Genomic DNA, 72,089 nt, shown 5'->3' on the forward strand with positions numbered 1-72,089 from the left:
CACTAAATATTATCTTCGCTTGACGTTCTTTCGGCATACGATACCGTTCTCCCCGCCAGATACCGTTCTCCTGTTTACCGCCGAGTATTGTCCGCAGCACCAGCAAACACTCCGAAAGCTCTCCGATCAGCCTCCTTTAACGTCCATGTTTCATGGCCGTATAAAGCCACCGGAAGAATACAGCGCGAGTTTTGTTTTCGTTTGCAGACTACGGGACTTAAGCTGATTACGAAGTCCGTAATAAGCCCTATTTGCAGCTGCAATACGCCTTTTCACCTCGCGGGTAACATCATTATCGCACGTCACTAATGTTCCAAGATACACAAATTATTCTACCACTTCAAACTTTTCACCATCCAGCGCCATTTCGCTACCACTACCACTAATGAACCCACGTTGATTGCCAGCGACCATATTATACTTCGTTTTGCTGGTATTGATCGTGAGTCCAATCCTTGCTGTCTCCCTCTTAAAAGGCACAAATACCTCTACTACGGCACGGCGATCAATTCCGATAATATCGATATCGTCCGCAAATCCCAGGAGCATATGCGATCTTGTGATAATGGTACTGCTTCTTTGCACACCAGCTCTCCTAATCGCTCCCTCGAGCGCTATATTGAACAGTAGATTCGAGAGTGCATCACCCTGCTTTAATCCATCTAAGGTAACAAATGACGTCGATATTTCATCCGCAACCCTTACACTTGATTTCGATCCGTCCAACGTTATACGAACCAGCCGTATCAGTTTCGCCGGAAAACCATGTTCAAGCTTAATTTACCATAATTCATTCCGTTTCACTGAATCGTACGCCGCCTTGAAATCAATAAACAGATGATGTGTCTGCAAGTTGTACTCCCGGAATTTATCAAGGATTTGTCTCAGGGTAAACATTTGATCCGTCGTTGATCGGCCCTCACGAAAACCTGCTTGGTATTCGCCGACGAAGGACTCTTCAAGCGGTCTCAATCTTTTGAACAGAATACAGGACATAATTTTGTACGCCGAATTAAGGATGGTTATTCCTCGGTAATTGGCGTACTTCATTCTGTGCCCTTTCTTAACTTCCACTATTCAACAAAGTCTCGAAGTGTTGCTTCCACCTGGCAGTCACTTCGGTTTTATCTGTCAGCAAATTCCCTTGTTGGTCGTTGCACATGACGGGAGATGGCGCTGTCTTCAACCGCACGCCATTGACAGACTCATAGAACCTCCGCATATCGTTCTGCTCCATTTTTTCCTGCGCCTCGCTAATCACTTGTTCTTCTCCCTGCGGTTGATTCGTTTTTCGGCTGCTCTTGCTTCCTTGTACCGGTCTCTATTCGATCGGGTACCCGACACCAGCATCCAGCTTCTGGCAACGTTCTTCTCGTCTGTCACTCTCTGACACTCCACATCGAACCAACCCGTCCTGGGTCGCCTCTGTGCAGTGCCTACCACTTCTCGTGCTGTTGGGCTCACCGCTCCATGGATCGACTTCCATAGATCGTTGATGTTGTCGCTAACGTTGATTGCACTTATCCGTTCGTCGAGGTTCTTGCGGTACTCATCCGTTACTCCTTCCGCCGACAATCGCTGGATATTGTAACGCATCGTTCGCTGTGATCTTTCGTTCGATACAGTTGACAACCGTGATTGAATTTTACTGACAACGAGGTAGTGATCAGAGTCAATGTTCGGACCTCTGAATGTCCGCACATCGATAACATCCGAGAAATGGCGCCCATCCACCAGAACATGGTCTATCTGATTGCAAGTTTCATGTTCTTTCGTGCAAAGTAGGTGCTACTGATGGCCATCCCTCTGGCAGCAGCAAAATTTACTAGCCGTAGGCCGTTGTCATTGGTAGCGGAGTGAAGGCTCTCCCTACCGATTATGGGACGGAAAGTCCTCTCTACCGACCTGAGCGTTAGCGTCTCCGATAACAATTTTCACGTCATGCTTTGGGCACTCTCCATAGGCTTTATCAAGACATTCATAAAACGTGTCCTTCACGTTGTCCGATTTATCGTTTGTCGGTGCGTAAACGTTGATTAGGCTGTAATTGAAGAATTTGCCCCGTATCCTCAACACACAGATTCGTTCGCTAATGCATTAGCATGGGTTTCCACCGCATCACTCGCTTCATCTGCCTGCCCATCACTACGAAACCAACTCCATGCTCTGCTTTTTCACCGCCGCTGTGATAGATGTTATACTTGAATGCAGTATTGGCCGTGGGATCCACGGCTCGAAATTCACGTTCTCCGGATCTAGGCCATCGGACTTCTTGAATAGCAGCCACGTTCACTCCAAGCTTCTGCAGTTCACGAGCCAGAAGGCTCACTCGTCCAGGTTCATTTAGGGTCCTGACATTCCAGGTACCGAGTTTCCAATCATAGTCATGATTTCGTTGCCGGGTTGGTTGCCAAAAATAACGTTCTCTTGTTCTTCTTTCTCCATTTTACGTGGTACTTGAAAGGCTTCAGTAAGCTACTTTAACGGGGTTGCGTTACCTACATCGCGCTAGTGAGGCTGCTACCTTAGGTATAGCTGACGCGATGCAGCATTTCGTTGATCAGCCGCTGGTACCAGGCAAACGCTGTTGCACCTCCTGGTGAACAGATGCTCGAAGCGTACCTTTTCACTCTAGCTGATGGCAGAAGGACAACAGTGCCCAGGCTGCACTACCAGCTAAGTACACAACCCTTAGCTAACGGTCCTTTGTCGGACGACCCGTGGAAGCGTGAGATAGGAACTTGTGGGGACCAGAGCTCTGTTGGGCGCTCCTTCCTTGATGTCAACCCACCATTTCGCAGCCCGTATCACTAGAATATTCGTATCAAAATGATTTTGAACGAAAATTACGGATTTTTATTTCCAGCTGATCGATTTTAATTCTAACACTTTGTAAACAAGCTCTGTGAACTGTCAAATAATTGAGGTTAAGTCAATATCTTGCATTGGTCTATACATATACGCAGGGAATCAATATTCGAGCAACGCCTAACAATATACTCTTTGTCATCAACAGAGTTTGTTACTGACAAACGCACCTAGCGACAAACCTTTATCAGAACCCGAACACAATATGACAAGAATCATTTGCCTTGCATGCTCTGATATCTCCGAAAATACGCTGGTAATTTTGTAATCATTGTTCGATTCTCGAATATTTTCATAAAAGCTGAAACTTTGATAACATAAAACCGAAATTTTCACTAGAAATAATGCAAAATAACGGGATGAAAAGTTAGCAACAAGATTGTCTTCTTTTTTGTTGCTGACAAAATTTTTCGGATCTTTGTCATTATTATCTTCGACAAAAACAAAGCTTTGTCGTTGGTTCTCTTTTGTCGCTTGTTTCGCAGGCGCATTCGAAAAAAATTGATTCCCTGCATATACGATATGTAGCATACCGCGAGAGGCTTTTTTCGCAAGTTGTCATGATAGAGAATTGATTCGGGAGGCTATACCAAAAGATATTTTAGTTACTAGATAAAGATTGTCGCTTCGGTTCCCTTTGTTCTGCTGTCCGGAACATGTTGGGTACCAAGCTGTCAAACCGTGTGGATTTTCCTTCTTTGACATTTAGCTCCCCTATCCTTGCCAGCAAAAGATGTTCCGGACAGCGACGACAGCGACAATCTTTATCTGGTAACTAAAATATCTTTTGCTATACCCCATGATAAATTTCTTTTAGAAAGCAACTAATGCGGGGAGCACTGGCTCTGATGATGCAACAAGTTGAAATTTGTTTTACACAGCTGTGCAGGAACCAACACGAAAGGAGCGATAATCACCATTTTTCTGTGGGGGCTGCCTATACGATTTTGTTTTTTCGCACTTCTATAATACAAGTTTAATAAACTTGTTATCATGGCTTGTTATGATTCGGAACAGTTTTTGTCTCTCTTTTATCGTTGTTCGTTATCTATTGAGAGCCATTTCTGCAAACCCTGAGCACCAGTCTAGCGTACTGAGGGTCATGGGTTCGAGTACCATCGGAGGAAAGTGGTTACCTCAAATACATTTTCAAATCAAGAATCTTTCACATAATGTACATTTTATATCGAAGTTTTTCTGAACATTGTAAATTAAAGACCAATACCCGAAAAATAGGCAGTTAACTTTGATTGATCTGCTAATTGTTTGTTGGATAGAACAGATTCAATCTCGAAACTCACTTTGATGACATGGTCTCCCAAGAGTGGTACCTGACATCGTTGTGTTTCGCCCTCTTGCATTGATTATCTTCAAATATGGATTTCCTCCAACCATATGCCGTCAGAAACAACAAGACTTAAACCATATTCCACTTTACTTGAAGATAAGGCCATTGTTTTTTGTTTTCTGCTAGCCCAATATACCGTATTTCCGAATATTTGAAAAACGTGTACACTTACTGACTTAGCTTCCCACTTGCGGGTTTGAAAATTTGAACCCCTAGGAGTTTGTTGATATCTCCCGAGGTATCTACCTGGATACCTGGTTGGCTACAGCACCGATACACCTATCCCTGGCGTTTTGTAGTGCTCCATAATTGTCGGTCTTGGGCGACGTTCCTCCAGTGTCCCCGAACGTTTAGGGTCCCCAGGTCCGATTCCACCGCGTGCAGACAGCGTGTTCGTGGTCTCCACGAAGTCGCCGGTCTCTATCCGGTTCTCTGTTGAATATTGTTTTCGCTATTCTTGGAAGTGGCAAGCCCACTGAAGTCTGCCGTATTTTATACGATTCACAATATTTTCTTTTTTGTTTACTTGATACACATCATGATTCATGCGTCTGCGCCACACACCATTTTCTAGTTTCCCTCCTTTCCCTCCGAGTATTGTACGCAGCACTTTTCGCTCGAAAACCCCGAAAGCTCTCCTGTTGCCGAGGGTATAGAATTGGCGAACCTCTGTTCGATTTCTTGAGCAAATCACAACACCAGTGAGTTGGTAGTAATGTAGCTTTAGCTGTAAATTTTATTTATGTTTAGTTTTAGGATAGTTTTAGACAATTTAGCTTCAAGTACTTACAAAAATCGGTTTGCAAGGGCAATTACAGCACAACTCTAACCTTACTATAGAACGCTGACACGAGGAATGATTTGTGTAGCATACAGATTTTAATAGGGCACTGTCTCTTTATCTATAAGTATTGGTCTAGATTTAAGTTCAAATTAGCTGTAAGAAACTTTTGTACGTGACTTCTGGCAGTATCTTACAGTGATTACGTTTTCTTAATGTTAATAGTTCTCTTTCTCTTCCCTTCGTACTGTCAACATGACACTTTCACTGACAGTCCACTCCCGCCGTCACTGAAGCGTTGCTAGAAGTGTTGCCAATATCAACATTCTCTCCCCCGTAATTCTGGCCACCAGGTCCAGTGTTACCACCTTCATCCACTTCTAGTATAGCCAACCTAGCCACTGGCCTTCGCACAAGCCCCCTCGCAGTTTGTACGATTGCTTGTCGTATTCTCCCATCCGCCCCTTTTATTGCTTCAACAATACGACCTCTTGTCCACTCGTTCCTTTTGCCATCACCCACTACCAGTACCAATTGCCCTTCCATTATTGGCTTTTCTTCACCACACCACTTCGGGCGCTTCGTCAGAGTCGGGAGGTACTCCCTGGTCCATCTTCTCCAGAATACGTCGAGCTGGTGTTGAACTTGGCTCCACGATGAGCGCAGCGCTTCCGCCGGATCCGTTGCTTCAGTTACCGGTTGCCGAACCCCACTGGAATTGCCGAGCAAGAAGTGGTTCGGCGTGAGTGCCTCGCTCTCTTCCGACGTGAGTGGTAGATACGTTAACGGACGACTATTGACTATAGCTTCGGCCTCGACCATAAATGTTTCTAACGCCTCGTCGTCCAGCTTGCGGTTGTTGGTATACGCCGTTTCGACGGCAGTTTTGATTGAGCGGACCATCCTCTCCCAGGCCCCGCCCATATGCGGAGTGCCAGGTGGATTAAATATCCACCTGGTGGTGGTACCTGTAAATGTAACGGCTAGTTGTTCCATTTGTTCCTGTATCAATCTAGCGGCACCCTGAACATTAGTTCCGTTGTCCGTTGTCAGCAGGAGAACTTCGGCGACAAATGAATCACCGAATGCACTTCACACAGGAATCCGGGCTCAGATTTTGAACAATTTCAACGTGCACCGTCCGAATCGTCCAGCACGTGAACAGAGCTATCCAGCGTTTTGCGTTGCTCCTTCCTACCTTCACCGTCAACGGCCCAAAAAAGTCCAGACCGACGTACGTAAATGGTCTCACAAATGAGGCCAATCTTGCTAGAGGCAGCGGTGCCATGCGGGGGATCTTCGGTGAACTTTTGTAGACACGGCACCACTGACAGGCCTTGGCAACGCTGTTTACCGCCGCCCTGAGTTTCGGGATATAGCATCGCTGGCGAACCTCGTTAACTACAGTTTCTTTGTTCCCGTGTAGATACTTTCGATGATAACCGTCTAATAGTAGAGTCGTCAATCGATGCCTCTTAGAAAGGATCACTGGAAACTTAGTCTCTTTTTCTACGTACGGAGCTGCTCCGATTCTTCCATCCACTCGAGCAATGCCTTGTTCGTCCAAAAATGGACACAGCTGGTATAGGGCACTGTCCTTCGCTAACGGCGTTTGCGCATCTATCGCCTTCTCACAGTTACGTCTAAGGATCACCATTTCATCGGGAAAGCATTGCCACTGCGACTCACGTATAAGTAAACATTCTGCTCTTTGAAGCTCCTCGGATGTCAAAGGGCCTACCAATCGTACCTGTCCTCTAATCTTCTGCTTTAGGTTCTCGGCGAATCGGTACACGTAGGCTACAGCACGGATTGCTCTAGTCAGCTGAGAAAATCGTTCAAGTTCCACCAGATGCTCTGGGATCGCTATTTTGTTGATAGTATAACAGGGACGCAGTTCTTCTTCTGTGGGAGGCGTAAATTTCCTTTCTTTCGGCCAGTCGGCTTCCACCAGTTGCAGAAAAGAAGGACCATTGAACAAGACGCTGTCATTTTTTAGGTCTGGACCATTTCCCCACTTCGTCGCAATGTCAGCCGGATTCTGTTTTGATGGTACCCACCGCCAGAGACTCACATCGCTTATCGTTAGTAGCTCTCCTATTCTGCACGCAACAAACTGCTTGTATTTACGATGATCAGCTCGAATCCAAGACAGAACAGTAGCCGAGTCACTCCACATAACTTTCCTTGTAACACGCACAGTGTGGTTTTCTTCAACAAATTGCGATAAACGAGCTCCAAGGACTGCGGCCTGCAGCTCTAGTCGTGGAATAGATTGTGTCTTTAATGGAGCTACCTTTGTTTTCGCAGCCACAAGCACACATTCCGGTACTCCATCAGGGTTCAACGTCCGAAAATACGCTGCCGCGCAGTATGCGGACTCGCTCGCATCTACGAAAACGTGTAACTGTAAATCCATGTATCTCTCTTTGACAGCACCGAAGAAGTAGCAGCGAGGAATTTTAAGGTTTCGGACATCTTTAAACAGACTTGTCCAATTTCGCCACCGTCGATGATGCTCGTCACTCACTACTTTATCCCACTGCACTCCGGATCGCCACACATCTTGAAGGAGGATTTTCCCCATGAACAACGAATAAGCTCAGCAGACCCAGCGGATCAAAAAACGACATCAAACACTTCAGCATCTGTCTTTTTGTAGGTTGTCCATAGCTGTTGATCAAATCAGCTATCTCCGGCTTCATCTCCGTTGAAAAACTGAAAGCATCCTCTTTTGTCAGCCATAACAACCCAAGCACTCGTTCATAGCCATCTTGCTTATCTGCCGCAAAAATGTATCTTTTGCAGGCTCGGTGTCGGCCAGAGTGTGTGGAACTTCCCTGCTATCCGATAGCCAGTTTCTCAGTTCCAATCCACCTTGCTTGTGAATTAACCGCATGTCCTGGGACACTTAAACCGCCTCCTCTATGGACTCGTAGCTTTCCAGAGAGTCATTCACGTAGTGGTTAGACACAATGCCTTCGACAGCACGAGGATACATTTCTTGGAAATCACTAGCGTTCTTGTTTTGATGTATTGTGCGGAAGCAGGTGAGCATGTTGAGCCGAACGTTGCGACATCCATAAGGTATACGTCAGGTCTTTCGGAAGGATCATTTCGCCAGAGAAATCGTTGTGAGTTCCGATCTGCTTTACGAATGATGATTTGGTGGAACATCTCCTTAATATCGGCAGAAACACCCACGTTGAATTGACGGAAACGTATTAGCACGCCGGGAAGCGACGTAAGTTGGTCCGGACCCTTCAGCAGTACTGAATTCAGGGAGATGCCGTTCACGGCAGCTCTTGCATCCCAAATCATTCGAATTTTGCATGGTTTCCGAGGGTTGGCTACAGCTCCCAGAGGCAAATACCAGACGCGCCGCATATCCGCGTTGAGCAATTCTTCTGAAGTAGCACGGTGGGCGTAGCCTTTTTCTTCGTATTTCACTAGTTGACGCTGCAAGATTTCCCTTAGTTCTGGGTTCCGATTCATTCGCCTCTCTAAGCATTCCAGTTGTCGAAAGGCCATAGTGTAACTATCACGAAGCTCAACATGGTCAAACTTCCATAACAAACCAGTTTCAAAATGGTTACCGTTTCGAACCGTTGTATTCTCCAATATTTGTTGAGCACGCTTTTCTTCTTCCGAAAGAAGTGGCGCTGCAAGTTGCGCTCCGACAATATCCGTGGCGAAGAAATCTTTGACAAGATCATGCAAAGTTTGATCTGACGAACATTCACAAGCATGACAGTTAACAGTTGGTTTCTGACCGTTGCTAGTTCTACCGCCATAGATACACCAACCTAGTCTGGTTTTAACGGCAACGGGTTCGTGTCTGCGACCTTCAGGTGTCTTCAGTGGGACCATTAAGCTCAAATTATTAATTCCGATAAGCAGCTTGGGAACGGCATTGCAGTAGCTCTTCACATGGAGCCCTTTGAGATGCGAGTACCGTTTGGATAGACATCCATACGAAAGTGTTTGTATGGGCAATGAAAGCTCCTTCACAGTTTGCACCTCCTCCAGAGAGTACTTCTTCTTTTCGCCTGACGAAACTACCAGATTCAGCTGTTTCGAATCCTTCTCTATTCGCGTGACATTTGCTGTCCACAGCAAGCACAGTGGGCTCTTTACACCGCTGACACCGAGCTCCACGGCCAGACTGTCCTCAATTAGCGTTAGGGATGATCCATCGTCGAGGAATGCGAAGGTATCTATCGTTCCATTGGGTCCGTGCAAGGTCACCGGCACTATTCGAAACAGTAACGACCCTTTAACTGGACGATGTGTGATTTTCCGCGGTACTCATCAACGGCTGTACCGTAGTATCTGAGCGGCGACGGGAAGAGTGTAGAAGCGGGTGATGACGGTATTCACACCCATCTGTTCCGCAGACGCTGCTCTTTCTGCAGCTTCTTCGGCCATGGAAGCTCAAACAGTTTCTGCAGAGACCGCTTGATTGGACACACTTCCACCTGCCATCAGTGGAAAGTGACTTGAAGTTGCGACAATCCTGGACACGATGACCTTCGCTCTTGCAAACTGGACACGATTTCACTTCCTCCCTCTTCGTGGAAGGGCTTATTCCAACACTAAACTTCTGATCACTACAATGGGCATTCACATTTCCTTTGGGTTTGACTACGAAAGCGCTAGATCTTCCACTGCTGCTGTTGAACACTGTCACTTTACTCACTGCTCTCACTACGCTGGACATGAAGCTGCCGAATGTTTTTAGGTTAACTTCCGAAAATCCCTGGAGGTAGGATTCCCATTCCATTTGTAGATGTGGTGGTAATTTGGCGACAAGTTCGGCGAGAAGGGAGGGGTTTGACAGATGTGCAGTTTGACCTGCGACTTCTAGATGATCGCATAAGCTCTGTATGGACATCCCGAAATCAATTATACTTTGAAATTTTTCTACTTTTGGCGATGGAGATGTTCGCACTTTTTCTAGTAGGGCTGCAATTAGCAACTCCGGCCTACCATAAAGCAGATGGAGCGTTTCCATTATATGAGGCACCGATTCAGGTAGAAGTAATCGGCTTTGAACTGCCTCGTATGCTGCGCCTTTAAGGCTTCGCTGAAGGCGGCATAAGTTTTCGGCACTAGAGTACCCACAAGCTAGTGTAGTGTTCATAAAACTACTTATGAACACTGGCCAATCGGCTGGATTGCCAGGAAAGGAGGGCATGACTTGTCTAGCAACTGCAAGGGTGAGGGCGCATAGGTGGCTAGATTTGTATTTAGCAATGTTAATTGCGAAAAAGCAATACTACCAGATTAAAATAATTATTACAGATTAAAATAAAAGAAACGTGCTACAAATTTGTTTTTACACGCGCGTCTCCCGTAAGTCTCTTTTAACAATTGACAAGAAGGGATTCAACCGCAGTTCACTCCCCCTATACTCCACACCACAGAACGGTGTCGCCGAGAGGAAAATCATATCGTTGACCGAGATGGCCACATGTTTGTTGATTGATGCTGGTGGAGAAATGTTTCTGGGGCGAGGCAATGTTAACTGCCACGTACCTGCAGAACAGGCTACCGTCTTCTTCTTCTTCTTCTTCTTCTTATTGGCATTACATCCCCACACTGGGACAGAGCCGCCTTGCAGGTTAGTGTTCATTGTGAGCTTACACAGTAACTGCGAGGTTTCTAACGTACCATTTTTGCATTCGTATATCATGAGGCTAACACGATGATACATTTATGCCCAGGGAAGTCGAGACAATTTCCAATCCGAATCCAATCCGGGAATCTAACCCATCCACCCTCAGCATGGTCTTGCTTTGTAGCCCCACGGCTAAGGAGGGCCCCAGGTAAGCATATTGAGTTCTCCAAATGAGTAGAAGTGTGCGTGCTTCCGCAGTATTCCTCTCGAAGTATTTGTGATGTTTATTCTGCAACTGGATTAGGGTAAATGATGTATCTTGGACAAGCGCAGGACATTCATTAGAAAATATATCGAGATTGAATAGTATAAAAGAATTGAAAACCACTAGATTCATCCAAATACATAATCTATGATTAGTCTTGTATCTCCATTGCCCAATTTTTGAGTAAATTACGTTTACTAGGTGTGAACTGTGATATACTGCGAACTGAAATATTTTCTTTTTGGACATCAAATATATAATTTCGACATGGAAAATGCATATATTTTGGACAGAGTCATTTTCTCCTAATTTAAAAATGGCCACCTACAGATCTCAATGGTATGACTTACCTACACGTATCCACATTCATTTAAATGCATTTATTTGCTTAACTGACATAGATTAAACCATAAATTGACATTGTTTCGCAATCTTATCGATATCATTGAAAACAGCCTGAAAGTTGGCAATTAATGGTTCATCCATGTACTGTACATGGGGTGACCAATAAATGTCTGATGCATAAAAACATCACTTCATTTTGGTCACTCCTTTTTCATCCGTCTCAAGTTCATGTTAAGCGATTGGAATATGTTAGTATCTCTATTACAATTAAACTTTGGCCGCAGGACCTCAAGATTGCCGTTTGAACAAATTTAAACGTGTTTCAGGTGCATGTTACGAAGAGTCCTGTAATGCAAGTTCTCCTGCATACTGGCGTCCAGCAGGCACTTTGGTAGAAAGCTTTACATTTTAGATAATTTTAAAGATAAATAATAGTTGATTTGTGAATTCTCATCAGGAGCCGCTAGAGTTGAGGTAAACGTATGCAATGATAATACTTTCGATAAAAATTTTCCTACACATTATCTAAAATTGATCGAAAAAGCTCAGGCTTGTCCAAAATATGTACATGTCCAAAATATATCATTTACCCTACCACCCACTTTTATTTTATACACCTTACACAGTGACATTAATATTGGTGATTCTGGCTTTGGAGAACTCAATATTGTCAATATTTTATTTCGCCTGGAAGCCACTTTATGAATATGAGCCAAAATAAACCCCTCGACGTGATCGTGGCCCACCAAATGTCAGTAGTCGTTTGCGTCATTAATGACAGATGGGGTGGCAACTGTTTGTGTGTTTGTGCCGTTCGAGTGGGTGATCTTTGCAAGAAAATGCAATTTTCTCACCAGTCACTGAATTTTCTCTCCCATTTTCTCGCTCGGTTCGATTTTGGTTTCCATCCCGTCGTAATCGTCGCTGATGTAGTCGGTTCGCGTTGTCAGTCAGTCAGTTCACTTTGCTTTTTCATGCACTCTTCACTTTTTCATCGGTCGTCTCGCAGTTGGCGGTGTGTGAAGCAACAAAGCAAGTTAGGAAAGGAAAATCCTTTCCATATTCGGATTCGGCGGTCCGCGATTTCGAAACATTTTCCAGCAAATCGGTGCTTTAATTCGACTGGAGAATACAAATAGTCATTTTTGTTTCGAGTAAAATGTGAATAACAATCGAATTTGTGCAAATCGGATCAATTTTGTTGATGTTTTGAATATGGGTGGGAAGTGAACGTGCATTCTATGTTTTTCCTGAGCCAGCGGAAGGAAAAAAATCTTTTCAGCTGCTGACAATCAAAAATACTGGGGAACAAGAAGAAAGAGTGCAAAACAAGTTAAAAGAAAATGTAGAAAGGAAAATATTTCTTGGAAAAATGAAAAACTTGCGTGTGCCATCATCATTAGAGTAATCGTAATCATCAGCAGCAGTAGCATCGTCATTGTAGACACAGGCCACAAAACGCTTGTTCTCACATCCCGCAGAGTCTTGGCAAGGCAATAATAACGTCGTGGACGACGTACGGCGGCAAAACGCGAGAAATTTGGACTTATTTTTAGAACGCATCTTCGTCTGTGCGATCAGCGCTCGGAACTAGGAATCAGAAGAAACTCCAAAGGAAACCCACCGCATCTGTCAGGCCATTTTATCACCTTATTCTCGCTGTCCCGCTAGTGCCGAAGATTAGAAGCGCTGCAGACAAGAAACACAAAGGAAGCCGCCGACTCCACTACGGTACCTACGTGACGTCACGTTATTGCTGCAACAACATAAACCGAGCGGATCCTTGGACCCAATTTCAGTTCAAGGTTGCTGGCCGAAATGTGACTCTCGCATCCTAAATCATAAAAGGTAGGCTTATCTCTAGGTATGTTAGAAAAAAAAGTAGGCAGCCATGTAGCATACCTACCCAAGGTTAATGTATCCACTTTTTGTCAAAATAAAATACAAATAATGTTCTGTGATTCACTAGAGCTACAAAATAGTATGGTGAACCAAAAGAGACTAATATTAGTTCTCAATGCACATGTACCCTCATGGAAATAATTACAGTAACCGTTCGCTAACTGGGCTAAGAGCACAGCCCAGTTAGCGAATGCTGCTCGCTAACTGGGCTGACCTGTCAAACGCTGATGGACACCGAGGGTGATGTCGATGCAATGTTTTGAATTGCTTTTTAATAACAATAAAAATATGCATCACGAGTAATTTGCCAATTGGGCGAATCTAACATAATGCAAACAACTTAACCACAATTATTTACATTACATACTAAAAGACCTCACTCCTTGTTTGTTGTGTTGCTTTAAAATTATTCATTTGTACAAGATATTCTTGATTTTATTCAAACAACTAGCTAAAGCCTAGTACGCTGCTATTACGGAATGGGTTTACGGAAAATTTGATCAAATTACCAAGGTAAATTTGACATCTGATTCAGTATGGGGAAAATGTTACTTTTCCGTACGGAATAATGGTACGGAATATTTTTCGGTAAGGAAAAGTGATAGCTCCATTTAGCTTACCCAGCATTTTTAGCGTTATTAGCGCTACGAAATTTTCTCTTCTTGTCAGCTCCGTACTGCTCACGGAATTTCAGTAGCGGAATCATTCCGTGACCATTCCGTATCCTATCTATTTGCACAGTACTTTTCAGCAGCGTAGTAGCTTTAAGTCATGCATTATTGTTTGGCAGCAATTTTAAAAATGTAAGCAGCAATTGGACATTTTAGGGGTATTGAAAATGTCATTTATAACCACAGAGAAATAACCATCAAACTGCTGAACTTTAAATGGTTCACAATGGTGGAATGGTTCACATTCTGAATTTTAGTTGTGGCCATATTCACAAATTCTCGCAAATTTCAACTACAGTGAACGTTCGCTAATTGGGTTTTCTTTTTTCTAGTTGGGGCGCTTTTTAGTTGGGGGTTCGCTAATTGGGGCGAAACCCAATTAAAAAGCAGCTAAACGTCAGAATGTGATGTCAAAAACGCGTTGACGTTTTGTTTCCGTGTTTAGCGGGATCGATATTTTCTGGCGCGTAAAATTTTCCTTTGTTCAATGCAAAAAGTAAACAACATTGACGCTTGTCAAAACGCCCCAATTAGCAAACGACATTCGCTAGTTGGGGTGAGGTCGTGCCCCAATTAGCGAACGATTACTGTACCGAGATTATTGACTCAACTGATCTGGGTTTATTATGAGGGTACTTCTAACAGATTAACAGATTTTAACGGTAGATATTGAAATGGGTGCGATTGATTTCGATGCCATAGTAAGTTACTCTGCTTTCGGGCAAGAAGTTAATTTTTAAAAGGTCTTCCACATTCATGAACATTATTTTGCGACCCTAATTATTGTTTTAATTTCTGAATAAAAATAATAATTGGTTTACGCCCGATTATCATGTTACTCGAGAATCAATTATATTCACTCGTCTCCCTTTTGCATGCCCCTTGCTAGCTTTGACAGTGAAATGTCAAACTACTTTTGACGTCTATTTTTGACGGTTGTCTGCTTTTTAACTGGGCTGTAACCCTGGGTGCTGCGGATAGAGCCGCTTTTCTGCGCTCAAGCGAGTAGAGGGATATTTTGAAATCACTTCCATAAACAAAATTATTTTGAAGTTACTCGGCTGTCAAACATTTCCCGCTCTTCGAATTTCTCTTTCCACGCTGCATGAGGGCGCACAAATGCGCTAGACTCTACATGACTTAACGATTGTTTACATACATTCATGCTCCAATCAGCTGCTGAATCTCAAGAAATTTCATAACGAGTGCTTTTTAGATGCATTCCTACTAATTTTCCACTCGAAATATAATGTGAGAATATTTGTTACAAAGAATACAAACTCAAACAAAGTTTATTTTATTTTTTCCCAAATAATAACAATACTTCTCAATATTAGATCAGAAGCGAACATAACCACAATCTTCAATGTTTGGCTCCGGCACAATAGAAAATTTTGGCTTCAGTTTGACAACCAAATCGATTCTATTCGCACCACCCAGCTGTAGCCCAGTTAGCGAAAGCCCAGTTAAAAAGCAGCCCAGTTAAAGAGCGCCCAGTTAGCGAATGGTTATGTATAACAACACCGCTGGTTTTGCATACAAAATGGTCAAATTCGCGATTTAAGGACATATTTTGCATGTTCTAGTTACAAATAATTATAATGCCACTCCACTTGTATGGAGCCCCATATATGGTAAAAGTGGTAACTTTATTTTTCAGTAAATATGCATACAAATAACAATCATTGATTGAACATTCAGGTCATTTTAGGCTGGGATGCAAAATATGTCCTTAATCTAATAGCTAGAAATCGAGATATTGATTCTCAAACTTGACCATTTTGTATGTAAAACCAGCGATGGTTCTTCTTCTTCAATGGCTCCATATTCCAACTGGAACTTGGCCTGCTTTTAAACTTTTTATTCTATTAGCATTTCCTCAGTTATTAAATGATAGCTTGCATATGCCCGCTATTGCATGGTGTGGTAAGTGCAATGGATACACTATGCCAAGGGTGTCGAGAATGTTTCCAACCCGAAAACATCCTAGACCGGACCGAGAATCGAACTCGTCATCTCCGAATTGGCAATCCTACGCCTTTACTCGCAAAGGCTACTGGAGACCAGATGGTGTTACATATCGATATAGTTATTTCCGGGGATGTATTTTGAAACTCATCCGGAACTGGTCATGTCTATAAGGTCCCAAAGTCTACCGATTCTTCAGCCATATTTATTTTGATTTTTTACGGTGCCATCTAGTCCAATTCACCATAACTGCTTTTATATCTGTGCTCCCCACACAATGTAAATATAATATAATTACAAGCATAGCATTTTTTAAAATAAATAACTGTTGAAATGCTTTACAACTAATACAGGGAGTCTACTACCTGAGAAACCTGGATAACCTGGAATTATCAGGGAATTCCTGATATCATCCGTAAAATTTCGAACATATCCAAAAAACACGCTTGCTTCTAAGACATTATTAGTAACGTCTAGAGCAGACTACAAGCAATCAGTAACGAAGACTACATTTTTCATAGTTGTTTGCAGTATGTTAAAAATGTTCCGTTGCTATCGGCTTCCACTGACGGAACTGAGCTGGAGCACGTGACCAACCAAATGGAATATTTAGATCATTTGTTTGCGAAACTGAATATATCCATTTTACACAATTTTGAGAAAAAACAAAAACTTTTTGAGCAAATTAGCACCGAATCTTTCGATTTTTTTTATACAGATCAATAGTTTTAACGAAACTCAACAATCTGGGGCACTTCCCAGATCTGTTTGGGCGACTTCAATGCGAAGATCGGATCCGACAACTCGAACCATGAGCGCATTATGAGACGCCATGGTCTCGGAGAAATGAGCGAAAACGGAGAGCTGTTCGCAGAATTTTGTGGTATTAACGACATAGCGATCGGGGGATCGCTCTTCCCTCATCGACCGGCTTACAAGGTCACGTGGGTCTCCCGTGACGGCTTTACAGAAAACCAAATCGACCACATCTGCATCAGTCGAAAATGGAAACGGAGCCTTCTTGATGTACAGAACAAACGTAGTGTCGATATCGCGTCTGATCTTCACCTCCTCATCGGCGAACTACGCCTGCGCATTGCGCGGATTCGTCGGCAGGAGGAGAGAGTTGGACGACGGTTCAACACACGCCGACTGGAAGATGCCATGGTGAAACGGTCCTTCGTTGAAGAACTGGAGACGCGTGTTGCAGATATTCCGGAAGGTGGCAGCGTGGAAGACCAATGGACCGCCATCAATAATGCCTTCATCGTCACCAGCGAGAACAATCTGGGCAAACTGCGCACCCAGAGAAAACAATGGATCACCGATGAGACCTGGAGGAAGATAGAGGAGCGAAGAGAAGCCAAAGCCGCTAAAGAGCGATCAAAAACCAGAGGAGCCAAAGTCTTAGCCCGTCAACGATACTCGGCTCTTGAAAAGGAAGTAAAACGCTCATGTCGACGGGACAAGCGAGCGTGGGGAGACTCTTTGGCCGACGAAGGGAAGAGAGCCGCAGCAACCGGGGACATTCGCCTTTTTTACGATATCTCACGACGCTTAAGCGAGGCGAAGATGAATGCAACGATGCCTGTGAAAGACGCGAATGATCAGTTATTGACCGACCCTACTGACCAGCTGAAACGCTGGTTCGAGCACTTCGAACAACCACCTCGGCATGATTTGCCTAGGATCCGACGTATAACACGCGTCAATACCGAAGCCGAGATTCAAACAGCCATCCAAAGTATGAAATCGAATAAAGCTCTAGGGGTCGATCACATATCAGCCGAGATGCTGAAAGCTGACCACATGACATCCGCTCAACTACTGCATCGTTTATTTCGTAATATCTGGGCACCGCAACTTTCCCGGTCGACTGGATGCAAGGTATCTTAGTAAAGGTACCCAAAAAGGGTGACCTGACTGTATGCGATAACTGACGAGGCATTATGTTGCTGTGCACCATTTTCAAAGTTCTATTCAAAGTTATCCTTGCCCGGATTCAGGAGAAGATCGATGCGACTCTCCGGCGGCAGCAGGCCGGAAGATCCTGTGTGGACCATATTGTCACGCTCCGTATCATTCTGGAGCAGGTCAACGAATTCCAAGAGTTTCTTTGACTACGAAAAAGCTTTTGACCGTCTCAATCACGAGAATATGTGGGCCACCCTGAGGCGCAAAAGGGTTCCTGAGAAACTCATCGGCCTCATCGAGGCACAGTACGAGGCCTTTACGTGTAGAGTGCTGCACTTGTCTTGTCCGACCCTATCCGGGTGTGAGGCAAGGATGTATTCTCCCACCGTTACTGTTCCTCATCGTGATCGACGAAATCGTGAACCAAACCGCGAGTTGTTATGGCAGCCTATAACCATGGAGCACCTAAACGACTTCGAATTGGCTGATGACGTTGCACTCCTCGCTCAACAGCACTATGATATGCAGAGTAAGCTCAATGACCTTCCCGAGCGCTCCTCTTCGGAAGGCTTAGTAATCAACGTCAACAAAACCAAATCGTTGGATGTAAACACGGTGACCCCTTCCAGTTTCACAGTAGCCGGTCAACCAGTGGAGAATGTTGAAAGCTACCAATATCTTGGTAGCCAAATGGCGTCAGTACAGCGGTTTAAAAAAAATCCAAAATTATGATTTTTTTTAGTTTGACAATATTTTTGATAATGGGATTTCGAGTGATACTTTGGAATTTTATTAAAAAAAAATCAAAAATTAAAAGGATATTACTAGGTGTTCATTTCTGAGAAATTTGTTTCTTTGTACTCCAAAATATGATAGAAGTGTTAAATTTTATTGGAACTTTTAAAAATGAAGTAACTTGGGCTTTTAATTGAGATTTTTAGATAGAAACAGGGTTGTTACGACTACGCGGATTTCGCAATTTTCGCGGATTTGGCGCGGATTTACATAACGATTTTAGGGTTTCGCGCGGATTTGGCGCGGATTTAGTTTTAGGTGGAAATTTAATAAATAAAATGCTAAATCTAAGGAAGTTTATTTGAAAATTAGTTTGATGCCTATCTACAAATTCTCAGTTTTTATTTCTGCAGCTCGGAAAAATCCGTACAGCCGTGTGCCCAGCAAAATAAAGAAAACTAATATCTCGTCAAAAATGAGGTTTGTTAGCTGGGTTTCGACAAATTATTTGCTGATTTTCAGCACCTTTGACAGATATCTCGGCGAAAAACATGTTTACTGGGGCTCGGCTGTGCGAAACTCGGTAAAAGTTGAACAAATTGCTGAGATCCCGGTAAAAAATAAGTGTGTAGATGGGCTTCATTTTCATTAGCAAATGTTGTTGAGAACAAATTTATATTTCGAGGTTATTAACATTATTTTTCGGATATATCCAAGTCCTTATTAAATGGCATGCATTACACTCTCAAGAATTATTTAAACAAAAGTTATGAGGAGAGATACGCCACTTGTTGTCATTTTTAATCCATTCTAAAACACGACGCACACAAACCATGTCTATTAAACGACATGAACACTCATTTTCATCTTGTCAATTTCTTTGTAATTCCAAAATATTTGTCAGTTTCAGACTGGTTGTTTCTTTTACGATGAACCACTCAGCATGTTATATTATTCTTCAAAAGTCGTCCGGAATTCTTTCATAATATTGGAACATTTTATATTTCCTTTATAACATTCATCTAGAACGAATAAGGGTTTATACAACAATTCAAAACATAAAAATGTTCTGTGATTTAATGTTCTTAAATGTTCTCTGTGTTAAAGTTCTTCCGCAGAAAGTCGATCAAAAATTGAAAGAAAATGATTCTCAAAAGTTATTTTTGGTGGGTTTTTTTTTATGAAATGTTTGGTTATCTCCGATTTAACAGGATTATCAACAGAAAACGAAGCAACTTCCTGAAGAAGTTTCCACAAGGACCCTATGATGAACCTTGTATAAATTCCTTGCAAATAAATTTCCACAACGTAAAGAGGATTTCTGCAGTATTAAAAACCCGAAAAAACATTTTTGGAGGATTTTCCTGGAGCGGTGATCGCAGGAATGACTATAGAAAATTGAAAAGAATGCCGCCTTAAATTTGCAAAAGAGTTATAGCGATGATCACAGACATTTCTTTAATAAGTGCTCAAAAATAGAACCGGGAGTTTTTCCGCAGGAAGTCACCAATCAATTTCTGCAAGAATTTCTAAAGCGATTTCCGTAGGAATTCATGAAGGGATTTCTGCAAGTAAGCTCTGAAAATTTTCCGTTGGTTATTTGTGGAGAATTTACTTGAACGACAAAATTCCCAAATTATTTCAAAATAAATTCCCAGGGGAATTTTTGTAAGAATACTCGGAGGAATTCCTACAGATAATTTGGAGCGACTTCTGCACTTCAGCAGATTCAAGGGTAGTTGGATTTCTGCAAACATTTCCATAAAAATTTCCGGGAGAATTTCAGGAGGATGACCCGCAGAAATTTTCTGGGATGAATCTGCGCACGAAAGATGAATTTCTGCAGGAGTTCTCGGAGTTTTTAAATGAAATTCCAGTAAGAATGGTCAACAAAATTTCTGCATGAACTTTTAGAAAAGCTTGTTACAAGAATTGAAGGAGAAATAACGGACTAATTTCTGTTGGAGTTTACGCAAATTATTCTGCCGTATTTCCAAAGAAATTTCTTCTGAAATTTCTAAAAATATTCCTCTGGAATTTTTGAAGGAATTTACGCTTGATTCTGACTTAAAAATCAACGGAGCTTGAGCAACTATGTTAGATTTTGTATTATTTGTTTCTTGATATGAATTCAAATATTTGTTTTACAGAAGTTTTGTTTAAAAAACGGAGCTTCATTGTCTAATTCCTTAATATCTACGCAAGTTTGTCTTGTGATCAATAACTACAACAAAGCTGCTTCAATTTTTTAAATATTTGCCACGTTTATCTTTAATCAATTATGATAAAATCTGGCCTTAATATTCATTTGTATGTCAACGTACCTTGTGCCGAATTCAATAAAGTTCTATCAACAATAAAAAAAACCGTACATAACGGAACAAAACATGCTAAAGCCATCATCTAATACAAAAATCGGTGCTTATGCAAATAATTTTGACTGTTTAGTTCTTGTTCTCTTAGATTCAGTACTTCTAGTGGTGAATAAGACCATTTAGAAGGGTTGTAATCAGTGTTGGTAGAATCATGCTCAAATCTCACTCACCGAAGCCTCATGCGCGAGCTGACTCGCTTGCGATTCTGCAGGGAGAGCATCGCGCATGAGTTTTTCACGCAGAATCGCATCGTTTCGCTCATTTGTCGAAATATTATTTCGCTCCAAAAAGTGTCAAAACCCAATCGAAGCGTATTTTATGTTTACGTATGGATTTATTATCTATTGTTTTGAGTAGAAAAAGTTATTCCGATGAATTTAACAAAGAAGAATTTCAACAAGAAGAATTTCGAATCATGGACGATTCTCTGGGCCATGAGTCGGGTGGGGTTTGCCTCGCGCATGATTTGAATCGTGGATGAGATTTGAGAATTTGAGTTTTTACCAACACTGGTTGTAATACTTACTCCGGTTTTATTAGTCCTATTAACATTTTGATACAAACATATGTTGCAGTTTAAAATCATATTTCAAATAAGTAATATTGTAAAAAAAGAACTTGAAGAAAAGACGTTCAATAAATTGTTAGCATTAGCTTTATCATTAGCATTGAGCAGTTTGCTCAATTTCGTAGGTGGTACAAGCCAAGACTGTTGTATGAGAGTAGCATTATTTTCATCCGTTACCTCAGATATTCATTTGGGACTAATCACTATCTCTTAGATGGAAGCATTGCACTATCCAATAGTTGAGATCTGTCCTTGCGAATACTGAGGAAGGGGAAGGATGATTAGTTGAATACCTACTTAAGAAAGATGCAGAGAACTCTACGACTTCTCATAGGTGCCACAGGAGGTTTTGGGATTGTGTGGAAGGTTATAACAGTAGGAATCGTTTTGGTAGAACGTGAAACACAGAAAGAACTAAGATAGAAATACAAAGCAGGAAAGGGACGAGCCTGGAATTGAACCCACGACCTCCTGCTTATAAGGCAGAAGCGGTAGCCACTAGACCACCGAGCTCGTTATCAATAAATTGTTATACAAATATTGACATTTAACGTGTATTTGCATAGAATTTAGATCTGGATCGCGCGGATTTAGCGCGGAATGGATTTCATGTCGCGCGGAAATGGCGCGGATTTGATTTTCGCCGGCGCGGATTTGGCGCGGAAAATATTTCAGTATCTCCGTAACAACCCTGTAATAATACCATAGATATATAATACTGCATCGTGCATTTTGTACCTTCCATATCTCAATAGAAATATGAAATACTCACACTTAGAATATTTTACAGTATACGGTAATTTTTTACCGAACTTTCAACAGATGAACTAACGGTAATTTAAAAAAAATATTACGGACCATTCGGTAATTTTATTTTGTGATGATCTGTCAAAAAGTACCGTACAGTTCGGTAGTTTGAACTGAAAAATTTCAACGGATCAAAAATTAAAAAATATAAATTTCTGATGGGCTCAATGCTAATAGTTATCAAAAAATACGCTTTCTGTTTCGAAACATGCTTTTAATCAATTTTATTCGTTGATAAGAAAATTATTTTGAGCTTTTTAGTGGAATGTTTTCACCTGTCATAAGACGAGTTTAAACAATCCCATTGAATTCCACCACTTAATTTTATTCGTTGTTCTTGTCAAATTAATGAAAGTTTATAAATATCTTCGTAAAGGCTGCCTTACACCTCGGGAAAATTTTCCGCCGGATTTTAATCCCCGTGCATTTTAAATGGGGCCAGGATTTTGATTTTCCGTGGCCAAATCCCGAAAACATCGCATATGCAAAATAACATGGGGAAAAAATCCGCGGACCAAGTTCCCGAGGTGTGAGGCTACCTTAAATCACTATTTGCGTCAGTGTAACACAATTGATTTATTGTTGTCCATATTATTCGCTTATACCAGCAGAAAACATAACTTCAAATGAGAACTGAAATGAAAATTATTGCTATAAAAAACTGTCTTAATTAAGAACGTAAATTACCTGCACGGCAAATGCTGGGTAAAGCGTACCATTGGTACTTCGCGTACCTGAAGGAATAAAATAGGCCCCATCTCGCGGTCCTTAGCCTCTTACCCAGCAACTCCTATCCCTACCTCCCCGCGGTGCTGGCCGGGATACGAGCAACCTTAGGGAAGATCGGGTAACCAACCCCGGTGGGAACTATGGTCGTATGCTGACATAGAAGAGGGGGGTTTGCTTCTCTCCGGAGGTGCAAATCTTACTGAGCGTCTTTTCTCCATGTCAGGATCGACTCACAACAGTGTCTGTTCTCCATGTTAGGGGCGGCTGATCATCGTCCGAGTGCCAGCGAGGGACTCTAAGTGAAACTGTTCACCATGGTCCACCGGGAATAAGGAGGAATGGTCCTCCGGAAATTTAGGGGGTTTGGTGTCAGGCCCTGCAAGCCAGCCTTTAAAAAATCATAAGCAACGAACAATCAACAAGAGAGTACGGACCGGAACCATCGGCGATACTCGCCGATGTGCTCAAGGACCGTGGATTCGGCATCGTAGCGCTGCAGGAGGTTTGTTGAAAGGGATCAATTGTGCGAACGTTTAAAGGTAATCATGCCATCTACCAGAGCTACAGCAACACATACACGAGTTGGGAACAGCTTTCATAGTGATGGGCGATATGCAAAGGCGCGTTATCAGGTGGTGGCCGATCAATGAAAGAATATGCAGGTTGAGGATCAAAGGCCGGTTCTTCAACTTCAGCATAATCAACGTCCATAGCCCACACTCCGGAAGCACTGATGATGATAAGGACGCATTCTACGCGCAGCTGGAACGTGAGTACGACAGCTGCCCAAGCCACGACGTCAAAATCATCATAGGAGATTTGAACGCTCAGGTTGGCCAAGAGGAGGAGTTTAGACCGACTATTGGAAAGTTCACAAATCGACCACGTTCTGATTGATGGACGGCACTTCTCCGACATTATCGACGTCAGGACATATCGTGGCGCTAACATCGACTCTGACCACTATCTGGTGATGGTTAAACTGCGCCCAAAACTATCCGTCATCAACAATGTTCGGTACCGACGATCGCCGCGGTACGACCTAGAGCGACTGAAGCAACCTGATGTCGCCACTGCATACGCGCAGCATCTCGAAGCAGCGTTGCCGGAAGAGGGTGAGCTCGATGGGGCCCCTCTTGAGGACTGCTGGAATACAGTTAAAGCAGCCATTAACGACGCAGCGGAGAACAACGTCGGGTATATGGGTCGAAGTCGACGGAACGATTGGTTCGACGAAGAGTGCAGACAGATTCTGGAGGAGAAGGACGCAGCGCGGGCGGTCGCGCTGCAGCAAGGTACCCGGCAGAACGTGGAACGTTATAGACGGAAGCGGAGACAGCAGACCCGCCTTTTTCAGGAGAAGAAACGCCGCCTGGAAGAAGCGGAGTGCGAGGAGATGGAACAGCTGTGCCGTTCTCAAGATACACGCAAGTTCTATCAGAAGCTCAACGCATCCCGCAAAGGCTTCGTGCCGCGAGCCGAAATGTGCCGGGATAAGGATGGGAGCATCTTGACGGACGAACGTGTGGTGATCGAAAGGTGGAAGCAGCACTACGAGGAACATCTGAATGGCGCTGAGAGTACAGGCAGTGAAAGTCAAGGCAGCGGAGGAGATGACTACGTCAGCTCAGCGGACGATGGAAGCCAACCAGCCCCACCTTGAGGGAAGTTAAGGATGCCATTCAACAGCTAAAGACCAATAAAGCAGCTGGTAAGGATGGTATCGGAGCTGAGCTCATCAAGATGGGCCCGGAAAAACTGGCCACTTGCCTGCACAAACTGATAGTCAGAATCTGGGAAACTGAACAGCTACCGGAGGAGTGGAAGGAAGGGGTTATATGCCCCATCTACAAGAAAGGCGACAAACTGGAGTATGAGAACTTTCGAGCGATCACCATCCTTAATGCCGCCTACAAAGTGATATCCCAGATCATCTTCCGTCGTCTGTCACCATTAGTGAATGAGTTCGTGGGAAGTTATCAAGCCGGCTTCGTTGACGGCCGCTCGACAACGGACCAGATCTTTACTGTACGGCAAATTCTTCAAAAATGCCGTGAATACCAGGTCCCAACGCACCATCTGTTCGTTGATTTCAAGGCGGCATACGACAGTATAGACCGCGTAGAGCTATGGAAAATTATGGACGAGAACAGCTTCCCTGAGAAGCTTACCAGACTGATCAAAGCAACGGTGGATGGTGTGCAAAACTGTGTGAAGATTTCGGGCGAACACTCCAGTTCGTTTGAATCGCGCCGGGGACTAAGACAAGGTGATAGACTTTCGTGCTTGTTGTTCAACATTGCGCTAGAAGGTGTCATGCGGAGAGCCGGGTGTAACAGCCGGGGTACGATTTTCAACAGATCCAGTCAATTTATTTGCTTCGCGGATGACATGGACATTGTCGGCCGAACATTTGCAAAGGTGGCAGAACTGTACACCCGCCTGAAACGTGAAGCAACAAAAGTTGGACTGGTGGTGAATGCGTCAAAGACAAAGTACATGCTTGTGGGCGGAACCGAACGCGACAGGGCCCGCCTGGGAAGCAGTGTTATGATAGACGGGGATATCTTCGAGGTGGTCGAGGAATTCGTCTACCTCGGATCCTTGCTAACGGCTGACAACAACGTTAGTCGTGAAATACGAAGGCGCATCATCTGTGGAAGTCGGGCCTACTACGGGCTCCAGAAGAAACTACGGTCGAAAAAGATTCGCCACCGCACCAAATGTGTCATGTACAAGACGCTTATAAGACCGGTTGTCCTCTACGGACATGAAACATGGACAATGCTCAAGGAGGACTTGCAAGCACTCGGAGTATTCGAGAGACGGGTGCTTAGGACCATCTTTGGCGGTGTGCAAGAAGACGGTGTGTGGCGGCGAAGAATGAACCATGAGCTCGCCCAACTCTACGGCGAACCCAGTATCCAGAAGGTAGCTAAAGCCGGAAGGGTACGATGGGCAGGACATGTTGCAAGAATGCCGGACAGCAACCCTGCAAAGATGGTGTTCGCTTCCGATCCGGTAGGTACGAGACGGCGTGAAGCGCAGCGAGCGAGATGGGCAGACCAAGTGCAAAACGACTTGACGAGCGTGGGGCGTGGCGTCAAATTGTTGATTCAGTGTTATCTGTTTAGATGTTAACTAAATAAATGAAAATGAAATGACCTGCTATTATTTCTCCTCCCAATCTCTAACAATAAATTAATATTATGATTCGATTATTTAAGAAAAGTTTCGCTAATCGTATCACAAAATACTCGAATTAACACCTTGCTGCAAACAATTTCTGCTAAGGCAGAAGGGAGGACAGAAGCTTCTTTGACAGTTTGACAGTTCATCCTAGTTTACCGAAGTCCTGTAATATTGAATGCACTTTACAGTTTGTTCGGTATTTATTTTACCATGTACGGCAATACCACGATTTTACAGTACGATCTGTAAATTTGATTGCAGAATGCAGTAAAATTAAATTGGAATTACAGTCTGTTCGGTAGAATTTTACCGAAATCTGGTAAAATGAGTTACTTTAACGGAACACACTGTAATTTCCTATGTTTACCGAAATTTTTCGGCAAAATATTTACCGAACAGTGAAATCTATTTTAAGTGTGTACATACACACTTAAAATAAATCGCCGACTTCGTTAAAATTTTACCGAAATCTCAACCGCTGAACTGTTCGGTAAATTATTTTACTGATTTTCGGTGATTTTGACAGTTGAGCAATGGAAAAAAATACAAAAAATCTGTAAATTAATTTACCGAACAGTTCAGCGGTTGAGATAAAAAATATTCGGTAAAATTTACCGAATACTGTAAAATGAGCTAAGTGTGTAGCATATTGTGCTGAATGTGACTAGATTCATGAGGAGACCCGAATTGGGCTACTCATTTTTTAAGCTTAAAGGTAGCCTCACACCTCGGGAATTTGGTTCGCGGATTTTTCCCCATGTATTTTTGCATATGCGATGTTTTCGGGATTTGGGCATGGAAAATCAAAATCCCGGCCCCATTTAAAATCCACGGGGACCAAAATCCGGCAGAAAATTCTCCCGAGGTGTAAGGTAGCCTTAAAGGCTACCTAAATATTCGTCAACTTTTCCGTGTTTCCAGTTTCACCAATCAGCTTGTTGAATTTTCTTAACAGGTATATAACACTATGTGTCTCCGAGCCTTCTATCAAAAGTTTGGTTTTGGAGCGATAATATAACCTTTACGTATACTTAGTATACGAGAAAGCCAAAACCCAGATTGATCCACCTAGCGGTGATTATGCCTTTCTCGTACATCGTATAATTGTATTGAAAAAGTCACTTTAGGAGCATAGTTTGCCGTTTTCTATCATTTTCAGGGAATCAATGTTTCTTGGATGCGCATGCAAAACAAGCGACAAAAGAGAACCAACAACAAAGCTTTGTTCAATCAAAGGTAATTGCCTATTTCCGGGGATTAAACCACCCGACTTGGACGAGGTTGTGTAAGCTATTTGCCAGTCGGTCGTCAAGCTCAGACCCGACCGCATCACTTGATCAGTACCGTTGCTGATGAAGAATGTGTATAGCCGCCAGACATTCTAAATACTCACGCTCCTCTAATGTGGACGTGTACTATACACATGTGGAAGGGTTGGCTTGAGAAATGGATTGCGAGTGATTTGACTATGCGTCCAATTTGGGAATCTCGAGCTCGTTCAGTAGCCGCTAGGTTGCGAAGGCCGACGGAGGTCCTTCGTAGCTTAGTTGGTTAAATCACCAGTCTAGCGTACTGTAGGGTCATGGGTTCGAGTCCCATCGAAGGGAAAGTGGTTACCTCCAATACATTTTCCAAATCAATATCTTCCACATAACGTACATATTCACATATGAGTTTTCATAACATTGTAAAAAAAAGCTTTGTTTTTGTCGGAGATAATAATGACAAAGATCCGACCCGTAGAGCTGGGTAGACACCTTTAAGTGGTGTGTTACGAGTTAATATCTACCACGGTTACATTGCCAGCTACAGGAAAATCCTGACCCATCGAATACCTTCCTCACTATCCAATTCCGTGGTGCTTATGAGGGTGTCGCTAAGTCGGTGGCCTCTCGTTAAGTAAGTACCACATCAACACTTCCTTCCTCTCCCTAGTCACGGTGAAGATGGGCGTGCCCAAGAGTAGTAATTCTCATGCTTTTGTTATTTTTGTTTAAGACTGGAATCAAGGAGCACTTCCCTTCTTGATTTCTGATAGCATTCTAGGTGAGGATCTCAAAAGTAAAACATGAGTATCACTAGTGTCCAATCTACGAATTACACCGTAACAATGCTAATGCTAATGCTAAAATAATAATGACAAAGATCCGAATTTTTTTGTCAGTAACAAAAAAGAAGACAATGTTGTGGCTAACTTTTCATCCCGTTTTGTTGCATTATCTTTACAGCAAATCTAGGTTTCAAGCTATCATAGTTTCTGCTTTTATAAAAATATTCGAGAATCTAACAAAGATTACAATATTGGCATCGTATTTTCGGAAATATCAGAGTATGCAAGGCAAATGATTCTTGTCATATTGTGTTTGTGTTCTGACAAAGGTTTATTGCGAGGTGCGTTTTGTCAGTAACAAACTCTGTTCACGACAAAGGGTATATTATTTGGCGTTGCTCGAATACTGATTCCCTGATCATTTTACATGTTTTTGCATTAATTACCTACTATAAATTGCCACCATTAAAAAGGATTTTTTTATTTTGAAATTCGTATTCCAAAGGGGGACCCGTGGAAAAAAAAACAATGATTTTTCAATAATTCACAAATTTCAATAAGGCTAATAAATTAGGGGAAGGGGGCAATATGCACTAGCTAAGCAAACACTGCTTTATTGTCTTATTTATAACGCTATTCATGGGTATTTTTACAGTATGCATCAGTTAAACTAGATAGCTAGTTGATGACATTCAAAAATTGTCAAAATTCCCAATCATATTAATAATATTCACATTTTAAAAAAGTGGTGATATTCTGTTGCCGGAAACTAGGAAACAAAGCACCACGCGTCGGTGAATCAGCATTCTGGTATGGATAGTGGGTAGAGACGCAAGTACATTGTAGGTTAGTGCCACTAGGGAGTTTTGCCTCGCCAAAATGTTAGATTTTTCTTCAAAATGTGGAAATTTTCGGTTTTTCCGACCTTCTCATACCTTATTTTGAAACTTTTTTCGCCTAACCCACATAATTTTAGATCTAGTTTTGTTACGGACATCTTAATGACGGTAAATATGATGGAAACCACAAAAGGCGTTTTCCCCCGGGGGGCGTTTTGGGGCCGCTTCCCCTACAATTATTCCCAATCTCAATATATTAGGGGAGGAGGTTCGGTTGTGGGCACCGTTCGGTTATGGGCACCCCTATGTATCTTTTAACAGATAAGAGATGCTGTCATTCTGACAACCGTCATTTGTTTGCTATAATAGCATGATGTTTTGTGCTCAATATCAAACCGGATGGGCATCTCTATTTTGAACTAGAAACAAATAAATTTTTTGTGCAAGAAAAACAACACGAAAGTTTTTTTGGCTTTTTTTTTCAAAGTGTCATAAATTGAAGTGATTTAATTCAAAAAGTGAGTTCTAATGCGTATTTACACAGTAAATTTAATATATTTTGAGGTCCAATGTCGATTGCCATCAAAATTTAAGCGCGAACATTTTTTTCTTCACATTCCAAAAAGGCTGCAAAATTCGGTTGTGGGCATCCTTACTGGTTCGGCTATGGGCATCCTAATCTTATTGATAAATCATTCAATATCGTTTTAGTTGTCCCTTAACTTATTTTTAATAACGTTTTTATGCAGTTTTTATAATTATTTTGACAGTATTGTTTGAAATAATGAATTTATTTAATATTTTTGTTCTTCGGGTATGTCTAGTTATTATACACACACTTTTTGGAACAAAGCGTTGACCGATTTACTTGCAACAAGTTGCATTCGACGGGGAATGCCTTTCCGTTGTTTCCTATTGAAAATTCAAATCAGTCAGATCGGACTATGGGATCAAAATCTATGGCCAAAATATTATTTTTTGTAATGAACGAGAAAGGCACTATTGCCGCTAGAGTGATTAATCAGGATTTTTTTTGACTGTGATGCATACCAATAAAAAGTAAATCAATGAAAAATTAAAACGCATATACCTAAAGTGCTATTTTAGACCTTTCTTATGTGATTTTTTTCAACATCCTCCTTAATGCACCGAGGTAGGCTAGGTGAATTGATTTAAGTTTTTTGTGTCTCCTGGCTTTTAGAATGAATAAACTATTCCTTGTCTTTAAATCTGGGTGGTTTTTATTCATGCTTCTTTATTTTCAGCTAAGTTTTCAAGGGTGTCCACAACCGAACAACAAAATGAAAATTTCCAAAAATGTCAAATTTTCTAAATTGTCCATATTTTTTTCCAAATCGATGATATCATACTAATTTCTTTGCTAGTAGTAAGGTTATACGTTTAGCTTTCCATTGCTATGCAAATGTCGGTATGAGATCAACCAGGGCCAAAGTTATGGACCAAACAAAAAAGGGGCCTACAGCCGAACCTCCTCCACTACTCATTACATGTACTAGTAATATGTAGGGGAAATGACGGCTTTGGCAGGTTTTGTTCTATTATTGTCAGGGGGGTTTTTGTTGACAAAATTTTATGAACTTTGGCCAAAATATTCTTTGATATGCATAGAATGTTTAGGCAAAATTTGAGCATAATTGGTTATAGAAAACGCCCCTGACAATAATAGAACAAAACCTGCCAAAGCCGTCATTTCCCCTATGTATTTTAAAACTTTTTCGATCTTAAACACAAAATGTCGAATGCTGCATTTATGCGTGCATGAGCAGTATAAAATATTTTTCTTCCTTAGTAAAATTATTATATAATTAACAATCCAAAATTATTTTAAATATTCATGAAAAATAAACCGCCAAATTGCAGCTATAATATATCACCACGTGCTAATTTTTCCATCCTCTCTGTTTTATTTCAGGCTCAGTGTCGCCAAAGGGTTTAGCAGACACGGTTAATGATTTCTTTGTGGAATCATTCTACTGTAGGTTCCGGCGAATGCGGTTCGTTCTTCTGATCTGACACCAAAATGTGAACATGATAAATGTTCTGGTGGCAAAACAGCGACACGAAGCAAATGTAATATGCAGCGCAATGTGAACACTCGTGTAACATACGACGAATAGTCCTCAGTGGGAGAAATGTGCAATATCGTAACCAAACTCTAGTCATCAACGTTGTCGGTTTCGTGACAACTACCTACTAACTACTAACTGCTGTAAGAAGAGAAAATATGTTTTCACGAAAATGTTTGTCTAGTTCGTAAGAGCAAGCCTGAGAGAAATTGTGCAAAAATCTCACTCGCTGTAAAAGGGATATGTGTGTACATAGTGTGCTGTCGCCAGTAATGCTTCGTCTTCTGGGTTGTGTGTGAGAAGAAAAGTCATTTGCCATAGTGCCATAAATAATAGAGAGTTGCAGAAATTTTATTGCAATTCTCCTTGAAGGAGACACTTTGCAAGGAAAAGTTTCGTGTCACACAAAGAAAGTGGATTGCCCCTGGAAGTAAGAAGTGCATCAGTTTACGGAAAAGAAAAACGTAGTTGAAACTGTGAAGAATATTACAGATTTACGATCTCAATGACCCATACCATCTTCATTGGACTGTCACTAGCGAAATAATTTATGTTCAGTGCCACTCGCAGCATTATCACCACGCGTAGTTTTGTGCTGTTGATGGCCGAAGCATGCCAAACACAAACGAAAATACACATTCCGGCTCTTCCGGCGATGATCTCGGCAGTACGGATGAGGTGAAAGTATTCAAAGACGAAGGCGACCGTGAAGATGAGAAAGCCTCGTCAGAGAACCTTCTCGAGGAGAAGTTCAACCTAATCGATCTGACGGAAAGTGCGGAGAATCTGGTGAAAAATTCTTCCCGCCAGGACCTAAGTCCACCCTATGCCGGCGGTGCAAGTGGTGGTAGCAGTGCTGGAAAGCTCAACTCTCCTGACCATTCGCCAGGATTTAACATGGGATACCTGCCTCCTTATCAGTATTCCAGTGGAACGGCTAGTGCAATACAAGGCTCAATGAGCAAAATAGGGCTATCGCAGTTTTTCTGTAACGAAGATCCCCTCTCCAACCCACCTCCTGCACATTGTGGAATCATTCCCTATCAGTTAGATTCTAAAGCGATCGGTCTCTCTGCGAGACAGTCGCTCTATTCTTTCTCTACTAGTCAGTATCCCTACCCCATACTGTCCTCGAACATGTTACCGGTTCCACCTTCTTGGCACACTCCTTCAATGTACTCCACCGCACCAAGCTTTCGAAATTCCTATCCTTCTTCCCTCCAAATATACACGACTTTAGCTAGCGACCTTTACTCACGTTACCAGTCCTCTTCACTTCTAAATTCTGTACACTCCCACAATGTGCTGAACCAAGTGAAACAGGAAGTATCCCCTTCCCAAGAAATCTCCCACAACTACAGCATACGACAAACCAACCATCACGGTCATTCCCCATCCAAATCCAACGACATGCCCCAAGAACTCACCAACCGCTACTCACGGCCTTCGATCAGCAGCAGCTCATCTGGACCAGGATCCAGCGGCTCCTCCACCGGCACCTCAAAAAAGAAGTGCTCCAGCGCCTCCGACCGGCAGCAACCGCAAAACATTAAACCACATATCAAAAAGCCACTGAATGCATTCATGCTCTACATGAAGGAGATGCGCGCCAAAGTGGTGGCCGAGTGCACCCTCAAAGAGTCGGCCGCCATCAACCAGATACTCGGCCGAAAGTGGCACTCGCTGACACGGGAGGAGCAGAGCGTGTATTACGACAAGGCACGCCAGGAGCGCCAGCTGCACATGGAAATGTACCCTGGCTGGACCGCGCGGGACAACTACGGCTACGGGGCGAAAAAGAAGCGGAAAGCGAAAAAGAAGGACCAACTGGGGACGGAAGCGGCGAGCAGGTGAGTGTCACAACATGCTTTTTTTTTGTTCCTCTACCGTTTCATTTTGGCTATTGTTGTTGAACCCGGGGTGGGAGTGAAGTGTGATAACGAGCTTGCAGATGAGATGTGTGAGTTTACTGTTGCTGTGCCAAAAAGCGGGTGGTAGTCGTTTGATGAGGGACCTGTTGAATTCCGGTTGGTTGTGGCTTTTCGGATAGCCCTGTGTGTCGCGTATGCTCGTGCACACATTGCACGTGGGGTTTGCTGTTGGGGGAAAACAAACGAGATTGTTATTGGAAGGTGTCAATTAGTATAAGGATGAGCGAATTGTAGGGCTGTGAATTGATAATTGTTTGGTAATATTATCACTCATTATAGACCACATAAAATATGTTGAAGTAGAAAACCACATCCGGGTTTTGATTTAGTACTACATATTCTGTTTACCAGTACAGTAGTTTAATTTATCTTTTCCATATTTGAATAATTACAAATTTCGTGGAAATGTAAAATTTGGAATATTCGTTTTAAATGCGTAGAGTTAGGAACTACGAAGAAAAAAGTTTTTGATACCACGAAGTACTTAAGAGAAAAAGTTAAATCAAACAAAATTTTGATAAGATTTTTGAAAACCGTCTGATAAGAAATTTTTTTTAAGCTTTTAGTGGACAACTTTTTCAAAGATTTCAACAGGAAGAAAACACGTTTAAGAAAAATGCTAGAACAAAACCAAGTCGAGTAAAGTACGAGACACTGAAGACGGCCTTACTGTTGAGGTCGAAGTACGTACCTGAAAGGTACAATAAAGTAGTGGAATTAAATGGAATAGTACAAGCTCGTCTTATGACAAGTGAACTGCGTTGTTTCTACAAAAGGTTTCAGTTTTTCATCTCATAGCTGAAATCATCATTGAGCATGAGCATGATGACCGCGCATTTCGCACAGGGAACCACTGGATGGAAGCATGGGATTTGCTCTCTCGATTTCCGCCTTGCGACAAATACCGTGCTCCATGCTCTGCTAGCCACCAGATACTTTTTTAATAAAGAATTAAAAAAACAGATACTTAGTTTTAACAGTGTATATGATCAGCCCTATTCGTTCAGTTTCCTGAAGCAACTTCAATGCTTTTTCCACTGCTGTAATACGGGGTGTACTACGAAAGGCAGAATCACAGAAGGCCGAATCACGAAAGGCCAAACTACAAAAGGCCGAAAACAAAAAAGGCCGAATGCACAAAAGGCTGAATTAGTCTTATAAGCTTTGCCCTAAAGTCATGTTCTAGCACCACCTGCCACGGTTCATTCCGTTCCACTGAGTCATTTGCTGTCTAAAGTCCACAAACAGATGAAGAGTCCGCAAATTGTAGTCTCGAAATTTATCAAAGATTTGTCACAGAGTAAACATCAGGTCCGTTGTGGATCGTCCTTCTCAAAAATTGCTTTTATATTAGCCAACAATGATCTCCGCAAACGGGTTAAACATAATTCGAGAGAGTACCTTGGCGGTATTGAGAAATGTTAAACCTCGATAATTAGCACAATCGAGCCGGTGTCAGGCCATTTGGCCGAATGCCGTTTGACCGAACGGGTCGTTTGGCCGAATAGTTGAAAAAATTGACCTCAGTTTACGAGTGGTCTTTCTTCCTACCTCCTTCTTCGGTCTTCTTTCTACATTCTTCCTTCCTCCTTATTCCTTCTTCCATATTCCTTCTTCCTTCTTTCTTCTTTTTTCCTTCTTCTTTCCTTCTTCCTTCTATCTTTTTCCTTCTTCCTTCTTTCTTCTTTCTTCTTCCTTCTTTCTTCTTCCTTCTTAGTTTTTCTTCTTTCTTCTTTCTTTTTTCTTCTTTCTTTCTTCTTTCTTTTTTCTTCTTTCTTTCTTCTTTCTTCCTTCTCGCTTCTTCCTTCTTCCTTCTTCTTTCTTCTTTCTTTCTTCCTCCTTTCTTTTTTTCCCTTCTTCCTTCTTCCTTCATCCTTCATCCTTCTTCCTTCTTTCTTTTTTCCCTCATTTCTTCTTCCTTCTTTCTTTTTTCCCTCATTTCTTCTTCCTTCTTTCTTCTTCCTTCTTCCTTCTTTCTTCTTCTTTCTTCCTTCTTCCTTCTTTTTTCTTTCTTCTTCCTTCTTTCTTTTTTCCCTCATTTCTTCTTCCTTCTTCCTTTTCCCTTCTTCCTTTTTCTTTCTTTCTTCTTCCTTCTTTCTTTTTTGACCTCATTCCATCTTCCTTCTTCGTTCTTCCTTCTTCCTTCATCCTTCTTCCTTCTTCTTTCTTCCTTCTTCCTTCTTCCATCTTCCATCTTTCTTCTTCCTTCTTCTTTCTTCCTTCTTCTTTTTGCCTTCTTCCTTCTTCGTTCTTCCTTCTTCCATCTTCCTTTTTCCTTCTTCCTTCTGCCTTCTTCTTTCTTCGTTCTGCCTTCTTCTGTCTTCCTTCTTACTTCTCCCTTCTTCTTACTTTTTCTTTCTTGCTTCTTCCTTCTTCTTTCTGCCTTCTTCCTTCACCCTTCTTCCTTCTTATTTCTTCATTCTTCCTTATTATTTCAACTATTCAGCCAAACGGCATTCGGACAAATGGCGTTCGGCCAAATGACCCTTTCGGCCAAATGGCATTCGGCCAAATGACCCTAAACCATCGAGCCTGTGCCCTTTCTTGCAGATAGGACACCATTCACGCTCGAAGGCATTTTTATCTTGATTTCATACTAGACCAGTTTAATAGTCTGTTTTTACGCGTTGGCCAAAATGAATCGCCTGCTTTGAGCGTGCTAACAGCGGCGCACTAGGAGTTAACTTTCTGAAATCAGTATGGCGAAAGGCATCTAAGGTTTGATTTCTCAAAATAAAGCACCTTGATCGAAAAAATATTTGGTAGGCGTAGTAGCGGGCACCATCCTTCATAACCGGTACCAAATAGTTTTTCATGAAAAGTTCCTATTTTAAGAAAACCCGCATTAGATGTCTTTCGCCGTACAAATTTCTGGCGGTTAACTCATGCTGGTTATTTGCGCATACATATACGATAGCGCCTGGATGTGGAAGCGGTGGGTAGAAAATCAGCCATTGGCAATAATTCATTGCAATCAAATTTTAATGAGTATTTTGCTCTGATAGTTTTGTTTGAAATTTCCAAACATAACCCAAAAAAAATATCATAGTTTGTAACGGTGAAACAGTAAAACCGGTTCCGCGGCTCTATCTGTGGACATTCATCAGAATATCATCGCGATCTTCGATCTACCAATCTTCGGCATTTTTTGCAGTAGTTGTATTGAAACTAATTCTAGAGTTCTGTTGTTATTTTTTATTACTTTGGATTCATAAATAACATTCCGGAACTACCGGAACCAATTCCGGAGACTCTGTGGAAGCTTAAACATAGTTTTAAAAAAACATTTTAAAAATGTAGGATAACATTTTTTTGGTATTGAGGTATACATCTGGTTACTTCCGGATAATCCGGAACTCGAAGGAAGTGTTTTTGAAGTTTGTTTTATAAGAATTATTTCCAACATTACCAAAGCTATTAATTGCTACGCACATTTCGATTTTTCAAAATCAGATCAAATGTTTGCCTCTGAACCAATTATTAATCTTGTTTGTCAGCTTTGGGGACCCGGAACCGGTTCCGAGGCATTAGCTAGGCCAGCGGTTCTCAACCTGGGGTACATGTACCCCTGGGGTACCTTCGCTGGTCCTAGGGGGTACCTCGGACAAAAATGCCTAATGGCGGACATATTACAGTTTTACAATTCCAATCGAAACTTATTGATAAAGTTTTGATAATTGTGTATTTTTTATTTCAAAACTTTGTCTTGTACATAATGTACATGGCATTCAGTCAATCAAAGCCAATTGAATCGTGCCCTTCACAACCAGCACAGTGTATGAAGGACTGCGGAACAAAAGATCAAACGGCTATACGTCGAATGAGTCAATTTTAAAAATCTTCGATGAAATATATCTGATCTAAACAAAATGTTGAATGATATGTTAAGAACATACTTTTGACAATAAATCTAAAGGTTCTGAATTTTTTTTTAAGAAAAGCTCTATGGTTTGTTGCAAGGGGATTAAAAACATCATTCCACGCTTCTCAGAAGCCTTCTCGCAAGCAGCTCAAAGATTTCTTTCAAAAGGTTCGGAAGCTGCCTTTTAAGATGTTTGGAAACCTTTTTTCAAGATGCTTGGAAAGCTCCTTTCAAGATGCCCGAAAGCCTCGCTTTAAGAGGCCCGGAATCCTCTTTTCAACAGGCTCGGAAGCCTCCTTGAAAGAAGGTCGAAAGCCATTCTTTAAAAATACTCTTTGCAATAGGCTCGAAAAATTCTTTCAAGGGGCTCGGAAAGCTCCTTTCAATAGGTTCTTAAGGCTACTTTAAGGAAACTCGGAAGTCTGCTTTAAAGAGGCTCAGAGGCATCTTTTCAGTAGCCTCGGAAGTCTGCTTTAAAGAGGCATGGAAGCCTTTTTTCAAGAAGCCCGTAAGCCTGCTTACAAGAGAGGCCCGGAAGCTTCTTCTCAAGATACCCGGAAGTCTCGTTTCAAGATGCTCTTAAGCCTACTTTCATGAGGCTCGGAGACCTCCTTTTAAGAGGGTCGGCGGACTGCCGTAATCTGGCAAAGTGACGTATACGCCATTTTTCAAAAATGGTGTTAACGAGTAGCTCTTTAACAGAAAAATGGAAAACATGTAGGTTGTAATTCGACGTATATGTCACTTTTTCAGATCACGGCAGTGGAGGCTCGTAAACTTCCTTTTAAGAAGCTTGGAATTCTTCTTTCAAGAGGCTCGGAAGCCTCGTTTCAAGATGCAAAGGAAGCCATCTTTTAAGCTTGCTCAAGAGTCACCATTCAAGAGGCTCAGAAGCCTCTTATTAAGAGGTGAGGAGTCCTACTTCCCTCCTTAACCGTGCGGTAAGACGCGCGGCTACAAAGCAAGACCATGCTGAGGGTGGCTGGGTTCGATTCCCGGTGCCGGTCTAGGCAATTTTCGGATTGGAAATTGTCTCGACTTCCCTGGGCATAAAAGTATCATCGTGCTAGCCTCATGATATACGAATGCAAAAATGGTAACCTGGCTTAGAAACCTTGCAATTAATAACTGTGGAAGTGCTTAATGAATACTAAGCTGCGAGGCGGCTTTGTCTCAGTGTGGGGATGTAATGCCAATAAGAAGAAGAAGAGTCCTACTTTCAAGAGATTCAGAAGCTCCGTTCAAGAGGCTCGGAATCCTCCTTTCTAAGGACTCGGAATTATTTTTCCAATATGCTTGGAAGTCTACTTTCAAGAGGGGGTACCTCAATTAATGCAAAAGTTCGAAGGGGTTTTTACGAAGTAGGCTCGTTTTACCGGAAGTCATTCGTAGTCATTTGGAATTGGGTCCTAAAATGAAGAATAGATATTCGATTTTCTTTCAGGGAACGACGAAGTTAATCATTCTGAACACGTCAGTGTTTCTTCCGACTCAAAAGTCGAAAGGAACATTGTTAAATTTGAGATTTAAAAATAGATGGAAATAACTTCCTCGACATTCCCGGTCTTGTTTCACGTACGGAATAATATTATTCAAACGCACTAGCAAAACACCGCAGGGCATTTGACATTTGACAGTTAATATATGGGGCTTACGTTTAGGGCTGATGATTCATTCGTTCTGATATGTTGCCTTTTCAGCAAAAGACGTTGCTCAGCCCAAAACATGTCTTAAAAAGTCTAAAACACAAAAATATCATTTTTACTGACTTAGACTATTATCAGAATTTATATAACATCGGTTCATGTTTTCTTGATCGATGCACTATCGTTTGCCACCATAAACGATGTAGGGCTTTAGGACCCAGTTGGTCGTTGTTGGTATGATAGTTCCCACGTTATCAGTCATAACGTTCATGTGAGGCAAAATAACAGCGATTTCAATTAATACTGCTCTCTAATAGCCCTGTGCAAATTTTTACCTGCTATAAATAAAGAAAAAAAAACTTGTCGCTCGCTTGCGATACCTAAGCCAATGAAAAATACAAACAAGAACCTAACCGTGATGAAACCTTCAAAACAGCAAAAGGCATTCTGCTAAAAGCTATTTAGCCGAATGCCCCTTGGTCGCATAACACGATAGGCCGAAAGCCATTTAGCCGTTGAACATTTGACCGAAACGATTATTGTGTTAAGAAAATTATTTTGAGCTTTTTAGTGGAATGTCTTCACTTGTCATAAGACGAGTTTGTACAATCCCATTGAATTCCACCACTTAATTGTATCTTGACAGATACGTATTTCGACCTCAACACTGAAGACGGCCTTACTGTTGAGGTCGAAATACGTATCTGTCAAGATACAATTAAGTGGTGGAATTCAATGGGATTGTACAAACTCGTCTTATGACAAGCGATTATTGTGCTAAAAAAAAGCTAGCCGACGCTTGGCTGAAGAAGCCGTATCTCCGAACTAGTTATTTGGCCGAAAGAAAAGTTTGACGGAACAGATCATTCGACCGGTATTGTCGTTTGGTCGAAAATGACTTCTGGGCGAACGGGTCAACCGAATATGTTATTGACTGAACGTGTCACATGGCTTAACAAGTCATTTGTCCGAAAATTTTGCTTGACTGTTTTTTTTAGTTCGAAGTCTTGGGGTCATTTTGAAGTAATGTATTTATATTCCCGTGATGTGGTGCTAATGTGATGAAAATGATGAAATGAAAAACTCTTTTTTTACTTTTGGCGTTAATTACCGTTTTCTGTTTGCATCGATTTGTTTATGTTGTTGAGGGCCATTTGGTCGAATGCCATTTCGTCCTGTAGTCGGTATACAAGAAGTGAGAAATAAGCAGTGAGATTTGAACAGTGAGAAGTGAGCCGTCTCACGTCTTACTCATCAATTCTAAAGTCTGGCTTCTTATTGAGAGAAGTCAGAAAAGATAAATGAAAAGTGAGCAGGGATTGCAGAAATCGCTCTCAAAGATAACGAACAACGATAAAAGAGAATCATAACAAGCCATGAAAACAAAACTATCGCACTTGTATACAAGTTGAAAAAACTGATTCGGATAGGCGGCTCCCACCGAGGTTGTTTGATAAAACGCTTTGTTATCGCTCATTTTATGTTGAGGACCATATTTTTTTCGCACAGCTGTGTAAAATAAGTTGAAATGCATATATTTTCTATATTTTTTAATGCATCAACTATCGAGAGTGTATACAGACATGATAAGTGAGAGATTTTTTCATTCTCCTTTGAATTCAAACCCTGGAAGTGAGATATGAGCAGTGAGAAAAGCTAAAAATAGATGAGACGTCTAACATCCCACTTCTTACTACACATTTTTCACTTCTCATTGCAAGGTCTCTTTAATTCAGAGCCAAATGATCTCTTCGACCGAGTAACGTTTTAGATCATATTATATTTTGACCTATTCGACCAAACGACCTTTTCTTCTGTAGAAATTTATTTTATTGGACTGTTTTCATCTATCATAACCAGGGAATCATCTTTCGAGCACAATCGAGTATGTGCTCTTCTTGTAGTTAAGGCATATGAGACCATCAAGCCAGCTCGAAGGCATTTCTACATCCAACCCAAATAATTTAAATCATTTGGTGGATTTTTTCATTCAGCCTGTCGCTCTCAACTTTTAGAAGTTTGGCCGGGACTCCGTTCTTCCCAGCGGTACCGTTTTTTAGCTCTCGAACAGCCTTTTCTCACTTCTTCCACTCCTCGTTTATCATCCTCAATGCTGATTCTGTTTGTGCCCTCTCTGTCCAGTTGTCCATTCTACAATAGCTCAAAGTGCTCCTTCCAAGTCTGGCAGCTACCCTCGGCACGGTTGTTCAACAGATTTCCGGAGCTGTCATTGATGATGACTGGCGCCGGTGCGCTTTTCTTGCGTATGTTGTTGATCGTTTTGTAGAACTTCCGCGCGTCGTTTCTGGCAAAGCTTCTCTCTGCCTCCGAGAGTTTTTTTTCTTCTCAGCTGCCCTTAACCTCTATAACGTTCTATATTTTTGCGTATAGCCGCTACAAGCATGCGGCTCCTGGCCTATTTTTTATCATCTGTCGTTATTTGGCACGCCACATCAAACCAGCCTTTCTCGTCTCTTTCTTACTTTGTATCTCAATACAAATTATTACAATATTCGACAAACATTATTTGAGTTCACAATTACTCTTGAACAGATCTACAAAAATGTTGAAAACCTCCTGTAGAAATATCACAAATCGCTCATCCTTGTCAAGCTCGTTATCACACATTCGGTTTGTCGGTCTCAATACAAATCCATATTCTTCCCATATCCCACAGGCGGAAAAAAATTTGTATACGAAACGAAGAATCCGACACATACGACGGAACTCGTATGTCAGATGATTACATGAGCAATTACGGCACCGTAGTGTAATATACGAATGCGACATCAGCAGCAACCAACCCAGTAACAAATCCCACGCCCATAAGACTTGAATGCTATCGCGGAAATCGTAATATCTATGACCATTCTTTCATACCCAGATTTCGCTACTGTGGCCAAACAAACGAAGAGGTTACAAACCAAATCTAGTTGTTGTCGGATGACGACGATGCAATTGTATACAAAGTGAACACACAAATCTCAAATCGTTATTCTAATTTTAGCTAATTTATCAAACTTTCAAAAGTGAACCAAAAAATAGACTATCGAATTTCTGTTGTAAGAAATTATACTTACCCTGTTTGGAGGCGACTTTTCCGTACTTAACTTAAAATCTAATATTATATACCGTATTGTTTAGGACCGTACTATACCAAAAAAAATGAATGCTTTGTTCGTTGACGCGAATAAGCCACATCACTTATGTTAGTGGTGAGTTTCTCAAAGAAGGTGGGCAACTGCATAAAAGTGACAAAATACTTAGTAGATAAAGCAAAAGATAACAATCTGTGGTGTTTTTAAAAAATGTAATTTATTATGCGATTAAAATTGGGTCGATATGAGAATAAAAAAGAATGAGTATGACAAGTCTTTAGTCGCATAAGTTAGAAATGAAACCAAATAAAAAAGGTACATAAATATAAGTATATTAGGTATTTAGAAAGTAACTGCATTAAAATTACACGAGTAAGTATGTGTTAGCATTAATTCTGGTGGATAACACTGATAACAAAAAGTACACAGCAATAATGTTGTCATTCGAGGAGAAATGATAATTATTGTTATAAAATGTACGAAGTATGAATAATAGGAAGTACGACAATGAAAAACAGGGAAAAAGATACAGCACACTGTATGTATTGTTCGCCGGTCGGATTTTTTTTGAATGGCAATTCATTTCCGCTGAAACAATTAGGATCTCTTTTGAGGCGAGAGGAATAGGTATATCATGGAAAACATGACGACAATGATGATGCTGTAAGATGGAAACAAAAATGCACGAGTCGTAAACACACAATACCGGGAAAGGGAAATAATTTATTTGACTTATTTTCAGGGAAGTTTATAATCTTCCTTCACCAACGAGCTTATAGGAAAATTATGGTACTACTTGAGCGGAAATGAATTGTTATTTTATCACTCTTGAACGCATTAGGCTAGGGAGGATAGAAAGGGAGCGAAACGCATGGAACTCGCATGTACTTTTTCGCCCGGGAAGGCGTATCGGTGCTTTCATTATTCTTCGTCCATCCACCTAACTCACCCACCCCACTCATTATTTTACCTATCGTATTGTCATCATTAGGGAGTGAAGTGTTCATTTTGTTGCTGTACTACCAGGGAATGGAGTGTTATGATGGAAGTCTGTCCATCAGTTTGGTGTGTGGCATACAGAAAATCTACAAAGGTTCATTTCTATTTAGCATTTTTTCATTATACTTTTCAAATTTAATGAGGTTCAACTAGAAACAACCTGCAGCAGAGCATTTGTTTCTTGTCACCGTAAAATCATGTGTTTGTACGCTGTTCAGTGTGAGAATTCTTAATCTATCAAAAAACCTTTTCCACTAAAATACATTACAGAGTCTTCATGCTGAGTAGAACATTTTCAATTTAATGTTCTTGTAATACTCTGGAACTGAGTAAGACTTTTGCCGTATCATGTTCACGCGGTTGCGGGTTTCGCGAATTGAGTTACACGTTTTTCCTACTTCGCAGCAACCCCTCGCATATACTGCAAATGATCAACGCAAAAATACTTCAACTTCTTATGTTGACGTTGCTCGTCAGCATAAACCTTCCGCCCGGTCGACCCCTTGTCAATGGCAACCACTGCCGCCCGTCGTCCTCGTCACTGCCGTCAGCACAGTCGACCGGGAAAATGATTATTAAAATACGCATGCTGCACGGAAGTCGTTCCCTATAACAATCCTGAGACTGAGAGACCAGGGGGGAGGGAAAATCAGCAACAGCAGCATCAGCACTAGAGCCACGCTTGAAGGATATAATTTACTTTAAATCGGATCGAAATTTCCCTATTTGCCTGTCGCTCAGTTCCGTTTCCGTGTTCTAAAGGGGGTTGAGTTTCTGCTCTCGTTATCCTTTTCCACTCGTTTCGTTTCGATCGATCTGACCGGGCACTGCCTGTGGGTTCACCCTAGCTAGCAATCTATAATTTGAACTCGATAATCCTGATAACCTTCAGAAACAGAAACAAAACAACCATATCGACGACGACGACGACGATGATGATGACGTCGACAGTCGTTGGCGGTTCCCACCCGCAACCCGCATACCGTAGCCGAGTGCTGCTGGTGGGAGCAAAATTCTCTAATTACCAAGGAAAGAAAATCTCGGAGGGCTTTCCTTCCTTGTCGAGCAGGTATGGCAGCGTTCATCTCGGCGTGGAGGATTTTTTTTTGTTTTCTTATTATTAAGATGATGTCTGTTTTTGCTGTTTTTGATGATTAGGACGTTGATTGCTGTTGGTAGCGATGTTATTTTATGCGGCGTTTGATACCAGTAGTGTCTCTTATAGACAGAAAAAATGTGATCACCGATTTTTGATTTTTTTTTTCTTTTTATTACTCGTATCAAGCAGTAAAGCACTGAACATATGCATTCTTAACAGTAATGTTTTTCACAATTTTATTTTTATTTATCTACCAGCACTCACTATGAATAATTTATTTCCATCAAAAATTCTTATTTTCCACATGAAATTGTTCTAAATTTCCACTGCAACATCTTCACCATTTTCGCTGCATTTCTTAGCGTCAGTTACTTTACGATTAAAATGCTGGTTCGAGCACAACTTCTTTGAGAGTCGACGCTCGATCAATCATTAATATTTCGGCTGGATGCAAGGCGTCTTTGTGAAGCTCACAAAAAACAGGGGATCTGGGCGAGGAATCATGTTACTGCCCATTGTTCTCAAAGTTCTGTCCAAAATTATCCTAAATCGGATACAGCAGAACAGTACGAATTTCAGTACGAAGAAGCTTTGATTTGCAGAGTAAGCTGAACGACCGGGCCGAACGTTCCTTTACGACGGAAATTACCAGTATTAATCAACCGTAGTCTACGACGTTGTATGATTCGGGCCTGGTGGCCCCACAACTGGATCTTAAATGCTGAGCTCTATCGCCATGCCATCAGAAACTAATATCAACAGAAATTCGAGAGCGTAAATGGACAACTTAGGGACCATTTCTTCACCTTCGCTTAACTCTTAAGCGATGCTTACGTATACACATGAATTAGGTTTCGTCTAAGCGAAGGAGACTTTTGGCGATAGCTATTAGATAATGAAGAGAATTTTCGCTTAACTTTTCAAAAGGACATAAGTAACATTTTTTTCATGAATTAATTTGAATATTGCAATAAACAGACCAATATGAAACCTTTTGATTGCAGTACGCAGATTAACTCATACATTTTTTTTATTTAGTTCCTTTTGAAAAGTTAAGCAAGTATTAACTAACAGCTAAACAGAATATAATCTAAACAAACAGTATAGACTTAAACTGAATAACTTAGGAAATATGAAATATTCAAGACAGACAAAGTAATTGGTGAATTAAAAACGTGGTAAGACGCAATGATACTGTAAGAAATTATGTCTGAGAAAATGAAAAGATTGACATAGGTTCTACCATAGACATGAAGCTCGATCATGAAATTTCCTAAGTCCATCATCAATTTAAAGCTCATGTAGTGTTTGGAAACTCATTACCTGTTGAATCTTGTTTGTAGGCGATTCCAATGCTGTTGAGAGCATCATAGATCCATAAAAATAGTATTCGGCGTTTTCTTGAAATGAGCTTCAGAATATGTAGTGGTTAAAGCTGTAAGTTGAGAATTTTTGATAATTGCTTTAAGGTGATACGGGAACCGGCGCGTGCTTACTCGCAATACATTTACAGTTACATCAAACAACTAAAAACCGAAAAACGCTGCTCCAAAATTACGAGGTGATAAAGCTAGAAAGAGATAAAAGATAGGAAAAATAACACGGTAGTGCCTCCCCGAGTCACCTTAATTCAGTGGTTCAACTTTTCAACCTTTTTCTTGAGAGGTACCCTTTCGAATTTTTACATTCATTGAGGTACCCCCTATTTCTTCGCTGTGAATTAAAATAAGAATAACTCATAAGATATATTAGAAAGAATCTGCAAACTATCGTAATATATGGCTCTTCAAAATGTTGTCTGAAATCATCGTTATTCTGCGAATTCTTGCAATATTCAAATTAAGTTTATAATCAAGCTTTCTATAAAACTTTGTTGACTTCTGGAGGCTTCCCAGCTTCTTGAATTTAGGCTTCCGTGCATCGTGACAGGAACCTTGAAAGCCTCTTGAAGGGATGCTTCGGAGCCTTTTATAAGGAAGTTTCAAGGCATCTTTAAATAAGAGTTGTGAATAAGAATACCGATCATCTTGAAAGAATGCTTTCGAGCCTCTTGATAGAAGGCTTCCAAGCCACTTGAATGAAGCCTTCCCTGCCTCTTGAAAGCAGGCTTCTCAGGATCTTGATAGCAGGCTTCCCCCTCTTGAAAGGAAGCTTCCGAGCCTCTTGAAAGGAGACTTCCGACCCTCTTTAAAAGAGACTTCCGAGCCTCTTGAAAGGAGGCTTCCGAGCCTCTTGAAAGGAGGCTTCCGGGCCTCTTGAAAGGAGGCTTCCGGGCCTCTTGAAAGGAGGCTTCCGGGCCTCTTGAAAGGAGGCTTCCGGGCCTCTTGAAAGGAGGCTTCCGGGCCTCTTGAAAGGAGGCTTCCGGGCCTCTTTAAATCTTGAAAGGAGGCTTCCGGGCCTCTTGAAAGGAGGCTTCCGGGCCTCTTGAAAGGAAGCTTCGGGCCTCTTGAAAGAGGCTTCCTGAGCCTCTTGAAAGGAGGCTTGAGGCCTCTTGAAAGGAGGCTTCCAGGCCTCTTGAAAGGAGGCTTTGAGCCTCTTGAAAGGAGGCTTGAGGCCTCTTGAAAGGAGGCTTCCAGGCCTCTTGAAAGGAGGCTTCCAGGCCTCTTGAAAGGAGGCTTGAGGCCTCTTGAAAGGAGGCTTCTGAGCCTCTTGAAAGGAGGCTTCTGAGCCTCTTGAAAGGAGGCTTCCAGGCCTCTTGAAAGGAGGCTCTGAGCCTCTTGAAAGGAGGCTTCCAGGCCTCTTGAAAGGAGGCCTTGAGCCTCTTGAAGGAGGCTTCCAGGCCTCTTGAAAGGAGGCTTCCAGGCCTCTTGAAAGGAGGCTGAGCCTCTTGAAAGGGGGCTGAGCCTTTTGAAAGGAGGCTTCTGAGCCTTTTGAAAGAAGGCTTCCGGGCCTTTGAAACAAGGCTTGAGCCTCTTGAAAGGAGGCTCTGAGCCTCTTGAAAGGAGGCTTCTGAGCCTCTTGAAAGGAGGCCTCTGAGGCCTCTTGAAAGGAGGCCTGAGCCTCTTGAAAGGAGGCTGAGCCTCTTGAAGGAGGCTTCTGAGCCTCTTGAAGGAGGCTTCTGAGCCTCTTGAAAGGAGGCTTCCAGGCCTCTTGAAAGGAGGCTTCCTGAGCCTCTTGAAAGGAGGCCTGAGCCTCTTGAAAGGAGGCTTCTGAGGCCTCTTGAAAGGAGGCTTCTGAGCCTCTTGAAAGGAGGCTCTGAGCCTCTTGAAAGGAGGCTTCCAGGCCTCTTGAAAGGAGGCTTGAGCCTCTTGAAAGGAGGCTTGAGCCTCTTGAAAGGAGGCTTCCAGCCTCTTGAAAGGAGGCTTCCAGGCCTCTTGAAAGGAGGCTTCCAGGCCTCTTGAAAGGAGGCTCTGAGCCTCTTGAAAGGAGGCTTCTGAGCCTCTTGAAAGGAGGCTTCTGAGCCTCTTGAAAGGAGGCTTCTGAGCCTCTTGAAAGGAGGCTTCTGAGCCCTCTTGAAAGGAGGCTTCCGGGCCTCTTGAAAGGAGGCTTGAGCCTCTTGAAAGGGAGGCTTCTGAGCCTCTTGAAAGGAGGCTTCTGAGCCTCTTTGAAAGGAGGCTTCCAGGCCTCTTGAAAGGAGGCTTCCAGGCCTCTCGAAAGGAGGCTTCTGAGCCTCTTGAAAGGAGGCTTCCAGGCCTCTTGAAAGGAGGCTTCCGGGCCTCTTGAAAGGAGGCTTCCTGAACCTCTTGAAAGGAGGCTTCTGAACCTCTTGAAAGGAGGCTTCCTGAGCCTCTTGAAAGGAGGCTTCAGGAGCCTTTGAAAGGAGGCTTCTGAGCCTTTTGAAAGGAGGCTCGAGCTTCTTAAAAGGAGGCTCGAGCCTCTTGAAAGGAGGCTTGAGGCCTCTTGAAAGGAGGCTTCTGAGCCTCTTGAAAGGAGGCTTCTGAGCCTCTTGAAAGGAGGCTTCTGAGCCTCTTGAAAGGAGGCTTGAGCCTCTTGAAAGGAGGCTTCGAGGCCTCTTGAAAGGAGACTTCGAGGCCTCTTGATAGTAGGCTTCTGAGCCTTTTGAAAGTAGGCTTCTGAGCCTTTTGAAAGGAGGCTTCTGAGCCTTTTGAAAGGAGGCTTCTGACATTTTAAAAGGAGGCTTCCGAGCCTCTTGAAAGGAGGCTTTTGACCTTTAAAAGGAGGCTTCTAACTTTTTAAAAGAAAACTTCTCAGTCTAATAAAAGGAGGCTTTCAGCCTCTTGAAAGGAGGCTTCCGAGCCTCTTGAAAGGAGGCTTCCGATTCTTTCGAAAGAAGGCTTCCAAACCTTTGGAGAGAAGGCTTCCGAGCCTCTTGAAAAATGACTTCCGAGCCTTTAATGGGAAAACTGCATATTTAAAAACTACTCCGGCACGAGAACCAACTACTGCACGCAATATTCAAGTGGCCATTACAGGCTAGTCCATTGTCGGTCTGTGTCCTAGTAGGGGGAACGTAGGAACGGGCTAACATTCGGCACTATTGAAATTTTAGTATTCCAAACCCACAACATTTTTTTTAACTTTATTATTCATACGGGAGCTTGGCAGAAGGAAGGTCGTGTGATATGTGCCATCACAAATATTGCCCTCCGCTCGCTTTCAAATCGACTTCTATAAAAACATTCTTCATGCCTGCCGTATCCAAACGGAACTATTAATTCTATACTTTCGCCTCTAATGCTATCATGAACATGTACGTCCGAGTTTGGAAGATGATATTAGCATTTCCATATCATTTTATTATTGTGTTTTTTGCCTTTCTCGTATTTAACATAGTATTATCTTCAACACATAGGCCCAAAACAATTGAATGCCAACAGTTTTTTTTTCAAGCAATAAGCATTACAATTTTAAATGACAATATCTTCTTCCATGAAGTGAAGAGCTTTATTAAGAATTTTACTTTTGGATCATTTCCGAGATTAAAGTTAAACCCGTAAGAGACATTTCATAATATGGAAAAATCAACATAAATAATCCTGTTCACATGAAATAAGCATGGAACAGAGTTAAGGGCGATGACTCTCACTCCTCATGTAATTGGTTCGATTCTGTTTCTGTCACTTCTTCCTCTTCTGTTGAAATTGTATTGTCGATGCCTTTCATTTCTAAAACATCTTCATAAAACCCAAAACTTTCCACGAAATTCAATTCCAGAAACAATAACATCTTTTAATGGGAAATACTTAAAAAAAAGCCTCAAAAGCCTCTTGTTTCTGTTCATGAGAACACAAAAAATCTACATCAATACGATTCTTAGCTTAGGCTAGCTTGATTGACTGTACACATCATAGTTGTTAGTCGTGATTGGCCGAGAAACAACAAATATGCATAGCTCACCAATCGAATAGTTTTCTTGGGATTAGAAAGCTCTGGAGTTTCTTTAATTCAAGACCAACAACGATCCTCACGGTCAATTAGGATCAGGGGAGGGAAACTAGTTCGACACTCATTGCTACAAGAGACCGAGCAAATCTTCTGCACCTCCATGAGTGCACTGTATAGGAATAGTATGTTAGTTGGAAAGGCAACGACGCCATGTTCATGCAGATACAAAGACGAAAACCAAACGTGCGCATAACGTATTTCACCGAATACTAAAATGATATCTTTTCCTTTTCGCGGTGACAAAAACACACACTCTACTTTTTTACCATTCTGTTTATCTGGCTCATTGTTTAATTAAAAACTCTATGGAGCCGAAAGCATTAGACGTAATACAACAAAATATTCCGTAAAAGTTTCAGAAGCATCTACACTCTACTTACTTGCCCGACGGCTACTGCAAGTCAAGCATACTCGGTTTCAATTGCAAACTGTGGAGGATCGCGCCTTGGACCACCGAAACGACGCGCAACACTAACACACAATCCTTCAAACACTAACACTAATAAATCTTCTTCAATTGTGATCCATTATAAAATTGAGAAATCTTTTTTGTATTTGATATTTTCCTAAATATCAAAAATCCCTCCATAGATCAGATATGAATTGGAATTGTCAAAATCCATCGGAATATAAGAAAGTTGGTTATGTTCAGAATATCGAAATTTTTTCTCTTCATTGATTACAGACGATTTTCTATAAAACCACCTGAAATTACGTTCTTAAGAATTTCATATTGCAATCCGTCTAAAAAAAAATTAAGAAATATGAGGAAAAATATATTTCAAGCAGCCTAATGTTTGAATGACATGGTTTTTATGGTATTTCTTATCATTAGTAAAAATCTTTTCAAATTGTTGAACAAAAGTTTAGCAATTAAGTAATTTGCCCTACATTTTTGTATGCAATGCTTTTGAGAGCAGCCACATTTCAGATTTGCAAAAACAAATCTGACAATTCTCGCGTGATTTTTGAAAACGTCGTAAGTCCAAAAGAGAGGCTCTCTTTGTTTACTTTCTTTTTCGATTATTACAAAGCCATACTATCATTTACATCGGATTTTTTAACAGGGATCTGAAGAAAATTGCTTTGTCTAGCGTGTTGAGGTGGAAATATAGCAATAAATGCACAACTAGCTTAGATATTAGTGAAAGAGAGCGTAATGAAAGAGAGTCTCTCATTTGGACTTAATACGTTTTCAAAAATCACGCGAGAATTATTGTATAAAATCTTGGCATATACTATTCGGTAAGCTTTTTATACAGATATTGTATTAAAATAATACAAATCTGTAAGATTTCAATACAACAATTGTATTGAAATCTTCCGAAATTGTATATGCCAAATTATTATACAGTTTCTGTAAGGTTCTTATGCAGAACTGTATTAAAATCTGCCATCCACTGCACTGGTTGCACTGGTTGGGTGTAAATACAATTTCGGGCCTATTAATACGAATCCAAATGCTCGGTAAACTTTTTCATAAAATCTAACAATATTTTTTTTGAAAATTAACATTTAGGGTGTATCCCTCTATGTGCTGTGCCTTTTAACGTTATGGATAGTTTTTTTTGGTGAAACATGCATGTCCCTGGACACTAGATCTAAGCCACTACATTTGGAACATAAAACTCAAACCTTTGTATTATTTTCTACTTATTTTTATCAACAGGACAGTGTACGCCTATGGTTCGCGAACTGTTATTCGAACGTAACTATGCTTCTTTCTTATGCATACCCCCTGTACAATTTATAGGGAATCGCATCGCAGCACAGCAAACGAGAGGAAAAAAAAACAACGGGAACAAGAAACCGCTTCATGTGTTTCGAATGAATAATTTTAATCTTCTAAATTAGAATTGAGGGGAGGAAAATCCTCTTTTGCAGCCAGGTCTGTTCGTTTACCTCACTCCTTCTTCGGTGTGCATGAGTGATGATACTTGTGAATGCTATATTGATGCTGCTACTGCTATTGCTACTGGGGTTTTCCACCACCCCTTCCCATCACGGTGACCTGCACGCCCACTCGCTCTTCTGTTCGTGTGCTGTGCGGTGTGTACGGAATTGTGTGCAAGATGAATGAATGAAAGAAAAACGAGAATACTATTTGCATTCAGCCAGTTAGAAGGTTACACAGTGGGTCAGTCAGATCATTATCAGGTATGCTTCCAAAAGTGGATTTCCAAATGGATTACTTACATAATTTTAACAATTAACAATTGACGATTGCACAAATGTAGCTTTTCAACGGGTTTATTGTGCTAGTTCTTGTTAGTTGTTCCATCTTTATCGATTCCCTCAAACTGCCGGGACGAATCTTGACAAATTAAAACAGCTCGTTCTCGGTCAATTTTTAACTAAATTGCAAGCGGTTTCAACTGTGATCAAGGGGAATAGCAGTTCCAGCATGTAGATGGGTAAATTGGCCAGGATGACCCTCCCTCTTTAAGAGGGGGGAGTTTTGAAGTGTGGCATAAGTCATTTTTTGAGCAAATGTTTAGCATTTTGAAACTTTTAACGTCATAACAGGTATTTTAGTATAAATAAATAATGGTCAATGTGAATGGTTGACAACAATGGCCAAATACACAAAAATTGACCTCCGGATGACCTCCTAATAGGTTCCGGAAACCCGGAATATCCGGTATAAAAGGCCAGCATAGAATCACCGAACATATCGGTCTTCCGACACCTCAAACTTCTCAGAATCTTATAGGTAACTTAGAAAACGCCATAGTTTCTTGGTAGGGTAAAACTGGCCATTTGATGGCCACGGAACAGGTTCCGGAAACGCGGAATTTCCGGTAAAAAAAGGGCCAACATAAAACTATAAAACAAATTAGGCTTCTGACACCTCAAACTTCTCAGAATCTCATAAGTAATATAGAAAACGTCATAGTTTTTCAGTAGGGTAGAACTGGCCATGCAATGGCCACGGAACAGGTTCCGGAAACCCGGAATTTTCGGTACAAAAGGCCAAGATAAAACTACATAACAAATTAGGCTTCCAATACCTCAAACTTCTCAGAATCTCATGAGTAATTTAGAAAATGCCTTAGTTTCTTGGAAGGGTTAAACTGGCCATGCAATGGCCACGGAACAGGTTCCGGAAACCCGAAATTTCCGGTAAAAAATGGCCAACATGAAACTACAAAACAAATTAGGATTCCGACACCTCAAACTTCTCAGAATCGCATAAGCAACTTAGAAAACGTCATAGTTTTTCAGTAGGGTAGAACTGGCCAGCAATGGCCACGGAACAGATTCCGAAAACCCGAAATTTCCGGTAAAAATGGTCAACAAAAAAACTACAAAACAAATTAGGCTTCCGACACCTCAAACTTTTCAGAATCTCATAAGTAACTTAGAAAACGTCATAGTGTTACAGTAGGGTAGAACTGGCCATGCAATGGCCACGGAACAGGTTCCGGAAACCCGAAATTTCCGGTAAAAAATGGCCAACATGAAACTACAAAACAAATTAGGATTCCGACACCTCAAACTTCTCAGAATCGCATAAGCAACTTAGAAAACGTCATAGTTTTTCAGTAGGGTAGAACTGGCCAGCAATGGCCACGGAACAAATTCCGAAAACCCGAAATTTCCGGTAAAAATGGTCAACAAAAAACTACAAAACAAACTAGGCTTCCGACACCTCAAACTTTTCAGAATCTCATAAGTAACTTAGAAAACGTCATAGTGTTAAACGTCATCGGTAGAACTGGACATGCCATGGCCACGGAACAGGTTCCGGAGTTTTCAGAACAAAAGGCCGACATAAAACTACCCTCTCAAAATCTCACGAGTAATCTAGAAAACGCCTTAGTTTTTGGTAGGGTAAAATGGCCGTGCGATGGCCATGGAACAGGTTTCGAAATCCAGAATTTCCGGAAAAAATGGCAAACATAAAACTACAAAATAGATTAGGCTGACACCTGAATTAAAATTTCGTTATATTTGAAACTGGCTGACTTTTTTTTCAATTGACTTATCGCTTGACTGATTATTCCCTCAAATTGAAGTTCTTACTACTGACGCCAAATTATAAATGAACCTTCTTTCTTCTTCTTCTTCGTTTATCATGAGGCTAACACGATGATAATTTTATGCTCAGGGAAGTCGAGACAATTTCCAATCCGAAAATTGTCTAGACCGGCACCGGGAATCGAGCCCAGCCACCCTCAGCATGGTCTTGCTTTGTAGCCGTGCATCTTGCCGCACCGCTAAAGAGGGCCCCAATGAACCAAAAACGCTAAAAATGCTGGTGCTCGGATTAGATGAATGAATTGACAATTAGGTAACATATTTTTTCTCAAGGTTTCTTTTACCCTCAATCTGCCGGGACGAATCTTGACAATTTGAAATGGCTCGTTCTCGGTCAATTTTCTACTAAAATGCAAGCGGTTGCAATTGTGGTCAAGGGGAATAGTAGTTCCAGAAAGTAGATGGGTAAAATGCCTCTTTTAGAGGGGGAGTTTTGAATTGTCAGTTTTAGAGCAAATGTTTAGTATTCTGAAATCATCATCATAACGGATGTTTTAGTATAAGTTATTAATGGTCAATGTGAATGTTTAACAGCAATAGCCAAATAGTAATAAATTGACCTCCGGATGATCACCCAACAGGTTCCGGAAACCCGAAATATACGGTATAAAAGGCCAACATAGAATCACGGAATATATCGGTCTTCCAACACCCCAAATTTCTCTGAATCGCACAAGTAAGTTAGAAAACGCCATATTTTCTTAGTAGGGTAAAACTGGCCATTTGATGGCCGTGGAACAGGTTCCAGAAACCCGAAATTTTCGGTACAAAAAAAAAACAATACAAAACAAATCAGGCTTCCGACACCTCAAATTTCTCAGATTCTTATGAGTAATCTAGAAAACGTCTTAGTTTCTTAATAGGGCCACGGTATAGGTTTCGGAAACCCGAAATTCCCGGTACAAAAGGCTAACGTTGAACTACAAAACAAATCAGTCTTCCGATACCTTAATCTTCTCAAAATCTCATGAGTAACTAAGAAAATGCCATAGTTTTTAGCATAGTTTTTTGTTAGGGTAGAACTGGCCATGGGATGACCATGGAAAATGTTTCGGAAACCCGGAATCATCGGTAAAAAAGGTCAACATAAAACTACAATACAAATAAGTCTTCTGACACCTCAAACTTCTCAGAACATCTTAAGTAATCCAGAAAATGTCTTAGTTCCTTGGTAGAGTAAAACTGGCCAAGTGATGACAACGGAATAGATTCCAGAAGCCCGTAACAAGCAGTACAAAAAGCCATCATAGAACCAGAAAATTAAGCGGTCTTCCGGCACTTTAAACTTCTCAGAATCTCATAAGTAATTTTTAAAACGCCATAGTTTCATGATAGGTTTCGGGAGCCCGAAATATCCGGTACAAAAGACCACGGGCTATCGAAATGGGCTTTCCAATGACTCCGAATCTTGTTCTGGCTATAAAATTGCTAGTAAAAGAGCAATTTGGCGTTTTCTGGATAACTCGTTAAATTCTTAGAAGTTCAAGGTGTCAGAAGACTGATTTATACAGATGTTCTATGTAGGTCTTTTTCACTGGAAATCCTGGATTTCTGGAACCGGTTCCGTGGCCATTTGAAGGGTTCGATAGACTTATTTTGTAGTTCTATGTAGGCTTCTTCCTGTAATGTTGAAAAGATCACTGTTACTTAGTGCCTTACGAAGTAAGATCTACCAAACCGAGCCCTAGCTAAATCCATTTTTCGAGCTAGGGCTATAAGTTGTTTTAGTTAAGGATTACGCTACCAATAACAGTATTTGAAGTATAACTAGCTTAACTTTGCGCTGCAGATGAGGGAAATTCTCATTTCAGGACAAATGTTTTAGATGGAAATGGTTTTGTACATATAGCTAAATCCCAGGTGTGGTGTTCTACTGGTGATATTGTAGAAGCAAGACGAAGAGGTGGCTAGGGCTCCGATACTTGGTAGAATAACAGTATTACTGTTCTGTATTTTCAAGATAGGATTGAATTCTTATTGATAAGGGTGCACATTCAGTTCTCATTCAATGAGATTGCTCTCTGTAAAGGGTCCAAATAGGCTATCATGATCCTCTTGAGAGAAAGAAAACAAGAACTATATCGAAACCGATACTGCATTGCTTATTAATAGTATTGGAGTAATTGGAGATACACCTATACATTAAGAATACGGGGAATGCTGCGATAGATCTAATAGCTGGTCAAAGTGGTACATACATCCGAGCATAAAAATGTTTGAAGAGTGATTTATTTTGTAGTTCTACGTTGGTCTTTAGTACCGGAGAAGTAAGGTGTATGGTAAGATAAGGGTTTGGACCTGTTTTATTGTTCTATGTTGGCCTTTTGTACCGTGAATTCCGGGCTCCCAGAACCTGTTTCGTGATCATCACATGCCCAGCTTTACCCTACCAAAAAACTATGGCGTTATCTGGATTACTAATGAGATTCTGAGAAGTTTGAGGCGTCGGAAACCTAATAGGTTTTGTACTTTTAGGTTGGCCTTTTGTACCAGAAATTCCGGGTTTCCAGTAAATGTTCCGTGGCCATCGCATGGCCAGTTCTACTCTGCAAAAAAACTATGGCGTTTTGTTATTTACATATGACAGGCTAAGAAGTTTGAGGTATTGGAAGCCTAATTTGTTAGGTAGTTTTATCTTGGCCTTTTGTACCTGAAATTCCGGTTTTCCGGAACCTGTTCCATGGTCATTGCACCGCCAGTTTTACCCTACCAAGAAACTAAGGTGTTTTCTGGATAACTCATGAGATTCTAAGAGGATTGACGTGTCGTAAGCCAAGTTTGTTATGTAGTTTTATGTGGGCCTTTTGTACCAGAAATTTCGGGTTTCCGGAACCTGTTCCGTGGCCATCGCATGGCCAGTTTTACCCTACCAAGAAACTAAGGCATTTTCTAAATTACTCATGAGATTCTGAGAAATTTGAGGTATTGGAAGCCTAGTTTGTTATGTAGTTTTATCTTGGCCTTTTGTACCGGAAATTCCGGGTTTCCGGAACCTGTTCCGTGGCCATTGCATGGCCAGTTCTACCCTACTGAAAAACTATGACGTTTTCTATATTACTTATGAGATTCTGAGAAGTTTGAGGTGCCAGTTTTGTAGTTTTATGCTGGCCCTTTTTTTACCGGAAATTCCGGGTTTCCGGAACCTGTTCCGTGGCCATCAAATGGCCAGTTTTACCCTACCAAGAAACTATGGCGTTTTCTAAGTTACCTATAAGATTCTGAGAAGTTTGAGGTGTCGGAAGGCCGATATATTCGGTGATTCTACGCTGGCCTTTTATACCGGATATTTCGGGTTTCCGGAACTTATTCAGAGGTCATTCGGAGGTCAATTTATTTCTATTTGGCCATTGTTGTCAACCATTCACATTGAACATCAATTACTTATACTAAAACACCTGTTACGACGCTAAAAATTTCAAAATGCTAAACATTTGTTAAAAAAATGACTTATGCCACACTTCAAAACTCCCCCCTCTTAAAGAGGGAGGGTCATCCTGGCCATTTTACCCATCTACATGCTGGAACTGCTATTCCCCTTGATCACAGTTGAAACCGCTTGCAATTTAGTTAAAAATTGACCGAGAACGAGCTGTTTTAATTTGTCAAGATTCGTCCCGGCAGTTTGAGGGTTAAATACAATCCACCCACAGTCCATAAATGATGGAATGTCAGTGAGTCAGATGCGCATATATGCATAGGGAACTTACTTTTTCACTGGAGAAATGAATATTACGAGTCTACTCAAGTGTATACACAATATGATGAATGTACGATTCCTGCCCAAACCCAAACCCGCCACACTTCGCCGGAAAAAAGGAATACATCTTCGGTATCCGAATGAAAAGGATACTATTTTCCTCTATTCGTAGTACCTGCATATACATTTCCCTTGCCCCATGAGTTTTCCACAGATGTTCTTCTGCGTTCTACATAGACCAGATTTGGATTCTCCATCAGCGAAGTAGTGCGCCATTGTGTGAAGCAATGCATGAACTGCTATTATTCCTGAATCTTATTTTTATCCACTGAACCAAGGCTTCTACTCCTGCTCGTATATATCGTTTTCCGTTCAACCGAAAACGAGATGCTGGGAACCCTCTGGACCGTTGTTTGTTGGCAGCGTGTACCGAGCGCCCCATTAGGATTCGCTTCCAGAAGAGGAGGATATTATCATTATTATTTTGATGAATTTTACTACACATACAAAGCAGCCGCCCCCCTACTTCAGGTTCTACAAAGAAAACGAGGCAAGCGCGGTGGCTGTGTTTGTGGGTGGGATGTCGCGTATTTGCACAATTCAAATGCAAACAACCAACCCGCCGACAGCAGTAACCCTGTAAAAGCTTTAACTCAACACATACAGACTCGGGCAAGGCGAGGATCGAGCGGCACTAACAACAACTGTTGGTTTGGAGATGTAAATAGAAATGTAAACAATATCTTCTCGTCCGCAACCACCCTGCGCAGAATTTCGTCATACAGAATGTGTCAGCGGAATAAGTAGGGAAAGCACAACATGTTCCGATTTTCATAAATTTAGAAAAACTATTTCAAACACAAATATTATTTTTTCAAGTTAAAACTATCATTCCTTCCATAAATACATAAAAATGAGATATTTCGGATGGGAAATTTTCTCGATTTTCCTGGCTATGATATCGTGTGTAATCACATGCAACACGAAACGTAGAAATTCAAATGTGTTTTTTTAATATTAACAAATTCCGTAACAGTCTCGTAAAAATCAGTTCTCAAAAGTGTCCAGTGTTCTCTTGTGATAGGTGCTGACTACTATTATGAAATAATATTAATTTCAAAAATAGTCATGAAGTCCTTTAAAAGTTCTGCATTTCCTAAGGTACTCTTTTATTGACGCGGCCTGCTTTAAAGAGCCATTCGAAATAGATGAATTAGATATGCCAGTGAGTTACACGGTTCAGCTGGAGAACGAAGCGGAAAAGGCCGCATAAACCGCTCATGATGAGCCGACTGACTGACACTACTGCCATATGGTGTTGGAATGAGAAGATACAGAGTATATCTACAATAGAAATCCATAGAAGGCAGGTCCGAGACAGAAATCCTAATTGGGTAACAGAGAATAGTTTTCCGATTGTTTCCGGGTAAAGTGATACACAGGAAAAGGAATGTAATTGGAATGCTGCTTCTTTAGTTTCGTTTGTTGCTACTTGCTACTGTTGCCACCCGTCAACAATTGCTGTCAAATTTGACCCAGTTTGAATCACCACAGTTAGTATTATGTAAAAATGGTAATAATAATAAATAAAATTTCCGAAGATTCAAACTGAATACCAACTACCGTTGGACTACGTAAATTTATATGGACTAGGACTAGTACTTACTGGTCGTATTGCAAGTGAGCAATAAATTAGTATCAAATTTATACACGCTTTGTGGATTATGACATTGTATTTCGAAGCAAAACTCAATTAATTCGTACAGCAACAATAGAACTTGCCGTACTTCTTATTTTATAATTTGTTTTTGTATATCATTTAAAGTTCAATGATTATAATGCTGAAAATTGGTTTCAGCTTTCGATAACGTATCCAAAATTGTATTTTAATAACAGTAAAAGTTAATTTTCTGCTATCTATATACAATTTATTTCATCCCTAAAGTTCAAAACAAATCCCTTCCTTCTCGCTCATTACCGAGGCGACTTTGGATGGAAATCGTTATAACGCTTCCGGTCAAGTGCTGAAAGGGATTTTTCACATCAGACTTTCGTAGTTCTCCATCATCCACATGTAAACAAACCCCCGCTAGCACAAACATATGCCTACATACACATGCACCGAGCGTGCTGCTGGGATAGACGTGGATAGACAGATGATGCTGCGGTGCCACGGCAGTAGCGGTCCATCAACGGCGTGCCGACAGCAGCATCAATTTCATCTCTATCCGGAAGCGAATCACTCAAACACACTCATCCTGCAGATTGAACCGTCTGTCTGGAAGGTCGGGTTTCGGCTCTACTACAAAATAAATCTTGCCGAGGTCTAATCTGATTAGGTTGTATGTGGGATAATTATTGACACTTTTTGTATTCTACATGAATTGTGATATTTTAAGTAACATCAATAAATTTAAAACCAGTATTCAAGATTTGTATTTTTTTAAAGCATCTACGTATTCTGGTTCATTAAAGATAAACATTTAGAAGAGAAAGGTGCATCATATCAAAGTCGTAAATATCACTTTGAGATTATATCATACACGTTAGTGTCCTTCAATTTACCGCAGTCTGATTTCAAGGGAAAGCCAACAGGGACCGACGGGACATGACACGCCACATCAACACATTTACTATGATTGTTAACCCTCCTTGTAAAATAGCATAGCACTCTCAACTACAAGGGATATATAGAGATGCTCATTTTCCATAAAATTTGAGACAATTTATATTTCCTATATCGTGTCCATATTTTAACACTGAGTTGTTGAGATCATTGACCTAGAGATGCACCCTAGACATCTCTTGTAGCGTATATTGCTATCGAACCGAAAGCTGCCTTCGTCAGGATACGTATACTATGCAGAGTACTATGCCATCAACCGTTCGCATCACATCAACAGCATGAAAATCAATCGGGATATAGCAATGATAACCTTCCGCGGTACGTTAGCCGATCGGATAACGATGATGACGATGCTGAAAGTACGGAAAGTATGCTTTCCAACCTGCAACATTATAGAAAGCATAAGAATTGGTACATGGTGTACGTTTTGTTTGACTCGATGAAGTATGAAATGTATCGTAAGAAATCTATACAATACGAGTTCTCACATATTTCACTTCCACCTTACCGATTCGATGAATTAAGCATTTCTGTTATGGATACCTTTCGGTTGTGGGTACTCTCAAGTAGCTTTTAACAGAAAGAAATTGGTTTTATGCTGACAAATACCGTTCATTTGATGTGTGTTTGTGGCTAACACCAAACGCATCTTTTGCATAGTATCATAAAGTGTCGATTCAATTGTGAAGGTGTGTGCAATGCATATTTATACAGTGAAATCAATCTGTTTCAAGATTAAGTGACAGTTGCCACTACATTTTTTGCAACAATCAAATACTTTTTGCCCCATTGACTCTTTCATTTCTTGAGCTCTACTTATCCAAAGAACTCATATATTTTACGCTCCTAACTATTTTTTAAAATTTAAAACAAAAATTAAAAAAGGCTCAGTAATTTAATTTTGGCCAAGCATTCACTCTATTTTTGACCAAAATCAGGGCGATCCACAACGCAATTTATTTTTAGTTTTTTGTTTACGATATTTAAAATTCAATTTTAACTTTACCCCCTTGAAATGAAACTATCCCAGTGTCGAAACTTTGGGCAAGAAAACCTAGTTTCTATTAATAAAAAATGTGTAGCTTAGCTTAGCTTGACTGACACGTCGTAGTTGGTAGTCGCGATTGGCCGAAAAACAAAAATATGAATAGTCTTCTTGGGACTAGAAAGCTATTCTCACTGTACATGCTTTGGAGTCTCTTTAATTTAAGACCAATAACGATGCCGGCAACGCCCTCACAGTCAATTTGGATAGGAAGAGAGAAATTAATTCGACAATCATTGCTACAAGAGACCGAGGAATCCTCTGCATCTCCATGAGTGCACTGGAAAGGAATAGTATGTTAGTTGGGAAGGAAATCTAGTGGAATTCGCGTTGGTAAGCGACTAATTATTTCTTCTGAACGACGCCATATTGATAATGTTGCGAAGATGGAAGCGCAACATATGCTTAACGTATTTCACCAAAGACTAAATCGATATCTTGAACATTTGGCGACGACTTAAACACGCACTGTACTTACTTGCCCGATGGTTACTGTGAACTATGGAAGATCGCGCTTGTCCCGAACGGAGCCAAACACAATACAAGCGCACGATCCTCCGAACAGAACATCAAACAAATGTTCTTTTCCTTTTCGCGACGACCAAAACACTGTACTTACTTACTTGCCCGAAGGCTGCTGTAAACTCGTTCCTATTAATAAAGTCTGTGTAGCTAAGAAATTAAATAAAAATGTTACAGTTGATCTGGCATCAATGATATTTTAAATAGTTAGAGGCATACAAAATATACACGCAAAAAAAAGCGTTCCCGAATTCGTGAACGAACAAAAATATACCGTGATTAAATTCATGGATTCGGGAACACCAGTCACGTTTTCCAGAACGTTCCAGAAAACGTGATTGTGTTCCCGAATTCGTGGCTGATGTTCACGAAAAAATACACCGTGAACTTGTTAGTTCACGAATTCATGAACACTTTTTTTTGCGTGTAGGTGCTTTGGGAGAGCTGGCCTTTTAGTTGAAGAAAAGTTGAAGTCACGTTGGAGAAAAGCATTCCGGTAACAATCACCACACATGAACCGATGATGTTCACTGTTTTAGACTTAACCGCAATCCAACTGCCGTTCCCAGCAGGGATGCGGTACGGATCGAACAGCAAATCAGCATCAATCTAATTCTCGTTGAGGTTTAACTGAGCTACTTGCATGCGTAAACCCGTCTGGAGGCCTGCCCACACCAGGGGCGCAGATAAAACACCTCGGTGCGGCCTGGCAGGTATGAGCTTTGTGACCTTCTGCTCTACAACTACGGCATAGCTTCCTCCGATCGGGACCTCTACCTACAGTCATATGACTTGTATCCGTATTGGTAGCACTTAAAACAGGCCGATCTACAGTTTGGCGTTATTCAGCACCTTCTTGGCATCCGTCAGAGACACCTAGAATGAAGCTATATTTCTTCCCGCGTATCCTTTTCTTAACCGAATCTCGATATCCTGGATTTCAACGCCACACTGAACTCTTAGTTAGATCACCAGATCTCCAGTTATTTCTGGGCATTGAGCTCTTACCTGAACCCCATTATTACCTGTTCAACCAACTTTTTATGTGCGGAACTATTCCACGCTGCATCTCTGCTGCGTTCTAAGAATGCCGTTGACATCCTCTCACAGGAAAGAGAGTTTTCCATCGCCTCTCATGACCTTCAGGACAAGCACAAGCTTTATTCAGGTCGGCCACTAACCCGACGATACTTGTCTCAGCTTGGGGGTTGTTCTAGTGCTCCATTCTGTCAACTGTTTCTCTTCAGTAAGGCCTCCTTGCTGACCTTTTCCGATTTGCTCTCCGCCAACTACTTCTACTCAGTAAGAATGCCTACGGTCTGTCTCCCTTCTGTCTCCAGCAGAAATTTCCACTCCTACTTCGCCGCCACGACTAGATCGTAGAGGGTCATCACGCCGTATCGAAAGTCCCTGCTGATGTTACAACTATTTCGGAAATACATGATTACATCCGTAACACTTGCGATCATGTCCTCCTCGTGACTGGTCATCAACTCCTTGATGACCCTGGTCAAGGTAGCCCGACGACGGGTGCATCCTCTGACTTGCCATGATTTTCCTTGTCGTCTACCCCTGGCGTTACGTCTGGTCATTCTTCATCCCATGGGTTGCACGAGAAGTCAGGTCCACCATGCTAAAACTCTGCGATAACGCTGTAAGGGTCACTTACTGCGAAGAGTATCCCACAAGCTCCGTTAGCGGCCTGGCAGTTCTTTTACACCGCAGACCATGCATCCCCTCGGCACGAGTCCTTTGACAACCCCTCTCTTTAGGCAAAAAAAAAAATCCTAAGAAAGTTTTATTACAATATAATTCAATGAAAATAATGAGACTTGCATAAATAGCAATTTTTTACTTTCCTTATTGGTTTTTTTTTTATTACCTGTTATATTGCACGAGAAACCCACCATCACATTACTATTGCGCGATTCAGCCATATGAAAAATAATTGTTAATGCTATTTTTATGCAGGTTTTGGCCCAATATATTTTGCTAAGTAGCATTTATTTAGTATCCGAAATGCTGAATAAATGCTTAAGAAAAGAAAAATAAGTTTTTTTTCAATGGCATTTTGTCTAATTCTACTTGTACATAGTTTTTTTTTCATATTATATCGTTATTGTATTTTCATATTCAAATGGAACACATTTTTTTACTCGCTTCGAGCGGGATTCGAACTCGCGCTCTTGCCACCCGACGCTGTAGTTGTCATCGCCCTTACCAGCTGGCCCATAAGAGAGATGGTAGTGGAAATAATTTTGCCCGTCATAAACATTACGCCCCTTCAGGAATATTGAAACTTAATCTAACTCATCTCAGAATGCAGTCATCACAAACGTCATACCCAAGTGCACTGAAACAGCTACAGTAATGCAGCTTTAAAGCATCCATCGAATATAGTGCAATGTACAGGCCGGACTCGATTATCCGGAGTGATGAAAAAATCGAACCTTCCGGATAATCGAGCCATTTTTTGTTGTTGCTTAAAATTTAACTTTTGCCCAAATAATCTTTATTTTGGTTATATAACATCTAACAAAATATCCCATTGGTCCGTTCATGGATTCTGACTACTGTTAGAGGTCAGCGCCGATCCGAAAATCGTCGGCGGCAACGTTTGTCATAATTTTTATCGGCGATTCTTTTAATTTAACGTAAAGTTTTTTTTAGGATATTTTAAGACATTAACGGGAGAATCCTTTTAATTTCCCCGGAAAAATCTAATGAGCTGTCCCAGGAGATTCTTCCAAGTTTTTCGAATTTTCAACAGGAATAGCTCTAAAGTTTTCACGGGAATTCCTTTGAAATTTCCATGGGAAATTGTTTAGGAGTTTGCCTATCTCACCGGGCATGCATGCTTCGAATTAACAGAATTTCCTTGTGATTTTTTAAAGTTTCACAAAAACTGTTTCCAACGGAATTTCAACTGGATTTTTTACGGAATTTCTTTAGATTTCTACGTGAAATTCCTTATGTTGTCTATTAGTAATTCTTCGGAAATTCTACGAGAAAATTTTCAAAAGACGGAGGGTCACTTGGTTGAAAGTCATTTCACCGAATACCCCATGGCCGAATAATACGATAAGCCGAAAGCTATCTAGCCGAATTCCATTTGTCCGATACGGTTATTATGTGGAAAATGGTTTGGCGGTAATACCAAACTAGTCATTTGGCCGAAAATGCCGTATTCCCTAACAGGTCGATTGGTCGAATAGGCTTTGTCATCGAAAATTCCATTTGACCGAAACGGTAGTTTAGCAAAAAGGGCAAAAATGTTATCCGGCTGATCGGATTATACGGCGAAAAACGTCGACCCGTTCAGCCAAACGCCATTTTCGAGCAAATGAACTGTGGGAGCAAACGTCTTTTTCGTCCAAATTATCAGTTCGGCCGTATGATCTTCACCCGTACATCGGAAACCGTTTTCGACCTTATGTCACCTCGTCCGGCCAAGCAGTATTTTCGGTCAAACGATTTTTTTTTCGGTGCTCGGGCTGAATGGTCCTTTTCTACCAAACGACCATCTAGGCATTTTTGGCGAAATGACCTATTCGATTAGACGACTTTTCAGTCAATTCACCTGTTCGGCCGAACGATATTATCGGCCAAATGATTTTATACCAGTCTAGTTTCGGATTAATGACATATTCAACCAAAAAACAAACGGCCCTTCCCCGTCAAAATATTTGATTTCAGCGTGAAATTCTGTGGATTTCAACAGGAAATAATTCTTCGAAATCCGGGAAATTTCTGCAATTTGCATTGTTAGTGGCGTCAGTCGTCTAAGCGTATTTGCAAGCCATGGAGTGTGACTTTGATTCCCGCCCTAGTAAAGAAACATTTCGTGAAGCGGAAAACGCTCCACTTGTTCACTAGGTGCTGTGTGAATGTCCTGTCCGTTGTCTAATGCCAAGTGTTAAGTATTCAGTCTGTGCGAGCTCTGGTCAAAGATGGTGATCCTGTCTTTCTTTCTGTACGCGACGAACGCGTTTCAAGACGGCATATGAATACCAACATCCAGCAACACAACTCGAAGGGGCGTGGCTTTGGTGCGCAGATATTTGCTGCCAACGCATACAATTTTGCTATATAACTTATGTATCATTCATGTCATTTTCATTCTGTTTCTAAACCTTGTACCCGAAACAACAAAATAAAGAAAGTGGAAGTAAAAAGAGGCGTCTTTTCTTCTCTCAAGAAGAAGTTCCGAGAGGCAGTAGAGCAGAGAAGTCAACAAGGCGTCCAGCGTCGTGAATCGGCAACGTGTTGCATCTTGCCGTCTCGAGCGTCGGCGGAGCAGAGCAGAGCAATCGGTGGCGTGTGCAGTTCGGCAACAGTGGTTGTGTGCGGGCTATGAATCGCTGGAGCGTATGCCAAGAGTTAATGATAATTTTCTGAAACCTGGTGGTTTCGGCATCGCTCCTGGCGTTTTCATTTGCAAGGTGTGGCGTTTTCAGCTGTGGTGTGTGTCGGCACATTGCCGTGCCGTGGTCCTTCGTGGGAGCCGATTGGTGGTGGTGATCGTGTGGAGCGTAACGTGGTGGCTGGTGATCGCGTCAGCGGTGGATGCGGTCGTCGGTTCATATCATCGTGTACTGGTGACTGTGTTGGTGGTGAACATAGCCATCGGTTGAGCTGCACTGGTGGCTGTGTGGTGTGTGCGCACAGCTATCGGCAATACATCGTCCTACTGCTGGTGGCTTTGAGGTGGATAGCAGCCAGTAGTACATCCCATCAGTCGGCGGCTCGTCACATGAGGTAAGCGTTCCCTTTTTCTATTGGGTGAATGTGCAACGGGGGCGGTACTTCAAGTACGAGTGTGTGAGAAATTGAATACCCAACACTTTCTTTTAAAGTCTACAAAAATATTTACCTAATTTTTAAGGAAATTTACTCAGAATTTCAACGATAATGTTTTCGAGATTTCGAAGGATATTCTTCAGAATTCTCATTGAAAGTTCTTAGTTTCTACGAAAAGCTTTTGAAAATTTTGAACGAAAAAATGTAAGGAATTTTCAAGAAAAATAGCCTTTTCACGAGAGATCCTCTGGAGTTTCAACGGGATTGCCATAAAGTGTCGGCGGCGACGGCGCACACCTCTAACCACCGTGTGGTCCTCCGGGAAATCTGGAGGATCCCAAAAAATGAAAACTTCTAAATTTTATCGTTAATCACCAAGATTTTTCTGATGCATTTGTTTTTGTATTATGAGTATGCACTAATGTTGTGGCTCATACATGCTGTGGCCTTCCGAAAATTCCGGAACATCCGTGAAATAAAACAAAAAATAATGAATTTCATTGCATAGCACCATTTGACTGTTGATTCGATATTCTAACAACGGAATTAATTTTACATTCTGTATGGAACATGGACATATCGTGGCGCTAACATCGACTCTGACCACTATCTGGTGATGGTTAAACTGCGCCCAAAACTATCCGTCATCAACAATGTTCGGTACCGACGACCGCCGCGGTACGACCTAGAGCGACTGAAGCAACCTGATGTCGCCACTGCATACGCGCAGCATCTCGAGGCAGCGTTGCCGGAAGAGGGTGAGCTCGATGGGGCCCTCTTGAGGACTGCTGGAGTACAGTTAAAGCAGCCATTAACGACGCAGCGGAGAACAACGTCGGGTATATGGGTCGAAGTCGACGGAACGATTGGTTCGACGAAGAGTGCAGACAGATTCTGGAGGAGAAGGACGCAGCGCGGGCGGTCGCGCTGCAGCAAGGTACCCGGCAGAACGTGGAACGTTATAGACGGAAGCGGAGACAACAGACCCGCCTTTTTCAGGAGAAGAAACGCCGCCTGGAAGAAGCGGAGTGCGAGGAGATGGAACAGCTGTGCCGTTCTCAAGGTACACGCAAGTTCTATCAGAAGCTCAACGCATCCCGCAAAGGCTTCGTGCCGCGAGCCGAAATGTGCCGGGATAAGGATGGGAGCATCTTGACGGACGAACGTGTGGTGATCGAAAAGTGGAAGCAGCACTACGAGGAACATCTGAATGGCGCTGAGAGTACAGGCAGTGAAAGTCAAGGCAGCGGAGGAGATGACTACGTCAGTTCAGCGGACGATGAAGGCCAACCAGCCCCCACCTTGAGGAAAGTTAAGGATGCCATCCAACAGCTGAAGACCAATAAAGCAGCTGGTAAGGATGGTATCGGAGCTGAGCTCATCAAGATGGGCCCGGAAAAGCTGGCCACTTGCCTGCACAAACTGATAGTCAGAATCTGGGAAACCGAACAGCTACCGGAGGAGTGGAAGGAAGGGGTTATATGCCCCACCTACAAGAAAGGCGACAAACTGGAGTGTGAGAACTTTCGAGCGATCACCATCCTTAATGCCGCCTACAAAGTGATATCCCAGATCATCTTCCGTCGTCTATCACCATTAGTGAACGAGTTCGTGGGAAGTTATCAAGCCGGCTTCGTTGACGGCCGCTCGACAACGGACCAGATCTTTACTGTACGGCAAATCCTTCAAAAATGCCGTGAATACCAGGTCCCAACGCACCATCTGTTCGTTGATTTCAAGGCGGCATACGACAGTATAGACCGCGTAGAGCTATGGAAAATCATGGACGAGAACAGCTTCCCTGGGAAGCTTACCAGACTGATCAGAGCAACGATGGATGGTGTGCAAAACTGTGTGAAGATTTCGGGCGAACACTCCAGTTCGTTCGAATCGCGCCGGGGACTAAGACAAGGTGATGGACTTTCTTGCCTGTTGTTCAACATTGCGCTAGAAGGTGTCATGCGGAGAGCCGGGTGTAACAGCCGGGGAACGATTTTCAACAGATCCAGTCAATTTATTTGCTTCGCGGATGACATGGACATTGTCGGCCGAACATTTGCAAAGGTGGCAGAACTGTACACCCGCCTGAAACGTGAAGCAACAAAAGTTGGTGGTGAATGCGTCAAAGACAAAGTACATGCTTGTGGGCGGAACCGAGTGCGACAGGGCCCGCCTGGGAAGCAGTGTTACGATAGACGGGGATACCTTCGAGGTGGTCGAGGAATTCGTCTACCTCGGATCCTTGCAAACGGCTGACAACAAAGTTAGTCGTGAAATACGAAGGCGCATCATCTGTGGAAGTCGGGCCTACTACGGGCTCCAGAAGAAACTGCGGTCGAAAAAGATTCGCCACCGCACCAAATGTGTCATGTACAAGACGTTAATAAGACCGGTAGTCCTCTACGGACATGAAACATGGACAATGCTCGAGGAGGACTTGCAAGCACTCAGAGTATTCGAGAGACGGGTGCTTAGGACCATCTTTGGCGGTGTGCAAGAAGACGGTGTGTGGCGGCGAAGAATGAACCATGAGCTCGCCCAACTCTACGGCGAACCCAGTATCCAGAAGGTAGCTAAAGCCGGAAGGGTACGATGGGCAGGACATGTTGCAAGAATGCCGGACAGCAACCCTGCAAAGATAATGTTCGCTTCCAATCCGGCAGGTACGAGACGGCGTGGAGCGGAGCGAGCGAGATGGGCAGACCAGGTGCAGAACGACTTGGCGAGCGTGGGGCGTATCCGAGGATGGAGAGATGCGGCCTCGAACCGTGCATTGTGGCGTCAAATTGTTGATTCAGTGTTATCTGTTTAGATGTTAACTAAATAAATGAAAAATGAAATGAAATGGATCACCTTGGCTACCGGGTGATTCTTTAGAAAATGAAAATATTCATTTCATAATTAAGGGAAGATCTATTAATTACATAACGCAAAAAAAATTGCCATTTTCAATCCTCCTCACCCGTATGTCACACTTTTTGTATGAGGTATCTAAAAAAAATTGTGTGGATTGTCACACTTCAGGGATCCCCCCTCCCCTTCATAGCGTTACGTCATTAAAGGATGTTCCCAAAACACAAGGATTTTTTGTTGTTACTATGCGTACACCATTCCAGTGTTTGAATCTATACATGGACCACCGTTGGCGAAACAACCATTTTTTATATAAATATGGAGGCTGTTCACAAATTACGAAACGCTGGAAGGAGAGGCAGCCGGTTAGGCCGTGGGTTACGATTCATACAAACCAATTAAACCTTCCATACAAAAAGCGTTACGAGGGGGAGGATGGAGGTTCAAAATCGTCCCTTTTTTTATGGAAGGTTAATTTTTTTTGTACGGACCGTAACGCGACGGACCCTAAAGCGTTACGTGAACAGTCCCTTGGGACAGCGAGAAAGGCACTATCATTACTAGGTGTCTTGCACATATTGGATACGTTACGGATACACACATATAATACATATTTCAATTTTTGTAAGATGGGTAAAAATATTACTCCGGATAATCGAGCCTCCGATTAATCGAGCCTCTGGATAATCGAGCCTCTGGATAATCGAGTCCGGCCTGTAATAATAAAATGTAGATAAACTATGTAATTAGTTATAGGGTTAGCTTGACGACAAGTACTCCTGTCAGTGGTCGGAATGGAAAAAAACCCTGATTAATCCACCTAGCGGTGTTGGTGCATTTCTCGTGCAAAAAATACTGAAAAATATGAGTGAGTGATTTTTAGCGTGTTTTGCGCATAGAAAATAGTATTTTGGCCATAACTTATGATTCCATAGTCCAATCTAGCAAATTTTCAATAGCAAACAATGGGACAGGATTCTCAGTCGAATGGAACTTGTTGCGAGTAATTTGGCCAATGCTTAGTTTCAAAAAGTGTGTCTACAAAATTTTGTACACATACACACACATACATACATACACACAAACAGACATCACCTCAATTCGTCGAGCTGAGTCGATTGGTATATAACACTTTGGGTCTCCGAGCCTTCTATCGAAAGTTTGGTTTTGGAGTGATTGTATAGTCTTCACCAGGGTTCGTAATGCTCACTCAATCTCAGGAGCACAGGATGCTCCCTCACCAAAATTTTCGGGGAGAAATCGCTTTTCGGGAAAGAAAAACAGCCTGGAGAGTGATAACCATTTTTCGCTCACTTCGATTGCCGCCAAACGTTGGTTTGCTCTTTTTCTTTCATATTCGAGACTTTTCGTGGCATCATCAATTCAAATGGTAGTAGCTTATGTGGAACAAATAACTTAATGCTTTCATGCAGATAGCGTGGTGATGTGGCTAGAGTAAGCGCATCCCTACGGCTATTATTGTCACTATTCTGGGTTCGAATCCCGGCGCGGCCATACAATTTTGTAATTGTTCTGCGATAATTTTCGCGAGAAGTGAGTGAGAGGTAAAAGTGATGAAAAGAAAAAGGATTTTCATCTAATAGGCAAGATTTTCGTTTATCTTCCAAGGCAAATTCTAGAGAAAAGATTGATGGGTGAAAGATGATCCTCAACATAAACAACGAAAAAAGATTCTCCCTTGGCCTGAAAAACGCTTGCTTTGGTCTCACTGAAACGAAAAGTTGAAACCCTGGTCTTTACGTATCCTTTGTATAGGGAACAGACGGCTTTCGCAGGTTTTGTTCTATTATTGTCAGGGGTTTTATGAAATTTGGCCACAATATTCTTTGATATGCAAAGAATGTTTAGGCCAAATTTGAGCAAAATCAGTCATAAAAACCCCTGCCAATAATAGAACAAAACCTGCCAAAGCCGTCATTCCCCTACTAGAAAGGCAATAACATTGCATTGTGCACATACCGATTTCTATTCTCAACTGTAAGTTCATTGGACAAATAGTCCCCGCTATATAGTTCCATGTTGAAAAACGTTCGACGTATGAACACAACAGGCTTTAAAGTGGCACTAATGTATCTGTTTCATTACTTCACGAAAAACAACATTGTGCAGTCAAAATGCTATTATAAGACTATGCCTCTCATGATTGCTTTGAGAATGCTTATTTAGAACAGCCAGGTTTTCGAAATGTTTATATACAGTATGGAGCATATGCAATGCTATAATGCTGATATAAGGCTTGCTGACGTTTGATCATCTTTCTCTTGTACGCGCACAGAATAGATAGGATTTGTTTTCATCGGGAAACGCTTCCGAAGCGTAATTCCAATATAATATGTTACAAATATTGAATCGATTTGGTTTCAATTCATCGAGAGCTACCTTTTGTTTGGTAATCTCGTAATCCGCGACACCATACGAGCCTTTGATTGTTCACACGTTTTTCAACTATGCAATTGTATTGATTACAACCTGTGTGCGGAAGCGGCTAATCGAGTTTCAACTTGAATATCGTACAAAATTTCACCCACAATGTACCGCACATGGCGGCGGCGGGGACAGCAAAACGCCGACTCTATCGCCGGATTTGTGCGGTCGAAGAGAACGGGATGAAAGTTAAATAAACAAATATGTACTCCAATGTATAAATAACCCAAACAAAACAAAAACAAAGAGATTAATGTTTTGTTGTGATGTATTCACGTGGCGCTGTTCATGTGCGTGTGTGTAGTGTACATTGCTCAAACACACAAAATTGGACCGCTCGCAGGCTTGTTTCTGACTGATGTTGGCCGCTTTTTGCAGATCCTTTTCTAAAATGTTTCTATCCTGAGTTTTGCGATGCTATAGCACGAGATATAGAAGCCAGCATCAGATGCAGGTTCATTGCTTTTTCCTACATACATGGCTGGCGTAAAGTGGAACATTCGAAAATGTCTTTAGCGTTTGAAAGTTTGCAGTACCGATTTTTTGTAGAGAGCACTTATGAGAAAATTTGTTGAAACAACACTTGGCATCAGCTGAGTTCGGAAAATAATTTGAAATATATTTTATACTTAGACTCATTTCACGTATTACACCTCAATTGACTATAAACAAACGTGGCACAGTGCATGCGATTTGAGGAAATTACTGAGTAGCCATCACACCGCATGGTACCTGGTACACGTGGGGGTTTGCTCGATTCTATTGACAATGGTGAGGGGTTGGAAAATTTTTGTTTGTTCACCTAAAGTGTTTGTAATGCATCCACCGCCGTAATCGCACTCGATGTCACAGTCAGATTGCCAACGGGAATTACATATGGTTTGTGTCATACAGCCAAAAATTTGAACTGAGGGAGCAGTCCCGAAGTGGAGAATGTATTTCAGATTTCCGGAAACGATCGTATAGCAGTCAACCTTTGAAATGTTTCACATTCACAAAATTTCAAACAGTTTGC

General features: G+C 41.7%; 2 protein-coding genes across 5 annotated transcripts; one reads left to right on the forward strand and one right to left on the reverse strand.

The window, feature by feature from the left end:
- Window positions 1–5,261: 5,261 nt before the first annotated feature.
- On the reverse strand, window positions 5,262–7,176 carry LOC134223091 (uncharacterized). The gene is made up of 2 exons (XM_062702226.1): window positions 6,196–7,176; window positions 5,262–6,020 (listed from the first exon to the last, which is right to left on the reverse strand). The coding sequence occupies exons 1-2, from the start codon at window positions 7,174–7,176 to the stop codon at window positions 5,262–5,264; spliced, it is 1,740 nt and encodes a 579-aa protein (XP_062558210.1).
- A 4,845-nt stretch (window positions 7,177–12,021) lies between these two features.
- On the forward strand, window positions 12,022–41,936 carry LOC134227257 (protein pangolin, isoforms A/H/I/S-like). Of its 4 annotated transcripts, none has more exons than XM_062708608.1 (4): window positions 12,022–13,075; window positions 30,911–31,494; window positions 31,557–32,914; window positions 41,181–41,936. In XM_062708608.1, exons 3-4 carry the CDS (start codon window positions 31,677–31,679, stop codon window positions 41,275–41,277), a joined length of 1,335 nt encoding a protein of 444 aa, XP_062564592.1. In that variant the 5' UTR covers window positions 12,022–13,075; window positions 30,911–31,494; window positions 31,557–31,676; the 3' UTR covers window positions 41,278–41,936. The 4 variants fall into 4 exon arrangements, with proteins under 4 accessions (XP_062564592.1, XP_062564591.1, XP_062564593.1 ...); XM_062708607.1 differs by having other exon boundaries at window positions 12,022–12,388; window positions 12,483–13,075; window positions 30,911–32,914; XM_062708609.1 differs by having other exon boundaries at window positions 12,022–12,335; window positions 12,483–13,075; window positions 30,911–32,914.
- Window positions 41,937–72,089: the final 30,153 nt, after the last annotated feature.

Source organism: Armigeres subalbatus, chromosome 3 (genome assembly GCF_024139115.2).
Source record: "Armigeres subalbatus isolate Guangzhou_Male chromosome 3, GZ_Asu_2, whole genome shotgun sequence".
NCBI lineage: Eukaryota > Metazoa > Arthropoda > Insecta > Diptera > Culicidae > Armigeres > Armigeres subalbatus.

Coding starts and splice junctions, on each gene's coding strand:
- LOC134223091 (XM_062702226.1), bottom strand. CDS start 7,176: ATGTGGAGTGACTCGGCTACTGTTCTGTCTTGGATTCGAGCTGATCAT. Junction 6,021..6,195: donor TTGGGCCGTTGACGGTGAAG/GTAGGAAGGAGC, acceptor ACTAATGTTCAG/GGTGCCGCTAGATTGATACA.
- LOC134227257 (XM_062708608.1), top strand. CDS start 31,677: ATGCCAAACACAAACGAAAATACACATTCCGGCTCTTCCGGCGATGAT. Junction 32,915..41,180: donor GGGACGGAAGCGGCGAGCAG/GTGAGTGTCACA, acceptor CATATCCCACAG/GCGGAAAAAAATTTGTATAC.